The sequence below is a fragment of the Pseudophryne corroboree genome, unplaced genomic scaffold (assembly GCF_028390025.1).
Source record: "Pseudophryne corroboree isolate aPseCor3 unplaced genomic scaffold, aPseCor3.hap2 scaffold_503, whole genome shotgun sequence".
NCBI lineage: Eukaryota > Metazoa > Chordata > Amphibia > Anura > Myobatrachidae > Pseudophryne > Pseudophryne corroboree.
The window spans coordinates 405,192-473,843 of NW_026970108.1; the positions used below are offsets into that span (position 1 = coordinate 405,192).

Below are 68,652 nucleotides of genomic sequence, written 5' to 3' on the forward strand. Positions count from 1 at the left end.
AAGCATTCATCTAAAACGTTTCCTAGAAAAACTTTAAAAAGTCAATAATCTGGAGAGTTTTTGTAAGATGTTTCTTCCATCAACCAACGAAGAAACACATTGGTACTTTCCCATGATGAGTGAGTGCTTCAGGATCTCTTGCACTTACATGTGCAGCAGAGTACAGCAATGGAAGCATGCTGGGCCCAAAACCCAGAGGTAGGCAGATTGAAACTATCTTTTGCTATATGCTTTTTTTTTGTTAATTAAAGTAATCCAAAACTGGGATTGATATTTTGGCTCTTTTATTTTTACTTAAAGTACAATAACTTTTACCATTTTAATTTGTTTTAATAGTATATTGACAGTATTGTTTTCTTTCAAAAATCCACTTAATTTTCTTTACCCTATTATTAAAATGGTAATTGACAAAAACAAACTACATTGTCACCAGAAGAGCAATACAAAATGTACAAGTGATATATTAAAATCATCTTTCCAGCTTGAATTTCAATGATGCATTGGGGCAACGATTTTGTGAGAAACATCTTCACCCTTAAATAAAGATTTTCTTAATTCCTTACCTGTGTGCTAATTAGATATCACCTTGTTTTCACATTAAATAGACTTCCACATGAGAAAGCAGCAAGGATGCAGTGGCGTTAATGTTTCCTGGTGTCAACCTGTATTATTTCAGTAGACATTGAAATGAGGATGCATCTTGCTGCCTTTCCAATGAAGCAAGTTTAATTTAGTAATAGGTGAAAAACCATCCTTACAAAGGTGTTAATCAGAGACTTGGCTTTGTGGACACTTTTCAGAGAACAAATTTGTTAGCTTAAAAATAAAGCCAGAAAATGAAGAGCTGTTTAATCACTCAATTGGATTTTTCTGCCAGCATATTTTTTTTCTCTGTAACCCACTGCTAAATTGTGCTTCCTAGCTGTTTTTTATAAAATCACTGAATCAAATCTAACTCTGATTACATCAGAGAAGGCCAGGTAGCCTACACAATAAGAGGGGGTTTGAAATTTTGACTTGTCTACTTAAATATCACCAAAATCTGATCACAAGGTCAATTACGTCCCTGGGTGGGATTGAACCACCAACCTTTTGGTTAATAGCCTTACACACTAACCAATTGCACCACAGAGACACTTTGCAAAAAGTACATACTGACAAAGGCTAATAAGCATTCATCAAGAACGTTTCCTAGAAAAACTTTAAAAAGTCAATAATCTGGAGAGTTTTTGTAAGATGTTTCTTCCATCAACCAATGAAGAAACACATTGGTACTTTCCCATGATGAGTGAGTGCTTCAGGATCTCTTGCACTTACATGTGCAGCAGAGTACTGCAATGGAAGCATGCTGGGCCCATAACCCAGAGATAGGCAGATTGAAACTATTCTTTGCTATATGCATTTTTTTTGTTAATTAAAGTAATCCAAAACTGGGATTGATATTTTTGCTCTTTTATTTTTACTTAAAGTACAATAACTTTTACCATTTTAATTTGTTTTAATAGTATATTGACAGTATTGTTTTCTTTCAAAAATCCACTTAATTTTCTTTACCCTATTATTAAAATGGTAATTGACAAAAACAAACTACATTGTCACCAGAAGAGCAATACAAAATGTACAAGTGATATATTAAAATCATCTTTCCAGCTTGAATTTCAATGATGCATTGGGGCAACGATTTTGTGAGAAACATCTTCACCCTTAAATAAAGATTTTCTTAATTCCTTACCTGTGTGCTAATTAGATATCACCTTGTTTTCACATTAAACAGACTTCCACATGAGAAAGCAGCAAGGATGCAGTGGCGTTAATGTTTCCTGGTGTCAACCTGTATTATTTCAGTAGACATTGAAATGAGGATGCATCTTGCTGCCTTTCCAATGAAGCAAGTTTAATTTAGTAATAGGTGAAAAACCATCCCTACAAAGGTGTTAATCAGAGACTTGGCTTTGTGGACACTTTTCAGAGAACAAATTTGTTAGCATAAAAATAAACCAGAAAATGAAGAGCTGTTTAATCACTCAATTGGATTTTTTTGCCAGCATATTTTTTTTCTCTGCAACCCACTGCTAAATTGTGCTTCCTAGCTGTTTTTTTATAAAATCACTGAATCAAATCTAACTCTGATAACATCAGAGAAGGCCAGGTACCCTACACAATAAGAGGGGGTTTGAAATTTTGACTTGTCTACTTAAATATCACCAAAATCTGATCACAAGGTCAATTACGTCCCTGGGTGGGATTGAACCACCAACCTTTTGGTTAATAGCCTTACACACTAACCAATTGCGCCACAGAGACACTTTGCAAAAGTACATACTGACAAAGGCTAATAAGCATTCATCTAGAACGTTTCCTAAAAAAACTTTAAAAAGTCAATAATCTGGAGAGTTTTTGTAAGATGTTTCTTCCATCAACCAACAAAGAAGCACATTGGTACTTTCCCATGATGAGTGAGTGCTTCAGGATCTCTTGCACTTACATGTGCAGCAGAGTACTGCAATGGAAGCATGCTGGGCCCATAACCCAGAGGTAGGCAGATTGAAACTATCCTTTGCTATATGCATTTTTTTTTGTTAATTAAAGTAATCCAAAACTGGGATTGATATTTTGGCTCTTTTATTTTTACTTAAAGTACAATAACTTTTACCATTTTAATTTGTTTTGATAGTATATTGACAGTATTGTTTTCTTTTAAAAATCCACTTAATTTTCTTTACCCTATTATTAAAATGGTAATTGACAAAAACAAACTACATTGTCACCAGAAGAGCAATACAAAATGTACAAGTGATATATTAAAATCATCTTTCCAGCTTGAATTTCAATGATGCATTGGGGCAACGATTTTGTGAGAAACATCTTCACCCTTAAATAAAGATTTTCTTAATTCCTTACCAGTGTGATAATTAGATATCACCTTGTTTTCACATTAAACAGACTTCCACATGAGAAAGCAGCAAGGATGCAGTGGCGTTAATGTTTCCTGGTGTCAACCTGTATTATTTCAGTAGACATTGAAATGAGGATGCATCTTGTTGCCTTTCCAATGAAGCAAGTTTAATTTAGTAATAGGTGAAAAACCATCCCTACAAAGGTGTTAATCAGAGACTTGGCTTTGTGGACACATTTCAGAGAACAAATTTGTTAGCATAAAAATAAAGCCAGAAAATGAAGAGCTGTTTAATCACTCAATTGTATTTTTTTGCCAGCATATTTTTTTATCTGCAACCCACTGCTAAATTGTGCTTCCTAGCTGTTTTTTTTATAAAATCACTGAATCAAATCTAACTCTGATTACATCAGAGAAGGCCAGGTACCCTACACAATAAGAGGGGGTTTGAAATTTTGACTTGTCTACTTAAATATCACCAAAATCTGATCACAAGGTCAATTACCTTCCTGGGTGGGATTGAACCACCAACCTTTTGGTTAATAGTCTTACACACTAACCAATTGCACCACAGAGACACTTTGCAAAAGTACATACTGACAAAGGCTAATAAGCATTCATCTAGAACGTTTCCTAGAAAAACTTTAAAAAGTCAATAATCTGGAGAGTTTTTGTAAGATGTTTCTTCCATCAACCAACGAAGAAACACATTGGTACTTTCCCATTATGAGTGAGTGCTTCAGGATCTCTTGCACTTACATGTGCAGCAGAGTACTGCAATGGAAGCATGCTGGGCCCATAACCCAGAGGTAGGCAGATTGAAACTATCCTTTGCTATATGCATTTTTTTTTGTTAATTAAAGTAATCCAAAACTGGGATTGATATTTTTGCTCTTTTATTTTTACTTAAAGTACAATAACTTTTACCATTTTAATTTGTTTTAATAGTATATTGACAGTATTGTTTTCTTTCAAAAATCCACTTAATTTTCTTTACCCTATTATTAAAATGGTAATTGACAAAAACAAACTACATTGTCACCAGAAGAGCAATACAAAATGTACAAGTGATATATTAAAATCATCTTTCCAGCTTGAATTTCAATGATGCATTGGGGCAACGATTTTGTGAGAAACATCTTCACCCTTAAATAAAGATTTTCTTAATTCCTTACCTGTGTGATAATTAGATATCACCTTGTTTTCGCATTAAACAGACTTCCACATGAGAAAGCAGCAAGGATGCAGTGGCGTTAATGTTTCCTGGTGTCAACCTGTATTATTTCAGTAGACATTGAAATGAGGATGCATCTTGCTGCCTTTCCAATGAAGCAAGTTTAATTTAGTAATAGGTGAAAAACCATCCCTACAAAGGTGTTAATCAGAGACTTGGCTTTGTGGACACTTTTCAGAGAACAAATTTGTTAGCATAAAAATAAAGCCAGAAAATGAAGAGCTGTTTAATCACTCAATTGGATTTTTTTGCCAGCATATTTCTTTTTCTCTGCAACCCACTGCTAAATTGTGCTTCCTAGCTGTTTTAATAAAATCACTGAATCAAATCTAACTCTGATTACATCAGAGAAGGCCAGGTACCCTACACCATAACAGGGGGTTTGAAATTTTGACTTGTCTACTTAAAGATCACCAAAATCTGATCACAAGGTCAATTACGTCCCTGGGTGTGATTGAACCACCAACCTTTTGGTTAGTAGCCGTACACACTAACTGATTGCGCCACAGAGACACTTTGCAGAAGTAAATACTGACAAAGGCTAATAAGCATTCATCTAGAACGTTTCCTAGAAAAACTTTAAAAAGTCAATAATCTGGAGAGTTTTTGTAAGATGTTTCTTCCATCAACCAACGAAGAAACACATTGGTACTTTCCCATGATGAGTGAGTGCTTCAGGATCTCTTGCACTTACATGTGCAGCAGAGTACAGCAATGGAAGCATGCTGGGCCCATAACCCAGAGGTAGGCAGATTGAAACTATCCTTTGCTATATGCTTTTTTTTTGTTAATTAAAGTAATCCAAAACTGGGATTGATATTTTGGCTCTTTTATTTTTACTTAAAGTACAATAACTTTTACCATTTTAATTTGTTTTAATAGTATATTGACAGTATTGTTTTCTTTCAAAAATCCACTTAATTTTCTTTACCCTATTATTAAAATGGTAATTGACAAAAACAAACTACATTGTCACCAGAAGAGCAATACAAAATGTACAAGTGATATATTAAAATCATCTTTCCAGCTTGAATTTCAATGATGCATTGGGGCAACGATTTTGTGAGAAACATCTTCACCCTTAAATAAAGATTTTCTTAATTCCTTACCTGTGTGATAATTAGATATCACCTTGTTTTCGCATTAAACAGACTTCCACATGAGAAAGCAGCAAGGATGCAGTGGCGTTAATGTTTCCTGGTGTCAACTTGTATTATTTCAGTAGACATTGAAATGAGGATGCATCTTGCTGCCTTTCCAATGAAGCAAGTTTAATTTAGTAATAGGTGAAAAACCATCCTTACAAAGGTGTTAATCAGAGACTTTGCTTTGTGGACACTTTTCAGAGAACAAATTTGTTAGCATAAAAATAAAGCCAGAAAATGAAGAGCTGTTTAATCACTCAATTGGATTTTTCTGCCAGCATATTTTTTTTCTCTGCAAACCACTGCTAAATTGTGCTTCCTAGCTGTTTTTATAAAATCAATGAATCAAATCTAACTCTGATTACATCAGAGAAGGCCAGGTACCCTACACCATAAGAGGGGGTTTGAAATTTTGACTTGTCTACTTAAAGATCACCAAAATCTGATAACAAGATCAATTACATCCCTGGGTGGGATTGAACCACCAACCTTTTAGTTAATAGCCGTACACACTAACTGATTGCGCCACAGAGACACTTTGCGAAAGGGCATACTGACAAAGGCTAATAAGCATTCATCTAAAACGTTTCCTAGAAAAACTTTAAAAAGTCAATAATCTGGAGAGTTTTTGTAAGATGTTTCTACCATCAACCAACGAAGAAACACATTGGTACTTTCCCATGATGAGTGAGTGCTTCAGGATCTCTTGCACTTACATGTGCAGCAGAGTACAGCAATGGAAGCATGCTGGGCTCATAACCCAGAGGTAGGCAGATTGAAACTATCCTCTGCTGTATGCTTTTTTTTTTTTATTAAAGTAATCCAAAACTGGGATTGATATTTTGGCTCTTTTATTTTTACTTAAAGTACAATAACTTTTACCATTTTAATTTGTTTTAATAGTATATTGACAGTATTGTTTTCTTTCAAAAATCCACTTAATTTTCTTTACCCTATTATTAAAATGGTAATTGACAAAAACAAACTACATTGTCACCAGAAGAGCAATACAAAATGTACAAGTGATATATTAAAATCATCTTTCCAGCTTGAATTTCAATGATGCATTGGGGCAACGATTTTGTGAGAAACATCTTCACCCTTAAATAAAGATTTTCTTAATTCCTTACCTGTGTGCTAATTAGATATCACCTTGTTTTCGCATTAAACAGACTTCCACATGAGAAAGCAGCAAGGATGCAGTGGCGTTAATGTTTCCTGGTGTCAACTTGTATTATTTCAGTAGACATTGAAATGAGGATGCATCTTGCTGCCTTTCCAATGAAGCAAGTTTAATTTAGTAATAGGTGAAAAACCATCCCTACACAGGTGTTAATCAGAGACTTGGCTTTGTGGACACTTTTCAGAGAACAAATTTGTTAGCATAAAAATAAAGCCAGAAAATGAAGAGCTGTTTAATCACTCAATTGGATTTTTTTTTGCCAGCATATTTTTTTTCTCTGCAACCCACTGCTAAATTGTGCTTCCTAGCTGTTTTTTATAAAATCACTGAATCAAATCTAACTCTGATTACATCAGAGAAGGCCAGGTACCCTACACAATAAGAGGGGGTTTGAAATTTTGACTTGTCTACTTAAATATCACCAAAATCTGATCACAAGGTCAATTACGTTCCTGGGTGGGATTGAACCACCAACCTTTTGGTTAATAGCCTTTCACACTAACCAATTGCACCACAGAGAAAAAGTACATACTGACAAAGGCTAATAAGCATTCATCAAGAACGTTTCCTAGAAAAACTTTAAAAAGTCAATAATCTGGAGAGTTTTTGTAAGATGTTTCTTCCATCAACCAATGAAGAAACACATTGGTACTTTCCCATGATGAGTGAGTGCTTCAGGATCTCTTGCACTTACATGTGCAGCAGAGTACTGCAATGGAAGCATGCTGGGCCCATAACCCAGAGGTAGGCAGATTGAAACTATCCTTTGCTATATGCTTTTTTTTTGTTAATTAAAGTAATCCAAAACTGGGATTGATATTTTGGCTCTTTTATTTTTACTTAAAGTACAATAACTTTTACCATTTTAATTTGTTTTAATAGTATATTGACAGTATTGTTTTCTTTCAAAAATCCACTTAATTTTCTTTACCCTATTATTAAAATGGTAATTGACAAAAACAAACTACATTGTCACCAGAAGAGCAATACAAAATGTACAAGTGATATATTAAAATCATCTTTCCAGCTTGAATTTCAATGATGCATTGGGGCAACGATTTTGTGAGAAACATCTTCACCCTTAAATAAAGATTTTCTTAATTCCTTACCTGTGTGATAATTAGATATCACCTTGTTTTCGCATTAAACAGACTTCCACATGAGAAAGCAGCAAGGATGCAGTGGCGTTAATGTTTCCTGGTGTCAACTTGTATTATTTCAGTAGACATTGAAATGAGGATGCATCTTGCTGCCTTTCCAATGAAGCAAGTTTAATTTAGTAATAGGTGAAAAACCATCCTTACAAAGGTGTTAATCAGAGACTTTGCTTTGTGGACACTTTTCAGAGAACAAATTTGTTAGCATAAAAATAAAGCCAGAAAATGAAGAGCTGTTTAATCACTCAATTGGATTTTTCTGCCAGCATATTTTTTTTATCTGCAAACCACTGCTAAATTGTGCTTCCTAGCTGTTTTTATAAAATCAATGAATCAAATCTAACTCTGATTACATCAGAGAAGGCCAGGTACCCTACACCATAAGAGGGGGTTTGAAATTTTGACTTGTCTACTTAAAGATCACCAAAATCTGATAACAAGATCAATTACATCCCTGGGTGGGATTGAACCACCAACCTTTTAGTTAACAGCCGTACACACTAACTGATTGCGCCACAGAGACACTTTGCGAAAGGGCATACTGACAAAGGCTAATAAGCATTCATCTAAAACGTTTCCTAGAAAAACTTTAAAAAGTCAATAATCTGGAGAGTTTTTGTAAGATGTTTCTACCATCAACCAACGAAGAAACACATTGGTACTTTCCCATGATGAGTGAGTGCTTCAGGATCTCTTGCACTTACATGTGCAGCAGAGTACAGCAATGGAAGCATGCTGGGCTCATAACCCAGAGGTAGGCAGATTGAAACTATCCTCTGCTGTATGCTTTTTTTTTATTTATTAAAGTAATCCAAAACTGGGATTGATATTTTGGCTCTTTTATTTTTACTTAAAGTACAATAACTTTTACCATTTTAATTTGTTTTAATAGTATATTGACAGTATTGTTTTCTTTCAAAAATCCACTTAATTTTCTTTACCCTATTATTAAAATGGTAATTGACAAAAACAAACTACATTGTCACCAGAAGAGCAATACAAAATGTACAAGTGATATATTAAAATCATCTTTCCAGCTTGAATTTCAATGATGCATTGGGGCAACGATTTTGTGAGAAACATCTTCACCCTTAAATAAAGATTTTCTTAATTCCTTACCTGTGTGCTAATTAGATATCACCTTGTTTTCGCATTAAACAGACTTCCACATGAGAAAGCAGCAAGGATGCAGTGGCGTTAATGTTTCCTGGTGTCAACTTGTATTATTTCAGTAGACATTGAAATGAGGATGCATCTTGCTGCCTTTCCAATGAAGCAAGTTTAATTTAGTAATAGGTGAAAAACCATCCCTACAAAGGTGTTAATCAGAGACTTGGCTTTGTGGACACTTTTCAGAGAACAAATTTGTTAGCATAAAAATAAAGCCAGAAAATGAAGAGCTGTTTAATCACTCAATTGGATTTTTTTTTGCCAGCATATTTTTTTTCTCTGCAACCCACTGCTAAATTGTGCTTCCTAGCTGTTTTTTATAAAATCACTGAATCAAATCTAACTCTGATTACATCAGAGAAGGCCAGGTACCCTACACAATAAGAGGGGGTTTGAAATTTTGACTTGTCTACTTAAATATCACCAAAATCTGATCACAAGGTCAATTACGTTCCTGGGTGGGATTGAACCACCAACCTTTTGGTTAATAGCCTTACACACTAACCAATTGCACCACAGAGAAAAAGTACATACTGACAAAGGCTAATAAGCATTCATCAAGAACGTTTCCTAGAAAAACTTTAAAAAGTCAATAATCTGGAGAGTTTTTGTAAGATGTTTCTTCCATCAACCAATGAAGAAACACATTGGTACTTTCCCATGATGAGTGAGTGCTTCAGGATCTCTTGCACTTACATGTGCAGCAGAGTACTGCAATGGAAGCATGCTGGGCCCATAACCCAGAGGTAGGCAGATTGAAACTATCCTTTGCTATATGCATTTTTTTTTTGTTAATTAAAGTAATCCAAAACTGGGATTGATATTTTGGCTCTTTTATTTTTACTTAAAGTACAATAACTTTTACCATTTTAATTTGTTTTGATAGTATATTGACAGTATTGTTTTCTTTCAAAAATCCACTTAATTTTCTTTACCCTATTATTAAAATGGTAATTGACAAAAACAAACTACATTGTCACCAGAAGAGCAATACAAAATGTACAAGTGATATATTAAAATCATCTTTCCAGCTTGAATTTCAATGATGCATTGGGGCAACGATTTTGTGAGAAACATCTTCACCCTTAAATAAAGATTTTCTTAATTCCTTACCAGTGTGATAATTAGATATCACCTTGTTTTCACATTAAACAGACTTCCACATGAGAAAGCAGCAAGGATGCAGTGGCGTTAATGTTTCCTGGTGTCAACCTGTATTATTTCAGTAGACATTGAAATGAGGATGCATCTTGTTGCCTTTCCAATGAAGCAAGTTTAATTTAGTAATAGGTGAAAAACCATCCCTACAAAGGTGTTAATCAGAGACTTGGCTTTGTGGACACATTTCAGAGAACAAATTTGTTAGCATAAAAATAAAGCCAGAAAATGAAGAGCTGTTTAATCACTCAATTGTATTTTTTTGCCAGCATATTTTTTTTATCTGCAACCCACTGCTAAATTGTGCTTCCTAGCTGTTTTTTATAAAATCACTGAATCAAATCTAACTCTGATTACATCAGAGAAGGCCAGGTACCCTACACAATAAGAGGGGGTTTGAAATTTTGACTTGTCTACTTAAATATCACCAAAATCTGATCACAAGGTCAATTACATTCCTGGGTGGGATTGAACCACCAACCTTTTGGTTAACAGCCTTACACACTAACCAATTGCACCACAGAGACACTTTGCAAAAGTACATACTGACAAAGGCTAATAAGCATTCATCTAGAACGTTTCCTAGAAAAACTTTAAAAAGTCAATAATCTGGAGAGTTTTTGTAAGATGTTTCTTCCATCAACCAACGAAGAAACACATTGGTACTTTCCCATGATGAGTGAGTGCTTCAGGATCTCTTGCACTTACATGTGCAGCAGAGTACTGCAATGGAAGCATGCTGGGCCCATAACCCAGAGGTAGGCAGATTGAAACTATCCTTTGCTATATGCATTTTTTTTTGTTAATTAAAGTAATCCAAAACTGGGATTGATATTTTTGCTCTTTTATTTTTACTTAAAGTACAATAACTTTTACCATTTTAATTTGTTTTAATAGTATATTGACAGTATTGTTTTCTTTCAAAAATCCACTAAATTTTCTTTACCCTATTATTAAAATGGTAATTGACAAAAACAAACTACATTGTCACCAGAAGAGCAATACAAAATGTACAAGTGATATATTAAAATCATCTTTCCAGCTTGAATTTCAATGATGCATTGGGGCAACGATTTTGTGAGAAACATCTTCACCCTTAAATAAAGATTTTCTTAATTCCTTACCTGTGTGCTAATTAGATATCACCTTGTTTTCACATTAAACAGACTTCCACATGAGAAAGCAGCAAGGATGCAGTGGCGTTAATGTTTCCTGGTGTCAACCTGTATTATTTCAGTAGACATTGAAATGAGGATGCATCTTGCTGCCTTTCCAATGAAGCAAGTTTAATTTAGTAATAGGTGAAAAACCATCCCTACAAAGGTGTTAATCAGAGACTTGGCTTTGTGGACACTTTTCAGAGAACAAATTTGTTAGCATAAAAATAAAGCCAGAAAATGAAGAGCTGTTTAATCACTCAATTGGATTTTTTTGCCAGCATATTTCTTTTTCTCTGCAACCCACTGATAAATTGTGCTTCCTAGCTGTTTTTATAAAATCACTGAATCAAATCTAACTCTGATTACATCAGAGAAGGCTAGGTACCCTACACAATAAGAGGGGGTTTGAAATTTTGACTTGTCTACTTAAATATCACCAAAATCTGATCACAAGGTCAATTACGTCCCTGGGTAGGATTTAACCACCAACCTTTTGGTTAATAGCCGTACACACTAACCAATTGCGCCACAGAGACACTTTGCAAAAAGTTCATACTGACAAAGGCTAATAAGCATTCATCTAGAACGTTTCCTAGAAAAACTTTAAAAAGTCAATAATCTGGAGAGTTTTTGTAAGATGTTTCTTCCATCAACCAACGAAGAAACACATTGGTACTTTCCCATGATGAGTGAGTGCTTCAGGATCTCTTGCACTTACATGTGCAGCAGAGTACTGCAATGGAAGCATGCTGGGCCGATAACCCAGAGGTAGGCAGATTGAAACTACCCTCTGCTATATGCATTTTTTTTTAATTAAAGTAATCCAAAATTGGGATTGATATTTTAGCTCTTTTATTTTTACTTAAAGTACAATAACTTTTACCATTTTAATTTGTTTAATAGTATATTGACAGTATTGTTTTCTTTCAAAAATCCACTTAATTTTCTTTACCCTATTATTAAAATGGTAATTGACAAAAACAAACTACATTGTCACCAGAAGAGCAATACAAAATGTACAAGTGATATATTAAAATCATCTTTCCAGCTTGAATTTCAATGATGCATTGGGGCAACGATTTTGTGAGAAACATCTTCACCCTTAAATAAAGATTTTCTTAATTCCTTACCTGTATGCTAATTAGATATCACCTTGTTTTCACATTAAACAGACTTCCACATGAGAAAGCAGCAAGGATGCAGTGGCGTTAATGTTTCCTGGTGTCAACCTGTATTATTTCAGTAGATATTGAAATGACGATGCATCTTGCTGCCTTTCCAATGAAGCAAGTTTAATTTAGTAATAGGTGAAAAACCATCCCTACAAAGGTGTTAATCAGATACTTGGCTTTGTGGACACTTTTCAGAGAACAAATTTGTTAGCATAAAAATAAAGCCAGAAAATGAAGAGCTGTTTAATCACTCAATTGGATTTTTTTGCCAGCATATTTCTTTTTCTCTGCAACCCACTGCTAAATTGTGCTTCCTAGCTGTTTTTTTTTATAAAATCACTTAATCAAATCTAACTCTGATTACATCAGAGAAGGCCAGGTACCCTACACCACAAGAGGGGGTTTGAAATTTTGACTTGTCTACTTAAAGATCACCAAAATCTGATAACAAGGTAAATTACGTCCCTGGGTGGGATTGAACCACCAACCTTTTGGATAATAACCGAACACTCTAACTGATTGCGCCACAGTGACACTTTGCAAACGTATATTCTGACAAACGCTAATAAGCATTCATCTAGAACGTTTCCTAGAAAAACTTTAAAAAGTCAATAATCTGGAGAGTTTTTGTTAGATGTTTCTTCCATCAATCAACGAAGAACATTCAAGCTGATTTCTTGCAGCAGCTGGGCACTGTAACAGCTCCAGAGCTGCTCTGTAAGGCAACTAAAAGGGTGTGGGCCCTGCAGCACTACCTGTAGTTCGCATTGTGCGTTGGAAGGCACAAAGTAAGCAGACGGGAGAAGTCAGGATAGTGCGCAAGGGCATAGAAAGGAGCGGCTCAAGAAAAGAGAAGTGGAAACAGACAGCAAACTAGGCTGGAGAGAGACCTGAGACAAAGAGATCTGAATTATACGAGAGCCGACCAGGGGAAACACAAATTATGCAGTCGAGTTTCCCACATTTGGGGAAATCGCTGGAGCAGCACACACAGAGTGCAATGGGTGAGCCTTGCCCTGGGAGAAGCACCTTCATGATCATAGTATCTCACCTGGCAGGTAAGTAGGAGTTGGGCAAGAGCTGAGGAGGGTCGCTGCTCGGGCACCCCCCTGTCAAGTGAAGGAGATCCAACTGAGGCAGCACAAGAGAACTCTCGAAAGAAGAACAAGGCTAGAGGAAGATCTGAGACACAGAAATCTGGCTTTTACCAGAGCTGACCAGAGGAAAGCACAAACACAGTCCCCCACTACCACAAATAATGCAGTCGAGTTTCCCACATTTGGGGAAATCACAGGGGTCAGCATACCCAGAATGCAATGAATGAACCTCACCCTGGGAGACCAATCTTCATGACCATGGTATCTCCTATGCAAAATAAGTATGATTTGGGATAGGGCTGGGGAGGGCCGCTGCTCAGGCACATCTCTGTCAAGTAAAGGAGATTCAACTGAGGCAGCACAAGGGAACTCTCATCTGGGGACAACAACTGCAGGGAGAACACATATTTTCAGATGAACATGGGAGGGCAGAAGGCTGCCTAATACTGAAGCACCCCCAAACAACAAACCAAATGCAACAACTAGTACAAGCATTCCTGGGGGAAGGCCTGCAGCAGATGGATTTGCATATGGTGATGTCATCCAAGCAGTGGGTCAAAGTTGGCTTCAACCCTCGTCTGCATATGAAAAGAGAAAAGGGGCGTGCAGGGCATCTCGGCCTTTTGCGGCGCTTGGATGACCCCTAGTTCGCATTAAACACCTCCACCCTACTTCGGTGTGGGGCTCATGTTGGCTATGCCCCAGCCCATGAAGCATTCAAGCTGATTACTTGCAGCAGCTGGGCACTGTAATAGCTACAGAGCTGCTCTGTAAGGCAAGTAAAAGGGTGTGGGCCCTGCAGCACTACCTGTAGTTCGCATTGTGCATTGGAAGGCACAAAGTAAGCAGATGGGAGAAGTCAAGATAATGCGCAAGGGCATAGAAGGGAGCGGCTCAAGAAAAGAGAAGTTGAAACAGACAGCAAACTAGGCTGGAGAGAGACCTGAGACAAACAGATCTGAATTATACGAGAGCTGACCAGGGGAAACACAAATTATGCAGTCAAGTTTCCCACATTTGGGGAAATCGCAGGAGCAGCACACCCAGAGTGCAATGGGTGAGCCTTGCCCTGGGAGAAGCACCTTCATGATCATAGTATCTCACTTGGCAGGTAAGTAGGAGTTGGGCTTGAGCTGGGGAGGGTTGATGCTAGGGCACCCCCCTGTCAAGTGAAGGAGATCCAACTGAGGCAGCACAAGGGAACTCTCGAAAGAAGAACAAGGCTAGAGGAAGATCTGAGACAAATAAATCTGACTTTTACCAGAGCTGACCAGAGGAAAGCACAAACACAGTCCCCCACTACCACAAATAATGCAGTCGAGTTTCCCACATTTGGGGAAATCATAGGAGTCAGCATACCCAGAATGCAATGAATGAACCTCACCCTGGGAGAACAATCTTCATGACCATGGTATCTCCTATGCAAAATAAGTATGATTTGGGATAGAGCTGGGGAGGGCCGCTGCTCAGGCACATCTCTGTCAAGTAAAGGAGATTCAACTGAGGCAGCACAAGGGAACTCTCATCTGGGGACAACAACTGCTGGGAGAACACATATTTTCAGATGAACATGGGAGGGCAGAAGGCTGCCTAATACTGAAGCACCCCCAAACAACAAACCAAATGCAACAACTAGTACAAGCATTCCTGGGGGAAGGCCTACAGCAGATGGATTTGCATATGGTGATGTCATCCAAGCAGTGGGTCAAAGTTGGCTTCAACCCTCGTCTGCATATGAAAAGAAAAAAGGGATGTGCAGGGCATGGCGTCCTTTTGTGGCGCTTGGATGACCCCTAATTCACATTAAACATCTCCACCCTCCTTCGGTGTGGGGCTCATGTTGGCTATGCCCCAGCCCCTGAAGCATTCAAGATGATTTCTTGCAGCAGCTGGGCACTGTAACAGCTCCAGAGCTGTTCTGTAAAGCATGTAAAAGGGTGTGGGCCCTGCAGCACTACCTGTAGTATGCATTGTGCGTTGGAAGGCACAAAGTAAGCAGACGGGAGAGGTCAGGATAGTGCGCAAGGGCATAGAAGGGAGCGGCTCAAGAAAAGAGAAGTGGAAACAGACAGCAAACTAGGCTGGAGAAAGACCTGAGACAAAGAGATCTGAATTATACGAGAGCCGACCAGGGGAAACACAAATTATGCAGTCAAGTTTCCCACATTTGGGGAAATCGCAGGAGCGGCACACCCAGAGTGCAATGGGTGAGCCTTGCCCTGGGAGAAGCACCTTCCTGATCATAGTATCTCACCTGGCAGGTAAGTAGGAGTTGGGCTAGAGCTGGGGAGGGTCGCTGCTCGGGCACCCCCCTGTCAAGTGAAGGAGATCCAACTGAGGCAGCACAAGGGAACTCTCGAAAGAAGAACAAGGCTAGAGGAAGATCTGAGACAAAGAAATCTGACTTTTACCAGAGCTGAGCAGAGGAAAGCACAAACACAGTCCCCCACTACCACAAATAATGCAGTCGAGTTTCCCACATTTGGGGAAATCACAGGGGTCAGCATACCCAGAATGCAATGAATGAACCTCACCCTGGGAGAACAATCTTCATGACCATGGTATCTACTATGCAAAATAAGTATGATTTGGGATAGGGCTGGGGAGGGCCGCTGCTCAGGCACATCTCTGTCAAGTAAAGGAGATTCAACTGAGGCAGCACAAGGGAACTCTCATCTGGGGACAACAACTGCAGGGAGAACACATATTTTCAGATGAACATGGGAGGGCAGAAGGCTGCCTAATACTGAAGCACCCCCAAACAACAAACCAAATGCAACAACTAGTGCAAGCATTCCTGGGGGAAGGCCTGCAGCAGATTGATTTGCATATGGTAATGCCATCCAAGCAGTGGGTCAAAGTTGGCTTCAACCCTCGTCTGCATATGAAAAGAGAAAAGGGGCGTGCAGGGCATGGCGGCCTTTTGCGGCGCTTGGGTGACCCTTAGTTCGCATTAAACACCCCCACCCTCCTTCGGTGTGGGGCTCATGTTGGCAATGCCCCAGCCCCTGAAGCATTCAAGCTGATTTCTTGCAGCAGCTGGGCACTGTAACAGCTCCAGAGCTGCTCTGTGAGGCAAGTAAAAGGGTGTGGGCCCTGCAGCACTACCTGTAGTTTGCATTGTGTGTTGGAAGGCACAAAGTAAGCAGACGGGAGAAGTCAGGATAGTGCGCAAGGGCATAGAAGGGAGCGGCTCAAGAAAAGAGAAGTGGAAACAGACAGCAAACTAGGCTGGAGAGAGACCTGAGACAAAGAGATCTGAATTATACGAGAGCCGACCAGGGGAAACACAAATTATGCAGTCAAGTTTCCCACATTTGGGGAAATCACAGGGGCAGCACACCCAGAGTGCAATGGGTGAGCCTTGCCCAGGGAGAAGCACCTACATGATCATAGTATCTCACCTGGCAGGTAAGTAGGAGTTGGGCTAGAGCTGCGAAGGGTCGCTGCTCGGGTACCCCCCTGTCAAGTGAAGGAGATCCAACTGAGGCAGCACAAGGGAACTCTCGAAAGAGGAACAAGGCTAGAGGAAGATCTGAGACAAAGAAATCTGATTTTTACCAGAGTTGACCAGAAGAAAGCACAAACACAGTCCCCCACTACCACAAATAATGCAGTTGAGTTTCCCACATTTGGGGAAATCACAGGGGTCAGCATACCCAGAATGCAATGAATGAACCTCACCCTGGGAGAACAATCTTCATGACCATGGTATCTCCTATGCAAAATAAGTATGATTTGGGATAGGGCTGGGGAGGGCCGCTGCTCAGGCACATCTCTGTCAAGTAAAGGAGATTCAACTGAGGCAGCACAAGGGAACTCTCATCTGGGGACAACAACTGCAGGGAGAACACATATTTTCAGATGAACATGGGAGGGCAGAAGGCTGCCTAATACTGAAGCACCCCCAAACAACAAACCAAATGCAACAACTAGTGCAAGCATTCCTGGGGGAAGGCCTGCAGCAGATGGTTTTGCATATGGTGATGTCATCCAAGCAGTGGGTCAAAGTTGGCTTCAACCCTCGTCTGCATATGAAAAGAAAAAAGGGATGTGCAGGGCATGGCGTCCTTTTGTGGCGCTTGGATGACCCCTAATTCGCATTAAACATCTCCACCCTCCTTCGGTGTGGGGCTCATGTTGGCTATGCCCCAGCCCCTGAAGCATTCAAGATGATTTCTTGCAGCAGCTGGGCACTGTAACAGCTCCAGAGCTGCTCTGTAAAGCATGTAAAAGGGTGTGGGCCCTGCAGCACTACCTGTAGTATGCATTGTGCGTTGGAAGGCACAAAGTAAGCAGACGGGAGAGGTCAGGATAGTGCGCAAGGGCATAGAAGGGAGCGGCTCAAGAAAAGAGAAGTGGAAACAGACAGCAAACTAGGCTGGAGAAAGACCTGAGACAAAGAGATCTGAATTATATGAGAGCCGACCAGAGGAAACACAAATTATGCCGTCAAGTGTCCCACATTTGGGGAAATCGCAGGAGCAGCACACCCAGAGTGCAATGGGTGAGCCTTGCCCTGGGAGAAGCACCTTCCTGATCATAGTATCTCACCTGGCAGGTAAATAGGAGTTGGGCTAGAGCTGGGGAGGGTCGCTGCTCGTGCACCCCCCTGTCAAGTGAAGGAGATCCAACTGAGGCAGCACAAGGGAACTCTCGAAAGAAGAACAAGGCTAGAGGAAGATCTGAGACAAAGAAATCTGACTTTTACCAGAGCTGACCAGAGGAAAGCACAAACACAGTCCCCCACTACCACAAATAATGCAGTTGAGTTTCCCACATTTGGGGAAATCACAGGGGTCAGCATACCCAGAATGCAATGAATGAACCTCACCCTGGGAGAACAATCTTCATGACCATGGTATCTCCTATGCAAAATAAGTATGATTTGGGATAGGGCTGGGGAGGGCCGCTGCTCAGGCACATCTCTGTCAAGTAAAGGAGATTCAACTGAGGCAGCACAAGGGAACTCTCATCTGGGGACAACAACTGCAGGGAGAACACATATTTTCAGATGAACATGGGAGGGCAGAAGGCTGCCTAATACTGAAGCACCCCCAAACAACAAACCAAATGCAACAACTAGTGCAAGCATTCCTGGGGGAAGGCCTGCAGCAGATTGATTTGCATATGGTAATGCCATCCAAGCAGTGGGTCAAAGTTGGCTTCAACCCTCGTCTGCATATCAAAAAAGAGAAAAGGGGCGTGCAGGGCATGGCGGCCTTTTGCGGCGCTTGGATGACCTCTAGTTCGCATTAAACACCTCCACCCTCCTTCGGTGTGGGGCTCATGTTGGCTATGCCCCAGCCCCTGAAGCATTCAAGTTGATTTCTTGCAGCAGCTGGGCACTGTAACAGCTCCAGAGCTGCTCTGTAAGGCAAGTAAAAGGGTGTGGGCCCTGCAGCACTACCTGTAGTTTGCATTGTGCATTGGAAGGCACAAAGTAAGCAGACGGGAGAAGTCAGGATAGTGCGCAAGGGCATAGAAGGGAGCGGCTCAAGAAAAGAGAATTGGAAACAGACAGCAAACTATACTGGAGAGAGACCTGAGACAAAGAGATCTGAATTATACGAGAGCCGACCAGGGGAAACACAAATTATGCAGTCAAGTGTCCCACATTTGGGGAAATTGCAGGAGCAGCACACCCAGAGTGCAATGGGTGAGCCTTGCCCTGGGAGTAGCACCTTCATGATCATAGTATCTCACCTGGCAGGTAAGTAGGAGTTGGGCTAGAGCTGGGGAGGGTCGCTGCTCGGGCACCCCCCTGTCAAGTGAAGGAGATCCAACTGAGGCAGCACAAGGGAACTCTTGAAAGAGGAACAAGGCTAGAGGAAGATCTGAGACAAAGAAATCTGACTTTTACCAGAGCTGACCAGAGGAAAGCACAAACACAGTCCCCCACTACCACAAATAATGCAGTCGAGTTTCCCACATTTGGGGAAATCACAGGGGTCAGCATACCCAGAATGCAATGAATGAACCTCACCCTGGGAGAACAATCTTCATGACCATGGTATCTCCTATGCAAAATAAGTATGATTTGGGATAGGGCTGGTGAGGGCCGCTGCTCAGGCACATCTCTGTCAAGTAAAGGAGATTCAACTGAGGCAGCACAAGGGAACTCTCATCTGGGGACAACAACTGCAGGGAGAACACATATTTTCAGATGAACATGGGAGGGCAGAAGGCTGCCGAATACTGAAGCACCCCCAAACAACAAACCAAATGCAACAACTAGTACAAGCATTCCTGGGGGAAGGCCTGCAGCAGATGGTTTTGCATATGGTGATGTCATCCAAGCAGTGGGTCAAAGTTGGCTTCAACCCTCGTCTGCATATGAAAAGAGAAAAGGGGCGTGCAGGGCATGGCGGCCTTTTGCGGCGCTTGGATGACCCCTAGTTCGCATTAAACACCTCCACCCTACTTCGGTGTGGGGCTCATGTTGGCTATGCCCCAGCCCATGAAGCATTCAAGCTGATTACTTGCAGCAGCTGGGCACTGTAATAGCTCCAGAGCTGCTCTGTAAGGCAAGTAAAAGGGTGTGGGCCCTGCAGCACTACCTGTAGTTCGCATTGTGCATTGGAAGGCACAAAGTAAGCAGATGGGAGAAGTCAAGATAATGCGCAAGGGCATAGAAGGGAGCGGCTCAAGAAAAGAGAAGTTGAAACAGACAGCAAACTAGGCTGGAGAGAGACCTGAGACAAACAGATCTGAATTATACGAGAGCTGACCAGGGGAAACACAAATTATGCAGTCAAGTTTCCCACATTTGGGGAAATCGCAGGAGCAGCACACCCAGAGTGCAATGGGTGAGCCTTGCCCTGGGAGAAGCACCTTCATGATCATTGTATCTCACTTGGCAGGTAAGTAGGAGTTGGGCTTGAGCTGGGGAGGGTTGATGCTAGGGCACCCCCCTGTCAAGTGAAGGAGATCCAACTGAGGCAGCACAAGGGAACTCTCGAAAGAAGAACAAGGCTAGAGGAAGATCTGAGACAAATAAATCTGACTTTTACCAGAGCTGACCAGAGGAAAGCACAAACACAGTCCCCCACTACCACAAATAATGCAGTTGAGTTTCCCACATTTGGGGAAATCATAGGAGTCAGCATACCCAGAATGCAATGAATGAACCTCACCCTGGGAGAACAATCTTCATGACCATGGTATCTCCTATGCAAAATAAGTATGATTTGGGATAGAGCTGGGGAGGGCCGCTGCTCAGGCACATCTCTGTCAAGTAAAGGAGATTCAACTGAGGCAGCACAAGGGAACTCTCATCTGGGGACAACAACTGCTGGGAGAACACATATTTTCAGATGAACATGGGAGGGCAGAAGGCTGCCTAATACTGAAGCACCCCCAAACAACAAACCAAATGCAACAACTAGTACAAGCATTCCTGGGGGAAGGCCTACAGCAGATGGATTTGCATATGGTGATGTCATCCAAGCAGTGGGTCAAAGTTGGCTTCAACCCTCGTCTGCATATGAAAAGAAAAAAGGGATGTGCAGGGCATGGCGTCCTTTTGTGGCGCTTGGATGACCCCTAATTCACATTAAACATCTCCACCCTCCTTCGGTGTGGGGCTCATGTTGGCTATGCCCCAGCCCCTGAAGCATTCAAGATGATTTCTTGCAGCAGCTGTGCACTGTAACAGCTCCAGAGCTGTTCTGTAAAGCATGTAAAAGGGTGTGGGCCCTGCAGCACTACCTGTAGTATGCATTGTGCGTTGGAAGGCACAAAGTAAGCAGACGGGAGAGGTCAGGATAGTGCGCAAGGGCATAGAAGGGAGCGGCTCAAGAAAAGAGAAGTGGAAACAGACAGCAAACTAGGCTGGAGAAAGACCTGAGACAAAGAGATCTGAATTATACGAGAGCCGACCAGAGGAAACACAAATTATGCAGTCAAGTTTCCCACATTTGGGGAAATCGCAGGAGCGGCACACCCAGAGTGCAATGGGTGAGCCTTGCCCTGGGAGAAGCACCTTCCTGATCATAGTATCTCACCTGGCAGGTAAGAAGGAGTTGGGCTAGAGCTGGGGAGGGTCGCTGCTCGGGCACCTCCCTGTCAAGTGAAGGAGATCCAACTGAGGCAGCACAAGGGAACTCTCGAAAGAAGAACAAGGCTAGAGGAAGATCTGAGACAAAGAAATCTGACTTTTACCAGAGCTGAGCAGAGGAAAGCACAAACACAGTCCCCCACTACCACAAATAATGCAGTCGAGTTTCCCACATTTGGGGAAATCACAGGGGTCAGCATACCCAGAATGCAATGAATGAACCTCACCCTGGGAGAACAATCTTCATGACCATGGTATCTCCTATGCAAAATAAGTATGATTTGGGATAGGGCTGGGGAGGGCCGCTGCTCAGGCACATCTCTGTCAAGTAAAGGAGATTCAACTGAGGCAGCACAAGGGAACTCTCATCTGGGGACAACAACTGCAGGGAGAACACATATTTTCAGATGAACATGGGAGGGCAGAAGGCTGCCTAATACTGAAGCACCCCCAAACAACAAACCAAATGCAACAACTAGTGCAAGCATTCCTGGGGGAAGGCCTGCAGCAGATTGATTTGCATATGGTAATGCCATCCAAGCAGTGGGTCAAAGTTGGCTTCAACCCTCGTCTGCATATGAAAAGAGAAAAGGGGCGTGCAGGGCATGGCGGCCTTTTGCGGCGCTTGGGTGACCCTTAGTTCGCATTAAACACCCCCACCCTCCTTCGGTGTGGGGCTCATGTTGGCAATGCCCCAGCCCCTGAAGCATTCAAGCTGATTTCTTGCAGCAGCTGGGCACTGTAACAGCTCCAGAGCTGCTCTGTGAGGCAAGTAAAAGGGTGTGGGCCCTGCAGCACTACCTGTAGTTTGCATTGTGTGTTGGAAGGCACAAAGTAAGCAGACGGGAGAAGTCAGGATAGTGCGCAAGGGCATAGAAGGGAGCGGCTCAAGAAAAGAGAAGTGGAAACAGACAGCAAACTAGGCTGGAGAGAGACCTGAGACAAAGAGATCTGAATTATACGAGAGCCGACCAGGGGAAACACAAATTATGCAGTCAAGTTTCCCACATTTGGGGAAATCACAGGGGCAGCACACCCAGAGTGCAATGGGTGAGCCTTGCCCTGGGAGAAGCACCTACATGATCATAGTATCTCACCTGGCAGGTAAGTAGGAGTTGGGCTAGAGCTGCGAAGGGTCGCTGCTCGGGTACCCCCCTGTCAAGTGAAGGAGATCCAACTGAGGCAGCACAAGGGAACTCTCGAAAGAGGAACAAGGCTAGAGGAAGATCTGAGACAAAGAAATCTGATTTTTACCAGAGTTGACCAGAAGAAAGCACAAACACAGTCCCCCACTACCACAAATAATGCAGTTGAGTTTCCCACATTTGGGGAAATCACAGGGGTCAGCATACCCAGAATGCAATGAATGAACCTCACCCTGGGAGAACAATCTTCATGACCATGGTATCTCCTATGCAAAATAAGTATGATTTGGGATAGGGCTGGGGAGGGCCGCTGCTCAGGCACATCTCTGTCAAGTAAAGGAGATTCAACTGAGGCAGCACAAGGGAACTCTCATCTGGGGACAACAACTGCAGGGAGAACACATATTTTCAGATGAACATGGGAGGGCAGAAGGCTGCCTAATACTGAAGCACCCCCAAACAACAAACCAAATGCAACAACTAGTGCAAGCATTCCTGGGGGAAGGCCTGCAGCAGATGGTTTTGCATATGGTGATGTCATCCAAGCAGTGGGTCAAAGTTGGCTTCAACCCTCGTCTGCATATGAAAAGAAAAAAGGGATGTGCAGGGTATGGCGTCCTTTTGTGGCGCTTGGATGACCCCTAATTCGCATTAAACATCTCCACCCTCCTTCGGTGTGGGGCTCATGTTGGCTATGCCCCAGCCCCTGAAGCATTCAAGATGATTTCTTGCAGCAGCTGGGCACTGTAACAGCTCCAGAGCTGCTCTGTAAAGCATGTAAAAGGGTGTGGGCCCTGCAGCACTACCTGTAGTATGCATTGTGCGTTGGAAGGCACAGAGTAAGCAGACGGGAGAGGTCAGGATAGTGCGCAAGGGCATAGAAGGGAGCGGCTCAAGAAAAGAGAAGTGGAAACAGACAGCAAACTAGGCTGGAGAAAGACCTGAGACAAAGAGATCTGAATTATATGAGAGCCGACCAGAGGAAACACAAATTATGCCGTCAAGTGTCCCACATTTGGGGAAATCGCAGGAGCAGCACACCCAGAGTGCAATGGGTGAGCCTTGCCCTGGGAGAAGCACCTTCCTGATCATAGTATCTCACCTGGCAGGTAAATAGGAGTTGGGCTAGAGCTGGGGAGGGTCGCTGCTCGTGCACCCCCCTGTCAAGTGAAGGAGATCCAACTGAGGCAGCACAAGGGAACTCTCGAAAGAAGAACAAGGCTAGAGGAAGATCTGAGACAAAGAAATCTGACTTTTACCAGAGCTGACCAGAGGAAAGCACAAACACAGTCCCCCACTACCACAAATAATGCAGTTGAGTTTCCCACATTTGGGGAAATCACAGGGGTCAGCATACCCAGAATGCAATGAATGAACCTCACCCTGGGAGAACAATCTTCATGACCATGGTATCTCCTATGCAAAATAAGTATGATTTGGGATAGGGCTGGGGAGGGCCGCTGCTCAGGCACATCTCTGTCAAGTAAAGGAGATTCAACTGAGGCAGCACAAGGGAACTCTCATCTGGGGACAACAACTGCAGGGAGAACACATATTTTCAGATGAACATGGGAGGGCAGAAGGCTGCCTAATACTGAAGCACCCCCAAACAACAAACCAAATGCAACAACTAGTGCAAGCATTCCTGGGGGAAGGCCTGCAGCAGATTGATTTGCATATGGTAATGCCATCCAAGCAGTGGGTCAAAGTTGGCTTCAACCCTCGTCTGCATATCAAAAAAGAGAAAAGGGGCGTGCAGGGCATGGCGGCCTTTTGCGGCGCTTGGATGACCTCTAGTTCGCATTAAACACCTCCACCCTCCTTCGGTGTGGGGCTCATGTTGGCTATGCCCCAGCCCCTGAAGCATTCAAGCTGATTTCTTGCAGCAGCTGGGCACTGTAACAGCTCCAGAGCTGCTCTGTAAGGCAAGTAAAAGGGTGTGGGCCCTGCAGCACTACCTGTAGTTTGCATTGTGCATTGGAAGGCACAAAGTAAGCAGACGGGAGAAGTCAGGATAGTGCGCAAGGGCATAGAAGGGAGCGGCTCAAGAAAAGAGAAGTGGAAACAGACAGCAAACTATACTGGAGAGAGACCTGAGACAAAGAGATCTGAATTATACGAGAGCCGACCAGGGGAAACACAAATTATGCAGTCAAGTGTCCCACATTTGGGGAAATTGCAGGAGCAGCACACCCAGAGTGCAATGGGTGAGCCTTGCCCTGGGAGTAGCACCTTCATGATCATAGTATCTCACCTGGCAGGTAAGTAGGAGTTGGGCTAGAGCTGGGGAGGGTCGCTGCTCGGGCACCCCCCTGTCAAGTGAAGGAGATCCAACTGAGGCAGCACAAGGGAACTCTTGAAAGAGGAACAAGGCTAGAGGAAGATCTGAGACAAAGAAATCTGACTTTTACCAGAGCTGACCAGAGGAAAGCACAAACACAGTCCCCCACTACCACAAATAATGCAGTCGAGTTTCCCACATTTGGGGAAATCACAGGGGTCATCATACCCAGAATGCAATGAATGAACCTCACCCTGGGAGAACAATCTTCATGACCATGGTATCTCCTATGCAAAATAAGTATGATTTGGGATAGGGCTGGTGAGGGCCGCTGCTCAGGCACATCTCTGTCAAGTAAAGGAGATTCAACTGAGGCAGCACAAGGGAACTCTCATCTGGGGACAACAACTGCAGGGAGAACACATATTTTCAGATGAACATGGGAGGGCAGAAGGCTGCCTAATACTGAAGCACCCCCAAACAACAAACCAAATGCAACAACTAGTACAAGCATTCCTGGGGGAAGGCCTGCAGCAGATGGATTTGCATATGGTGATGTCATCCAAGCAGTGGGTCAAAGTTGGCTTCAACCCTCATCTGTATATGAAAAGAGAAAAGGGGCGTGCAGGGCATGGCGGCCTTTTGCGGCGCTTGGATGACCCCTAGTTCGCATTAAACACCTCCACCCTCATTCGGTGTGGGGCTCATGTTGGCTATGCCCCAGCCCCTGAAGCATTCAAGCTGATTTCTTGCAGCAGCTGGGCACTGTAACAGCTCCAGAGTTGCTCTGTAAGTCAAGTAAAAGGGTGTGGGCCCTGCAGCACTACCTGTAGTTCGCATTGTGCGTTGGAAGGCACAAAGTAAGCAGACGGGAGAAGTCAGGATAGTGCGCAAGGGCATAGAAGGGAGCGGCTCAAGAAAAGAGAAGTGGAAACAGACAGCAAACTAGGCTGGAGAGAGACCTGAGACAAAGAGATCTGAATTATATGAGAGCCGACCAGGGGAAACACAAATTATGCAGTCAAGTTTCCCACATTTGGGGAAATCAAAGGGGCAGCACACCAAGAGTGCAATGGGTGAGCCTTGCCCTGGGAGAAGCACCTACATGATCATAGTATCTCACCTGGCAGGTAAGTAGGAGTTGGGCTAGAGCTGGGGAGGGTCGCTGCTCGGGCACCCCCCTGTCAAGTGAAGGAGATCCAACTGAGGCAGCACAAGGGAACTCTCGAAAGAAGAACAAGGCTAGAGGAAGATCTGAGACAAAGAAATCTGACTTTTACCAGAGCTGACCAGAGGAAAGCACAAACACAGTCCCCCACTACCACAAATAATGCAGTCGAGTTTCCCACATTTGGGGAAATCACAGGGGTCATCATACCCAGAATGCAATGAATGAACCTCACCCTGGGAGAACAATCTTCATGACCATGATATCTCCTATGCAAAATAAGTATGATTTGGGATAGGGCTGGGGAGGGCCGCTGCTCAGGCACATCTCTGTCAAGTAAAGGCGATTCAACTGAGGCAGCACAAGGGAACTCTCATCTGGGGACAACAACTGCAGGGAGAACACATATTTTCAGATGAACATGGGAGGGCAGAAGGCTGCCTAATACTGAAGCACCCCCAAACAACAAACCAAATGCAACAACTAGTGCAAGCATTCCTGGGGGAAGGCCTGCAGCAGATGGATTTGCATATGGTGATGTCATCCAAGCAGTGGGTCAAAGTTGGCTTCAACCCTCGTCTGCATATGAAAAGAAAAAAGGGATGTGCAGGGCATGGCGGCCTTTTGCGGCGCTTGCATGACCCCTAATTCGCATTAAACACCTCCACCCTCCTTCGGTGTGGGGCTCATGTTGGCTATGCCCCAGCACCTGAAGCATTCAAGCTGATTTCTTGCAGCAGCTGGGCACTGTAACAGCTCCAGAGCTGCTCTGTAAGGCAACTAAAAGGGTGTGGGCCCTGCAGCACTACCTGTAGTTCGCATTGTGCGTTGGAAGGCACAAAGTAAGCAGACGGGAGAAGTCAGGATAGTGCGCAAGGGCATAGAAGGGAGCGGTTCAAGAAAAGAGAAGTGGAAACAGACAGCAAACTAGGCTGGAGAGAGACCTGAGACAAAGAGATCTGAATTATACGAGAGCCGACCAGAGGAAACACAAATTATGCCGTCAAGTATCCCACATTTGGGGAAATTGCAGGAGCAGCACACCCAGAGTGCAATGGGTGAGCCTTGCCCTGGGAGAAGCACCTTCCTGATCATAGTATCTCACCTGGCAGGTAAGTAGGAGTTGGGCTAGAGCTGGGGAGGGTCGCTGCTCGGGCACCCCCCTGTCAAGTGAAGGAGATCCAACTGAGGCAGCACAAGGGAACTCTCGAAAGAAGAACAAGGCTAGAGGAAGATCTGAGACAAAGAAATCTGACTTTTACCAGAGCTGACCAGAGGAAAGCACAAACACAGTCCCCCTCTACCACAAATAATGCAGTCGAGTTTTCCACATTTGGGGAAATCACAGGGGTCATCATACCCAGAATGCAATGAATGAACCTCACCCTGGGAGAACAATCTTCATGACCATGATATCTCCTATGCAAAATAAGTATGATTTGGGATAGGGCTGGGGAGGGCCGCTGCTCAGGCACATCTCTGTCAAGTAAAGGCGATTCAACTGAGGCAGCACAAGGGAACTCTCATCTGGGGACAACAACTGCAGGGAGAACACATATTTTCAGATGAACATGGGAGGGCAGAAGGCTGCCTAATACTGAAGCACCCCCAAACAACAAACCAAATGCAACAACTAGTACAAGCATTCCTGGGGGAAGGCCTGCAGCAGATGGATTTGCATATGGTGATGTCATCCAAGCAGTGGGTCAAAGTTGGCTTCAACCCTCATCTGCATATGAAAAGAAAAAAGGGATGTGCAGGGCATGGCGTCCTTTTGTGGCGCTTGGATGACCCTTAATTCGCATTAAACATCTCCACCCTCCTTCGGTGTGGGGCTCATGTTGGCTATGCCCCAGCCCGTGAAGCATTCAAGATGATTTCTTGCAGCAGCTGGGCACTGTAACAGCTCCAGAGCTGTTCTGTAAAGCATGTAAAAGGGTGTGGGCCCTGCAGCACTACCTGTAGTATGCATTGTGCGTTGGAAGGCACAAAGTAAGCAGACGGGAGAGGTCAGGATAGTGCGCAAGGGCATAGAAGGGAGCGGCTCAAGAAAAGAGAAGTGGAAACAGACAGCAAACTAGGCTGGAGAAAGACCTGAGACAAAGAGATCTGAATTATACGAGAGCCGACCAGAGGAAACACAAATTATGCAGTCAAGTTTCCCACATTTGGGGAAATCGCAGGAGCAGCACACCCAGAGTGCAATGGGTGAGCCTTGCCCTGGGAGAAGCACCTTCCTGATCATAGTATCTCACCTGGCAGGTAAGTAGGAGTTGGGCTAGAGCTGGGGAGGGTCGCTGCTCGGGCACCCCCCTGTCAAGTGAAGGAGATCCAACTGAGGCAGCACAAGGGAACTCTCGAAAGAAGAACAAGGCTAGAGGAAGATCTGAGACAAAGAAATCTGACTTTTACCAGAGCTGACCAGAGGAAAGCACAAACACAGTCCCCCACTACCACAAATAATGCAGTCGAGTTTCCCACATTTGGGGAAATCACAGGGGTCATCATACCCAGAATGCAATGAATGAACCTCACCCTGGGAGAACAATCTTCATGACCATGATATCTCCTATGCAAAATAAGTATGATTTGGGATAGGGCTGGGGAGGGCCGCTGCTCAGGCACATCTCTGTCAAGTAAAGGCGATTCAACTGAGGCAGCACAAGGGAACTCTCATCTGGGGACAACAACTGCAGGGAGAACACATATTTTCAGATGAACATGGGAGGGCAGAAGGCTGCCTAATACTGAAGCACCCCCAAACAACAAACCAAATGCAACAACTAGTGCAAGCATTCCTGGGGGAAGGCCTGCAGCAGATGGATTTGCATATGGTGATGTCATCCAAGCAGTGGGTCAAAGTTGGCTTCAACCCTCGTCTGCATATAAAAAGAAAAAAGGGATGTGCAGGGCATGGCGGCCTTTTGCGGCGCTTGCATGACCCCTAATTCGCATTAAACACCTCCACCCTCCTTCGGTGTGGGGCTCATGTTGGCTATGCCCCAGCACCTGAAGCATTCAAGCTGATTTCTTGCAGCAGCTGGGCACTGTAACAGCTCCAGAGCTGCTCTGTAAGGCAACTAAAAGGGTGTGGGCCCTGCAGCACTACCTGTAGTTCGCATTGTGCGTTGGAAGGCACAAAGTAAGCAGACGGGAGAAGTCAGGATAGTGCGCAAGGGCATAGAAGGGAGCGGTTCAAGAAAAGAGAAGTGGAAACAGACAGCAAACTAGGCTGGAGAGAGACCTGAGACAAAGAGATCTGAATTATACGAGAGCCGACCAGAGGAAACACAAATTATGCCGTCAAGTATCCCACATTTGGGGAAATCGCAGGAGCAGCACACCCAGAGTGCAATGGGTGAGCCTTGCCCTGGGAGAAGCACCTTCCTGATCATAGTATCTCACCTGGCAGGTAAGTAGGAGTTGGGCTAGAGCTGGGGAGGGTCGCTGCTCGGGCACCCCCCTGTCAAGTGAAGGAGATCCAACTGAGGCAGCACAAGGGAACTCTCGAAAGAAGAACAAGGCTAGAGGAAGATCTGAGACAAAGAAATCTGACTTTTACCAGAGCTGACCAGAGGAAAGCACAAACACAGTCCCCCTCTACCACAAATAATGCAGTCGAGTTTTCCACATTTGGGGAAATCACAGGGGTCATCATACCCAGAATGCAATGAATGAACCTCACCCTGGGAGAACAATCTTCATGACCATGATATCTCCTATGCAAAATAAGTATGATTTGGGATAGGGCTGGGGAGGGCCGCTGCTCAGGCACATCTCTGTCAAGTAAAGGCGATTCAACTGAGGCAGCACAAGGGAACTCTCATCTGGGGACAACAACTGCAGGGAGAACACATATTTTCAGATGAACATGGGAGGGCAGAAGGCTGCCTAATACTGAAGCACCCCCAAACAACAAACCAAATGCAACAACTAGTACAAGCATTCCTGGGGGAAGGCCTGCAGCAGATGGATTTGCATATGGTGATGTCATCCAAGCAGTGGGTCAAAGTTGGCTTCAACCCTCATCTGCATATGAAAAGAAAAAAGGGATGTGCAGGGCATGGCGTCCTTTTGTGGCGCTTGGATGACCCTTAATTCGCATTAAACATCTCCACCCTCCTTCGGTGTGGGGCTCATGTTGGCTATGCCCCAGCCCGTGAAGCATTCAAGATGATTTCTTGCAGCAGCTGGGCACTGTAACAGCTCCAGAGCTGTTCTGTAAAGCATGTAAAAGGGTGTGGGCCCTGCAGCACTACCTGTAGTATGCATTGTGCGTTGGAAGGCACAAAGTAAGCAGACGGGAGAGGTCAGGATAGTGCGCAAGGGCATAGAAGGGAGCGGCTCAAGAAAAGAGAAGTGGAAACAGACAGCAAACTAGGCTGGAGAAAGACCTGAGACAAAGAGATCTGAATTATACGAGAGCCGACCAGAGGAAACACAAATTATGCAGTCAAGTTTCCCACATTTGGGGAAATCGCAGGAGCAGCACACCCAGAGTGCAATGGGTGAGCCTTGCCCTGGGAGAAGCACCTTCCTGATCATAGTATCTCACCTGGCAGGTAAGTAGGAGTTGGGCTAGAGCTGGGGAGGGTCGCTGCTCGGGCACCCCCCTGTCAAGTGAAGGAGATCCAACTGAGGCAGCACAAGGGAACTCTCGAAAGAAGAACAAGGCTAGAGGAAGATCTGAGACAAAGAAATCTGACTTTTACCAGAGCTGACCAGAGGAAAGCACAAACACAGTCCCCCACTACCACAAATAATGCAGTCGAGTTTCCCACATTTGGGGAAATCACAGGGGTCAGCATACCCAGAATGCAATGAATGAACCTCACCCTGGGAGAACAATCTTCATGACCATGGTATCTCCTATGCAAAATAAGTATGATTTGGGATAGGGCTGGGGAGGGCCGCTGCTCAGGCACATCTCTGTCAAGTAAAGGAGATTCAACTGAGGCAGCACAAGGGAACTCTCATCTGGGGACAACAACTGCAGGGAGAACACATATTTTCAGATGAACATGGGAGGGCAGAAGGCTGCCTAATACTGAAGCACCCCCAAACAACAAACCAAATGCAACAACTAGTGCAAGCATTCCTGGGGGAAGGCCTGCAGCAGATTGATTTGCATATGGTAATGCCATCCAAGCAGTGGGTCAAAGTTGGCTTCAACCCTCGTCTGCATATGAAAAGAGAAAAGGGGCGTGCAGGGCATGGCGGCCTTTTGCGGCGCTTGGGTGACCCTTAGTTCGCATTAAACACCCCCACCCTCCTTCGGTGTGGGGCTCATGTTGGCAATGACCCAGCCCCTGAAGCATTCAAGCTGATTTCTTGCAGCAGCTGGGTACTGTAACAGCTCCAGAGCTGCTCTGTGAGGCAAGTAAAAGGGTGTGGGCCCTGCAGCACTACCTGTAGTTTGCATTGTGTGTTGGAAGGCACAAAGTAAACAGACGGGAGAAGTCAGGATAGTGCGCAAGGGCATAGAAGGGAGCGGCTCAAGAAAAGAGAAGTGGAAACAGACAGCAAACTAGGCTGGAGAGAGACCTGAGACAAAGAGATCTGAATTATACGAGAGACGACCAGGGGAAACACAAATTATGCAGTCAAGTTTCCCACATTTGGGGAAATCACAGGGGCAGCACACCCAGAGTGCAATGGGTGAGCCTTGCCCTGGGAGAAGCACCTACATGATCATAGTATCTCACCTGGCAGGTAAGTAGGAGTTGGGCTAGAGCTGGGGAGGGTCGCTGCTCGGGTACCCCCCTGTCAAGTGAAGGAGATCCAACTGAGGCAGCACAAGGGAACTCTCGAAAGAGGAACAAGGCTAGAGGAAGATCTGAGACAAAGAAATCTGATTTTTACCAGAGTTGACCAGAAGAAAGCACAAACACAGTCCCCCACTACCACAAATAATGCAGTCGAGTTTCCCACATTTGGGGAAATCACAGGGGTCAGCATACCCAGAATGCAATGAATGAACCTCACCCTGGGAGAACAATCTTCATGACCATGGTATCTCCTATGCAAAATAAGTATGATTTGGGATAGGGCTGGGGAGGGCCGCTGCTCAGGCACATCTCTGTCAAGTAAAGGAGATTCAACTGAGGCAGCACAAGGGAACTCTCATCTGGGGACAACAACTGCAGGGAGAACACATATTTTCAGATGAACATGGGAGGGCAGAAGGCTGCCTAATACTGAAGCACCCCCAAACAACAAATCAAATGCAACAACTAGTGCAAGCATTCCTGGGGGAAGGCCTGCAGCAGATGGATTTGCATATGGTGATGTCATCCAAGCAGTGGGTCAAAGTTGGCTTCAACCCTCGTCTGCATATGAAAAGAAAAAAGGGATGTGCAGGGCATGGTGTCCTTTTGTGGCGCTTGGATGACCCCTCCTTCGGTGTGGGGCTCATGTTGGCTATGCCCCAGCCCCTGAAGCATTCAAGATGATTTCTTGCAGCAGCTGGGCACTGTAACAGCTCCAGAGTTGCTCTGTAAAGCATGTAAAAGGGTGTGGGCCCTGCAGCACTACCTGTAGTATGCATTGTGCGTTGGAAGGCACAAAGTAAGCAGACGGGAGAGGTCAGGATAGTGCGCAACTGCATAGAAGGGAGCGGCTCAAGAAAAGAGAAGTGGAAACAGACAGCAAACTAGGCTGGAGAAAGACCTGAGACAAAGAGATCTGAATTATATGAGAGCCGACCAGAGGAAACACAAATTATGCAGTCAAGTGTCCCACATTTGGGGAAATCGCAGGAGCAGCACACCCAGAGTGCAATGGGTGAGCCTTGCCCTGGGAGAAGCACCTTCATGATCATAGTATCTCACCTGGCAGGTAAATAGGAGTTGGGCTAGAGCTGGGGAGGGTCGCTGCTCGGGCACCCCCCTGTCAAGTGAAGGAGATCCAACTGAGGCAGCACAAGGGAACTCTCGAAAGAAGAACAAGGCTAGAGGAAGATCTGAGACAAAGAAATCTGACTTTTACCAGAGCTGACCAGAGGAAAGCACAAACACAGTCCCCCACTACCACAAATAATGCAGTTGAGTTTCCCACATTTGGGGAAATCACAGGGGTCAGCATACCCAGAATGCAATGAATGAACCTCACCCTGGGAAAACAATCTTCATGACCATGGTATCTCCTATGCAAAATAAGTATGATTTGAGATAGGGCTGGGGAGGGCCGCTGCTCAGGCACATCTCTGTCAAGTAAAGGAGATTCAACTGAGGCAGCACAAGGGAACTCTCATCTGGGGACAACAACTGCAGGGAGAACACATATTTTCAGATGAACATGGGAGGGCAGAAGGCTGCCTAATACTGAAGCACCCCCAAACAACAAACCAAATGCAACAACTAGTGCAAGCATTCCTGGGGGAAGGCCTGCAGCAGATTGATTTGCATATGGTAATGCCATCCAAGCAGTGGGTCAAAGTTGGCTTCAACTCTCGTCTGCATATGAAAAGAGAAAAGGGGCGTGCAGGGCATGGCGGCCTTTTGCGGCGCTTGGATGACCCCTAGTTCGCATTAAACACCTCCACCCTCCTTCGGTGTGGGGCTCATGTTGGCTATGCCCCAGCCCCTGAAGCATTCAAGCTGATTTCTTGCAGCAGCTGGGCACTGTAACAGCCCCAGAGCTGCTCTGTAAGGCAAGTAAAAGGGTGTGGGCCCTGCAGTACTACCTGTAGTTTGCATTGTGCATTGGAAAGCACAAAGTAAGCAGACGGGAGAAGTCAGGATAGTGCGGAGGGCTGGGTCAGTTGATTGTGGGCGAGTTTGTAAGCCATTGGCGGTGGCAGCGGGTATCGGCTCAGAGGCAGTAGCGGGCATTGGCTAAGGGTCATGGGCAGGATTCGGCGGACATTATGGCTGTAGTGCCTCACTAGCCACTGACCTCACCGCACGCCACTGTGGGACAGATGTAACATGCAGAGAGAGGTAGATTTGGGAGGGGGAATGTCCTAGCATAACTGTTAATTGCAGTGTAATACTGTAATTCAGCTGTGCAGCATTTGTGGCTAAATGTCAAAGAAGCCAGTATTTACCCTGCATGCAAAACAATAAATGTATTTGAACATACCTCCCAACTATCCCAATTTTTGCAGGACAGTCACTTTTTTGGGGAATGTCCAGCTAACCCAAACACCCCCCCCCCCTTCCCATGGGGAAGGGGGGGGGATGGGGGGTGGAAGGCTCCCTGTAGCTTGTTGCTCTGCAAATATGCACATTGTGGGTAATTCAGACCTGATCGCTAGGGTGTGTTTTTTGCATCCCTGTAATCAGGTAGTTGTCGCCTACAGCGGAAGGGAAAATTTGCTGTGCAGGTGTGTGATCACATGTGCACAAGAGCTGCACAGCTCAGCACTTACTCAGCCATTGAGGTGACGTCACAAATCCTCCCACAAAACGCCGGGTCCCTCCAGTGTTTTTCCGGACACTCCCTAGACACATTCAGTTGCCACCCACACAAACACCCTCTTCTTGTCAATCTTCTTGTGATCTCCGGGCCGTCGCACTTACGCATTGTGGCGCATACGCATGTGCAATGCAAACCAGATTGCCCGCTGGGTGAAAATAAATTGAAGCGATCTGGTCTGAATAAGCCTCAATCTCTATTCACGGGAGACAGAGGGGCTGGGGCATGGCCAGCAGCTCACAGAGCACCTATAATGACAAAAATGGGAGACATGGCTCATGATCGCGATATACCTGCGAAGGTACGCCCTCTACTGATTGACAGGCAGAGGCATTCGTATTTTCTGCGGGGCACCCGGAGAAAATGTAGGCACATGCACAGGATGGACCCTGCGTATATGCCCCCATCCTCTTCATAGTTTTTGCGGTTGGAACGCGTATTACGATCCAAACTGAATTAGGCCCTATGTCTTATATACACGAGCAGTGTGAAAACATCAATCGATGGGGGTAATTCCAAGTTGATCGCAGCAGGAATTTTGTTAGCAGTTGGGCAAAACCATGTGTACTGCAGGGGAGGCAGATATAACATGTGCAGAAAGAGTTAGATTTGGGTGAGTTATTTTGTTTCTGTGCAGGGTAAGCCCCACACATTAATGCCCTTTGGAACATATTATGTCACTCACCACAATATCTGTGATACACTATGCCCTACAGTAAAGCTTCTAATTACTTTTACAAAAACTGCTCAATGCCAAGAGTTTCACGTGCTGGGTGTCATGCTCATTGCCAGGGGTTTCACTCTCTGGGTGTCATGCTCATTGCCAGGGGGAACGCAGTAGGGGGTGTTATATAGTAAGCACCACTATGGCATAGTATATAGCATTATATATATTGTGAGCACTGGTGATGTTGAGTGCAGTAGAGCTGCTGCTGGGTAATTACAATTTACTACAACCACCAATATATTCTGCTGCACTATATATATGCAAAGCTAATTCTGCTGGGTAATTACAATTGACTACAACCACCAATATATTCTGCTGCACTATATCTATATTTGCAAAGCTAATTCTGCTGGGTAATTACAATTGACTACAACCACCAATATATTCTGCTGCACTATATCTATATATGAAAAGCTAATTCTGCTGAGTAATTACAATTGACTACAACCACCAATATATTCTGCTGCACTATATCTATATATGCAAAGCTAATTCTGCTGGGTAATGCAAATTGAAACATTATTGCATAGTATGTGATTTTTAAGTACTTTTTTAAAGTTTTGAATGATATAGACCCAGTTTAATCTTTGTGGAATGCCTGGTTGTTGTTTTTAAGGTAATTTATTGCCTGGCATTTGAGGGGGTGGGGTGTGGTTACAGATTTCAATTATTGGTTTCACTTGTAATAGTCTTCTACTTAAGTCCAATGGTGTAGGCTGTGCAAAGCCGTTTGGCTGTGCATTTATTGATCCAAGCGTGCATTTTTATCAAAGCGTGATAAAATTGACACATAACAGCAGCGTTCAATCAGCGTTAATTTATCTTCAGCTGATATCGATTGTGAATTGACGTTTCTTCTCTTCTTGTCACCTACAGGTAATTACAATTGACTACAACCACCAATATATTCTGCTGCACTATATCTATATATGCAAAGCTAATTCTGCTGGGTAATGCAAATTGAAACATTATCGCATAGTATGTGATTTTTAAGTACTTTTTTAAAGTTTTGAATGATAGAGACCCAGTTTAATCTTTGTGGAATGCCTGGTTGTTGTTTTTAAGGTAATTTATTGCCTGGCATTTGAGGGGGTGGGGTGTGGTTACAGATTTCAATTATTGGTTTCACTTGTAATAGTCTTCTACTTAAGTCCAATGGTTTAGGCTGTGCAAAGCCATTTGGCTGTGCATTTATTGATCTAAGCGTGCATTTTTATCAAAGCGTGATAAAATTGACACATAACAGCAATGTTCAATCAGCGTTCAATCAGCGTTCAATCGAAGTGAAAAAGAAGGAAAACAGAAGCACACCAATCTAACAAAACAAAGAAAACTGAAGAACTAATAACAAATGTGAGTCACTTACTCCTCAGATCACTCACCTCCTGATTGTTGCATCTGATTACATAGCACAGAACTACCTTACTTGGACATTTCATAAACCATCCATTTCACCTACAAATGCCTGTATCTGTATTATTGTAATTTTGTTTTTTAAGCACAGCTGCACCAATGCAATTTTACCTGCAAACACTTAAAACATCTAACATAATTACCATTGCTTCTTAAACCTCTCACAATCCCTTCATTTCTTACACTCCAAATACATTTCTGCACCCACTTTATCTACGCTTTTGACTCATTTCATACTAAATCTACACCCCTTGAGCCTACACTGCTTTTCTCACCTGCATTTCTGCAATTCTTCTGCTCGGATTGCCTTACAGTCTCCTCTCCTACTTCCACTACTTCAACCTATTTACCTACTTAACACTATGTCAAGGTTTTCTTATACTCCCCACATCACTCAGTGTCTACCTAATAATGTATCTTTATCCTTCCCCACTAGTCTCCTCCACCTCCTCCTCTCTCCCCTCCTCTGTCTCCCCTCCATCCCTCTGTTTCCTTCCCCCACCTTTCCTGTTACCCCACTTTCATTCACCTCTGCCCCATGGTCCTGCTACCCCACAACTCAGCCCTGCTCCCTCTCTCCCTTCCCTGTCACCTCCCCACACCCCCATCCACATCACACTGACCTCCCTCCCTGCCCACCTCCTGCAGTTTCCCCTCCTAGCTCAGGCACCCGTACCATCACTACTCTCTCATCATCCCTGCCCTCAAAGTTAATCCCACCTCATCGCTACAGCAACCCTGAAAATCTAATTCACATCTCTCCCACAAACTCATACCCCCTATCCTGTGCCCTCTGGAATGCCAGATCTGTTTGTAACAAACTGGTCCCCACTCATGACCTTTTCATTTCCAACTCCCTACACCTACTAGCCATTACTGAAACTTGGATTATGCCCTCTGACACTACTTCTGCTGCTGCTCTCTCTGCTGGGGGCCTTACATTCACACACACACCCCGACCTGGGGGTCGCCATGGGGGTGGTGTTGGGGTCCTTTTACCTTCTAGTTACTCCTACCAACTCATACCACCAGAACCTTCCCTTATATTCTCTACATTTGAGGTCCACACCATATGCCTCTTCCAACCAGTCCATCTTAGAGTAGCTGTCATTTACCGGCCCCCTGGCACTGCTTCCAAATTCATCGACAACTTTGCTTCCTGGCTTCCTCACTTCCTCTCTTCTGACATTCCCACCATTATCCTAGGCGATTTCAACATCCCTATTGACATCCCCACACAATCCCCTGCCTCTAAACTCCTTAACCTCACCTCTTCACTTGGTCTCTCCCAGTGGACCTCCTCACCCTCCCATGTGAATGGGAGCTCACTGGATCTGGTCTTCACTCACCGCTGTGATATTTCTGATTTTTCCAACTCCCCATTTCCCCTCTCTGACCACCACCTGCTCTCCTTCAACCTATCTCTCTCGACTTCCCCATCTCTACCTCCTAAGGCTACCATCACTAAGCGTAACATTGAAGCTATTGACACCACATTCCTTTCCTCCCTGTTTGACTCACTTCTCTCTCCTATTCTCTCTCTCTCATGCCCTGAACAAGCCACTTCCACATACAATGCTTCCCTTACTTCTGCTCTTGACTCTGTTGCTCCACCAACCACTATTCACCCTTGCAAATTAACACCTCAACCCTGGCACACCAAATGCACCAGATATCTGCAAAAATGCTCATGTACTGCTGAGCGACACTGGAGGAAATCACGCTCTAAGGCAGACTTCCTCCATTTCAAACTTATGCTCTCATCCTTCAGTGCTGCCCTTTCTCTTGCTAAACAGTCATACTTCAAGAACCTCATCTCCTCCCAGTCTTCCAACCCCCGGCGCCTCTTTGCCACTCTCAACTCACTCCTCTGCCCACCTCCACCTCGTCTCCCTTCCTCACTCTCTGCTCTTGACTTTGCCACTTACTTCACATCCAAAATTGACTCCATACGTCAGGACATCACATCACACCAGACTATCAGTAACCAGCCTTCTCCCATCCCTTACCAACCCTCCCCATCCCTCGCACCAACTCTGTCATCTTTCTCCCATGCATCTGGAGAGGAAGTCATGGCCCTCATTCGTTCCTGTCCCCTCACCACCTCCCCACTTGACCCTATCCCCTCCCGCCTCCTTTGCCACCTCTCTTCTTCTGCTTGTTCCCATCTTTCCCACCTTCTCAATCTCTCCCTCTCATCAGGCACTGTCCCCTCTGCCTTCAAGCACGCTCTCATCTCTCCTATTCTTAAAAAACCTACCCTTGATCCAAACACTATCTCCAACTACCGACCCATCTCTCTCCTCCCTTTTGCCTCCAAACTCCTTGAGCGTATTGTCTACAACCGCCTTACTTCCTTTCTTTCCTCACACTCACTGCTTGACCCATTCCAGTCTGGCTTCCGTCCTCTCCACTCCACTGAAACTGCCCTTACAAAAGTATGCAATGACCTCCATGCTGCTAAATCTAAGGGACACTACTCTCTACTTATTCTACTTGATCTCTCTGCTGCTTTTGACACTGTGGACCATCCTCTCCTACTGCAAATCCTTCACTCCATTGTTTTGCGTAACACTGCCCTCTCTTGGTTGTCGTCCTACCTTTCTGACCGTTCATTCTCTGTCTCCTCTCATGACTCCACCTCCCCCTCACTTCCACTAACTGTAGGGGTACCCCAAGGTTCTGTCCTTGGTCCTCTTCTCTTCTCTCTCTATACGTCCTCACTAGGTAAGCTCATAAGTTCTTTTGGTTTCCAATATCATCTCTATGCTGATGACACTCAAATTTATCTTTCCTCTCCAGACCTCTCCCCTACTCTCCTCACTCGTATCTCCAACTGTCTCTCTGCTATCTCTTCCTGGATGTCCCAGCGCTTTCTTAAACTTAACATGTCTAAGACCGAGCTGATCATCTTCCCTCCCTCCCGCATAATCTCACCTCCTACAATCTCATTATCTATTGATGGCACTACTATCTCCTCTACCCCCCAAGCGCGCTGTCTTGGAGTAATCCTTGACTCCTCCCTCTCCTTCAAACCACACATTCAGCACCTCTCACAAACCTGCCGTTTTCATCTAAAAAATATTTCCAGGATCAGACCCTTTCTGACCCAGGATGCTACTAAGACTCTTATCCACTCACTGGTCATCTCCAGACTGGACTGCTGTAATCTCTTCCTGACTGGCATTCCTGACAAATACCTCTCTCCACTCCAATCTATCCTCAATGCTGCTGCCCGGCTCATTTTCCTCACCAAACGCACTACGTCCACCTCTCCTCTCTTACTAGTCCTTCACTGGCTCCCCTTCCCTTTCAGAATCCATTTCAAGCTTCTCACACTTGCTTACAAAGCCCTCACCCACTCCTCTCCCATCTACATCTCTGATCTTATCTCGCTTTACACTCCCACCCGTCCTCTTCGCTCTGCTAATGCACACCGACTCTCCTGCCTACGGATTACTTCCTCCCACTCCTACCTCCAAGATTTTTCACGTGCTGCACCACTTTTCTGGAATTCCCTACCTCTCCCCCTCAGACTCTCCACCTCTCTACAAAACTTCAAACGGGCTCTCAAGACCCACTTCTTCACCAAACCCAGCCAAATCTCATCCTAAACCTCTGTTCCATGCTCTCTATGTACCCCATCTGTCTCACCCCTGTCTGTCTACCCCTCCCTTTTAGAATGTAAGCTCTCACGAGCAGGGCCCTCTTCCCTCATGTGCTTACTCTTTTCTTACTTTAATAATCTTCAGCTGCACCAAATCCAGCAGTCTTCTGCCACCTGATACTTATTCCAGTGTCATCTGCTGATGTAGCTATGTTTATTTACCCTGTACTTGTCCTATATTGTCGTCAACTGTAAGTTGCTGTTTTCCTGTTTGATTATTTGTTTATGTACTCTGTAATTGGGCACTGCGGAACCCTTGTGGCGCCATATAAATAAAGGATAATAATAATAATAAATAATATAATATATAGCAGTACGGTACAGTAGGCCACTGCTCTACCTACCTCTGTGTCGTCAAGTATACTATCCATCCATACCTGTGGTGCATTTTAGAAAAAAACATGTCTCGGCAGAGCAATCTATAAATCCATCATTTTTCAGACAGCAACAGTGGGTATTGTAATAGTCACCCAATCCATCACTTTTATAGGGTTACATGCACCCACATGCTACAGCCTGTCTCAATAATTTTACTGTCACGCTGTGTGTGTTTGTGTTTTTATTTGGGTATTTTTTGTTGTTGTAGAACTACAGGTACCAGCAAGCCCGTTATTTCCCCGCCTGCTGGTACTTGAGGTTCTCCAAGTACCAGCAAGCGGGGGAGGCTTGCTGGGCCTTGTAGTTCCACAACGAAAAAACAATATTCTTTTTTTACACACATGGCTATCAGCCCGGCACCCACCACCCAGGGGTGCTGGGGACAGCCTCGGGCTTCACCCCTGGCCCTTGGGTGCCTCGAGGGGAGGAACCTCTTGATTTAAGGGGTCCCCACTCCTCCAGGGAACCCCGGCCAGGGGTGACTAGTTGGAGGGGTAATGCCAGGGCTGCAGGGACCTACATAAAAGTGTCCCCCGGCTGTGGCATTATCTCTCTGGCTAGTGGAGCCCGGTGCTGGTTTTAAAAATATGGGGGACCCCTACATCTATTGTCCCACGTATTTTTGGAACCTGGACCGGTCTAAGAGCCCGGTGCTGGTTGTCTAAATACGGGGAACCCCTGTCCAATTTTTCCCCCAGTATTTAAATAACCAGGACCGGCTCAAAGAGCCCGAGGCTGGTTATACTAAGGAGGGGGGACCTCACGCATTTTTTTAACCCATTCAGACCCTTCTCCTTTAAGTTAATGGAAGCCCTGGACAACAAAATTGCATTCATGTCCTCCTCCCTCACCCTTCCCAGTCCCAAACACTCATTTTTTTTTTCTTTAAAAATTTATAATATATAACGAGAACAATGAGCAGGCAGGCAGCGGGCATTGGCGGCATCGGACTGAGATAGAAATTAGTGGTGGAGGGCTGGGTCAGTTGATTGTGGGCGAGTTTGTAAGCCATTGGCGGTGGCAGCGGGTATCGGCTCAGAGGCAGTAGCGGGCATTGGCTAAGGGTCATGGGCAGGATTCGGCGGACATTATGGCTGTAGTGCCTCACTAGCCACTGACCTCACCGCACGCCACTGTGGGACAGATGTAACATGCAGAGAGAGGTAGATTTGGGAGGGGGAATGTCCTAGCATAACTGTTAATTGCAGTGTAATACTGTAATTCAGCTGTGCAGCATTTGTGGCTAAATGTCAAAGAAGCCAGTATTTACCCTGCATGCAAAACAATAAATGTATTTGAACATACCTCCCAACTATCCCAATTTTTGCAGGACAGACACTTTTTTGGGGAATGTCCAGCTAACCCAAACAACCCCCCCCCCCTTCCCATGGGAAAGGGGGGGGGGTGGAAGGCTCCCTGTAGCTTGTTGCTCTGCAAATATGCACATTGTGGGTAATTCAGACCTGATCGCTAGGGTGTGTTTTTTGCCTCCCTGTAATCAGGTAGTTGTCGCCTACAGCGGAAGGGAAAATTTGCTGTGCAGGTGTGTGATCACATGTGCACAAGAGCTGCACAGCTCAGCACTTACTCAGCCATTGAGGTGACGTCACAAATCCTCCCACAAAACGCCGGGTCCCTCCAGTGTTTTTCCGGACACTCCCTAGAAACATTCAGTTGCCACCCACACAAACACCCTCTTCTTGTCAATCTTCTTGTGATCTCCGGACCGTCGCACTTACGCATTGTGGCGCATACGCATGTGCAGTGCAAACCAGATTGCCCGCTGGGTGAAAATAAATTGAAGCGATCTGGTCTGAATAAGCCTCAATCTCTATTCACGGGAGACAGAGGGGCTGGGGCATGGCCAGCAGCTCACAGAGCACCTATAATTACAAAAATGGGAGACATGGCTCATGATCGCGATATACCTGCGAAGGTACGCCCTCTACTGATTGACAGGCAGAGGCATTCGCATTTTCTGCGGGGCACCCGGAGAAAATGTAGGCACACGCACAGGATGGACCCTGCGTATATGCCCCCATCCTCTTCATAGTTTTTGCGGTTGGAACGCGTATTACGATCCAAACTGAATTAGGCCCTATGTCTTATATACACGAGCAGTGTGAAAACATCAATCGATGGGGGTAATTCCAAGTTGATCGCAGCAGGAATTTTGTTAGCAGTTGGGCAAAACCATGTGTACTGCAGGGGAGGCAGATATAACATGTGCAGAAAGAGTTAGATTTGGGTGAGTTATTTTGTTTCTGTGCAGGGTAAATACTAACTGCTTTATTTTTACACTGCAAATTAGATTGCAGATTGAACACACCACACCCAAATCTAACTCTCTCTGCACATGTTAAATCTGCCTTCCCTGCAGTGCACATAGGTGGTCATTCCGAGTTGTTCGCTCGGTAATTTTCTTCGCATCGCAGCGATTTTCCGCTTAATGCGCATGCGCAATGTTCACACTGCGACTGCGCCAAGTAAATTTGCTATGCAGTTAGGAATATTACTCACGGTTTTTTCATCGTTCTGGTGATCGTAATGTGATTGACAGGAAGTGGGTGTTTCTGGGCGGAAACAGGCCGTTTTAGGGGCATGTGGGAAAAAATGCTACCGTTTCTGGGAAAAACGCGGGAGTGGCTCGAGAAACGGAGGAGTGTCTGGGCGAACGCTGGGTGTGTTTGTGACGTCAAACCAGGAACGACAAGCACTGAACTGATCGCACTGGCAGAGTAAGTCTCGAGCTACTCAGAAACTGCACAGAGATGTCTTATCGCAATATTGCAAATCTTTCGTTCGCAATTTTAAGATGCTAAGATTCACTCCCAGTAGGCGGCAGCTTAGCGTGTGCAATGCTGCTAAAAGCAGCTTGCGAGCGAACAACTCGGAATGAGGGCCATGGGGGGTAATTCTGAGTTGATCGCAGCAGGATTTTTGTTAGCAGTTGGGCAAAACCATGTGCACTGCATTTACGAACAGATGATTTTTTATATAAATTTTAAAATGTTAGTAAATGTGTGTTTTTTTTTCAACCTGGAAGCCCAACATCGATTAAGATCGATCTTAAATAGACCCCTGGGTTTTAAGGATAACCATGGTTGAGTCCAATGGTTAATTCACATTGACCGAAGTTCTAATTAAGTCACCTGTGCTCAAGCATGATATCCTTAAAATCTGGATTGCAATGACAGCATTTTGGAACTATGCCTAAGGGTTTAATTTTTACATTTATCCACTGACAATAAATCTACCTACAATATCCCTGTAACTGTTATGATTACAGTATTTCACTAAATAATTTAATTTGCTGAACCTTCTGTAAAAAGAAATATTAAGCTGCTGTAATTCCCAGATGCAGCAAATTTGTTAGCTAGTGGGCAAAACCATGTGCATTGCAGGGTTGGGGGGGGGGCAGATATAACATTTGCAGAGAGATTTAGGTGGGTTATATTGTTTGTGTGCAGGGTAAATACTAGAGATGAGCGCCGGAAATTTTTCGGGTTTTGTGTTTTGGTTTTGGGTTCGGTTCCGCGGCCGTGTTTTGGGTTCGACCGCGTTTTGGCAAAACCTCACCGAATTTTTTTTGTCGGATTCGGGTGTGTTTTGGATTCGGGTGTTTTTTTCAAAAAACCCTAAAAAACAGCTTAAATCATAGAATTTGGGGGTAATTTTGATCCCAAAGTATTATTAACCTCAAAAAACATAATTTACACTCATTTTCAGCCTATTCTGAACACATCACACCTCACAATATTATTTTTAGTCCTAAAATTTGCACCGAGGTCGCTGTGTGAGTAAGATAAGCGACCCTAGTGGCCGACACAAACACCGGGCCCATCTAGGAGTGGCACTGCAGTGTCACGCAGGATGTCCCTTCCAAAAAACCCTCCCCAAACAGCACATGACGCAAAGAAAAAAAGAGGCGCAATGAGGTAGCTGTGTGAGTAAGATTAGCGACCCTAGTGGCCGACACAAACACCGGGCCCATCTAGGAGTGGCACTGCAGTGTCACGCAGGATGTCCCTTCCAAAAAACCCTCCCCAAACAGCACATGACGCAAAGAAAAAAAGAGGCGCAATGAGGTAGCTGACTGTGTGAGAAAGATAAGCGACCCTAGTGGCCGACACAAACACCGGGCCCATCTAGGAGTGGCACTGCAGTGTCACGCAGGATGTCCCTTCCAAAAAACCCTCCCCAAACAGCACATGACGCAAAGAAAAAAAGAGGCGCAATGAGGTAGCTGACTGTGTGAGAAAGATAAGCGACCCTAGTGGCCGACACAAACACCGGGCCCATCTAGGAGTGGCACTGCAGTGTCACGCAGGATGTCCCTTCCAAAAAACCCTCCCCAAACAGCACATGACGCAAAGAAAAAAAGAGGCGCAATGAGGTAGCTGTGTGAGTAAGATTAGCGACCCTAGTGGCCGACACAAACACCGGGCCCATCTAGGAGTGGCACTGCAGTGTCACGCAGGATGTCCCTTCCAAAAAACCCTCCCCAATCAGCACATGATGCAAAGAAAAAGAAAAGAAAAAAGAGGTGCAAGATGGAATTATCCTTGGGCCCTCCCACCCACCCTTATGTTGTATAAACAAAACAGGACATGCACACTTTAACCAACCCATCATTTCAGTGACAGGGTCTGCCACACGACTGTGACTGATATGACGGGTTGGTTTGGACCCCCCCCAAAAAAGAAGCAATTAATCTCTCCTTGCACAAACTGGCTCTACAGAGGCAAGATGTCCACCTCATCTTCACCCTCCGATATATCACCGTGTACATCCCCCTCCTCACAGATTATCAATTCGTCCCCACTGGAATCCACCATCTCAGCTCCCTGTGTACTTTGTGGAGGCAATTGCTGCTGGTCAATGTCTCCGCGGAGGAATTGATTATAATTCATTTTAATGAACATCATCTTCTCCACATTTTCTGGATGTAACCTCGTACGCCGATTGCTGACAAGGTGAGCGGCGGCACTAAACACTCTTTCGGAGTACACACTTGTGGGAGGGCAACTTAGGTAGAATAAAGCCAGTTTGTGCAAGGGCCTCCAAATTGCCTCTTTTTCCTGCCAGTATAAGTACGGACTGTGTGACGTGCCTACTTGGATGCGGTCACTCATATAATCCTCCACCATTCTATCAATGTTGAGAGAATCATATGCAGTGACAGTAGACGACATGTCCGTAATCGTTGTCAGGTCCTTCAGTCCGGACCAGATGTCAGCATCAGCAGTCGCTCCAGACTGCCCTGCATCACCGCCAGCGGGTGGGCTCGGAATTCTGAGCCTTTTCCTCGCACCCCCAGTTGCGGGAGAATGTGAAGGAGGAGATGTTGACAGGTCGCGTTCCGCTTGACTTGACAATTTTGTCACCAGCAGGTCTTTCAACCCCAGCAGACCTGTGTCTGCCGGAAAGAGAGATCCAAGGTAGGCTTTAAATCTAGGATCGAGCACGGTGGCCAAAATGTAGTGCTCTGATTTCAACAGATTGACCACCCGTGAATCCTTGTTAAGCGAATTAAGGGCTGCATCCACAAGTCCCACATGCCTAGCGGAATCGCTCCGTGTTAGCTCCTTCTTCAATGCCTCCAGCTTCTTCTGCAAAAGCCTGATGAGGGGAATGACCTGACTCAGGCTGGCAGTGTCTGAACTGACTTCACGTGTGGCAAGTTCAAAGGGCATCAGAACCTTGCACAACGTTGAAATCATTCTCCACTGCACTTGAGACAGGTGCATTCCACCTACTATATCGTGCTCAATTGTATAGGCTTGAATGGCCTTTTGCTGCTCCTCCAACCTCTGAAGCATATAGAGGGTTGAATTCCACCTCGTTACCACTTCTTGCTTCAGATGATGGCAGGGCAGGTTCAGTAGTTTTTGGTGGTGCTCCAGTTTTCTGTACGTGGTGCCTGTACGCCGAAAGTGTCCCGCAATTCTTCTGGCCACCGACAGCATCTCTTGCACGCCCCTGTCGTTTTTTAAAAAATTCTGCACCACCAAATTCAAGGTATGTGCAAAACATGGGACGTGCTGGAATTGGCCCAGATTTAATGCACACACAATATTGCTGGCGTTGTCCGATGCCACAAATCCACAGGAGAGTCCAATTGGGGTAAGCCATTCCGCGATGATCTTCCTCAGTTGCCGTAAGAGGTTTTCAGCTGTGTGCGTATTCTGGAAAGCGGTGATACAAAGCGTAGCCTGCCTAGGAAAGAGTTGGCGTTTGCGAGATGCTGCTACTGGTGCCGCCGCTGCTGTTCTTGCGGCGGGAGTCCATACATCTACCCAGTGGGCTGTCACAGTCATATAGTCCTGACCCTGCCCTGCTCCACTTGTCCACATGTCCGTGGTTAAGTGGACATTGGGTACAGCTGCATTTTTTAGGACACTGGTGACTCTTTTTCTGAGGTCTGTGTACATTTTCGGTATCGCCTGCCTAGAGAAATGGAACCTAGATGGTATTTGGTACCGGGGACACAGTACCTCCAACAAGTCTCTAGTTGGCTCTGCAGTAATGATGGATACCGGAACCACGTTTCTCACCACCCAGGATGCCAAGGCCTCAGTTATCCGCTTTGCAGTAGGATGACTGCTGTGATATTTCATCTTCCTCGCAAAGGACTGTTGAACAGTCAATTGCTTACTGGAAGTAGTACAAGTGGGCTTACGACTTCCCCTCTGGGATGACCATCGACTCCCAGCGGCAACAACAGCAGCGCCAGCAGCAGTAGGCGTTACACGCAAGGATGCATCGGAGGAATCCCAGGCAGGAGAGGACTCGTCAGACTTGCCAGTGACATGGCCTGCAGGACTATTGGCATTCCTGGGGAAGGAGGAAATTGACACTGAGGGAGTTGGTGGGGTGGTTTGCGTGAGCTTGGTTACAAGAGGAAGGGATTTACTGGTCAGTGGACTGCTTCCGCTGTCACCCAAAGTTTTTGAACTTGTCACTGACTTATTATGAATGCGCTGCAGGTGACGTATAAGGGAGGATGTTCCGAGGTGGTTAACGTCCTTACCCCTACTTATTACAGCTTGACAAAGGGAACACACGGCTTGACACCTGTTGTCCGCATTTCTGGTGAAATACCTCCACACCGAAGAGCTGATTTTTTTGGTATTTTCACCTGGCATGTCAACGGCCATATTCCTCCCACGGACAACAGGTGTCTCCCCGGGTGCCTGACTTAAACAAACCACCTCACCATCAGAATCCTCCTGGTCAATTTCCTCCCCAGCGCCAGCAACACCCATATCCTCCTCATCCTGGTGTACTTCAACACTGACATCTTCAATCTGACTATCAGGAACTGGACTGCGGGTGCTCCTTCCAGCACTTGCAGGGGGCATGCAAATAGTGGAAGGCGCATGCTCTTCACGTCCAGTGTTGGGAAGGTCAGGCATCGCAAACGACACAATTGGACTCTCCTTGTGGATTTGGGATTTCAAAGAACGCACAGTTCTTTGCGGTGCTTTTGCCAGCTTGAGTCTTTTCAGTTTTCTAGCGAGAGGCTGAGTGCTTCCATCCTCATGTGAAGCTGAACCACTAGCCATGAACATAGGCCAGGGCCTCAGCCGTTCCTTGCCACTCCGTGTGGTAAATGGCATATTGGCAAGTTTACGCTTCTCCTCCGACAATTTTATTTTAGGTTTTGGAGTCCTTTTTTTTCTGATATTTGGTGTTTTGGATTTGACATGCTCTGTACTATGACATTGGGCATCGGCCTTGGCAGACGACGTTGCTGGCATTTCATCGTCTCGGCCATGACTAGTGGCAGCAGCTTCAGCACGAGGTGGAAGTGGATCTTGATCTTTCCCTAATTTTGGAACCTCAACTTTTTTGTTCTCCATATTTTATAGGCAGAACTAAAAGGCACCTCAGGTAAACAATGGAGATGGATGGATTGGATACTAGTATACAATTATGGACGGACTGCCACGGTTAGGTGGTATAAAAAAACCACGGTTAGGTGGTATATATTATAATAATAATACAATTATGGATGGACGGACTGCCTGCCGACTGCCGACACAGAGGTAGCCACAGCCGTGAACTACCGCACTGTACACTGGTTGATAAAGAGATAGTAGTATACTCGTAACAACTAGTATGACACTATGACGACGGTATAAAGAATGAAAAAAAAACCACGGTTAGGTGGTATATATTATAATAATAATACAATTATGGATGGACGGACTGCCTGCCGACTGCCGACACAGAGGTAGCCACAGCCGTGAACTACCGCACTGTACACTGGTTGATAAAGAGATAGTAGTATACTCGTAACAACTAGTATGACACTATGACGACGGTATAAAGAATGAAAAAAAAAACACGGTTAGGTGGTATATATTATAATAATAATACAATTATGGATGGACGGACTGCCTGCCGACTGCCGACACAGAGGTAGCCACAGCCGTGAACTACCGCACTGTACACTGGTTGATAAAGAGATAGTAGTATACTCGTAACAACTAGTATGACACTATGACGACGGTATAAAGAATGAAAAAAAAACCACGGTTAGGTGGTATATATTATAATAATAATACAATTATGGATGGACGGACTGCCTGCCGACTGCCGACACAGAGGTAGCCACAGCCGTGAACTACCGCACTGTACACTGGTTGATAAAGAGATAGTAGTATACTCGTAACAACTAGTATGACACTATGACGACGGTATAAAGAATGGAAAAAAAACCACGGTTAGGTGGTATATATTATAATAATAATACAATTATGGATGGACGGACTGCCTGCCGACTGCCGACACAGAGGTAGCCACAGCCGTGAACTACCGCACTGTACACTGGTTGATAAAGAGATAGTAGTATACTCGTAACAACTAGTATGACACTATGACGACGGTATAAAGAATGAAAAAAAAACCACGGTTAGGTGGTATATATTATAATAATAATACAATTATGGATGGACGGACTGCCTGCCGACTGCCGACACAGAGGTAGCCACAGCCGTGAACTACCGCACTGTACACTGGTTGATAAAGAGATAGTAGTATACTCGTAACAACTAGTATGACACTATGACGACGGTATAAAGAATGAAAAAAAAACCACGGTTAGGTGGTATATATTATAATAATAATACAATTATGGATGGACGGACTGCCTGCCGACTGCCGACACAGAGGTAGCCACAGCCGTGAACTACCGCACTGTACACTGGTTGATAAAGAGATAGTAGTATACTCGTAACAACTAGTATGACACTATGACGGTATAAAGAATGAAAAAAAAACCACGGTTAGGTGGTATATATTATAATAATAATACAATTATGGATGGACGGACTGCCTGCCGACTGCCGACACAGAGGTAGCCACAGCCGTGAACTACCGCACTGTACACTGGTTGATAAAGAGATAGTAGTATACTCGTAACAACTAGTATGACACTATGACGACGGTATAAAGAAAGAAAAAAAAATACCACGGTTAGGTGGTATATATTGTAATACAATTATGGATGGACGGACTGCCTGCCGAGTTCCGACTGCCGACACAGAGGTAGCCACAGCCGTGAACTACCGCACTGTACTGTGTCTGCTGCTAATATAGACTGGTTGATAAAGAGATAGTATACAATACATACAACAATATACTACTATACTGGTGGTCAGGCACTGGTCACCACTAGTCACACTGGCAGTGGCACTCCTGCAGCAAAAGTGTGCACTGTTTAATTTTAAATTAATATAATATTATGTACTCCTGGGGGCTCCTGCTATAACAACCTGCAGTGCTCCCCAGTCTCCCCCACAATTATTATAAGCTTTGCCTTTTATACATTGATGTGCAGCACACTGGGCTGAGCTGAGTGCACACAGACTGAGTCACACTGTGTGACTGGCTGCTGCTGTGTATCGTTTTTTTTCAGGCAGAGAACGGATATAGCAGAGAACGGATATATTATATTAAAATAAATAAAAGTTAACTAACAACAACTGCACTGGTCACTGTGGTAAACTCTGTCTGACTCTGCACAATCTCTCTCTCTCTTCTAATCTAATTTCTAATGGAGAGGACGCCAGCCACGTCCTCTCCCTATCAATCTCAATGCACGTGTGAAAATGGCGGCGACGCGCGGCTCCTTATATAGAATCCGAGTCTCGCGAGAATCCGACAGCGTCATGATGACGTTCGGGCGCGCTCGGGTTAACCGAGCAAGGCGGGAGGATCCGAGTCTGCTCGGACCCGTGAAAAAAACATGAAGTTCGTGCGGGTTCGGTTTCAGAGAAACCGAACCCGCTCATCTCTAGTAAATACTGGCTGTTTTGTTTTTACACTGCAATTTAGATTTCAGTTTGAACACACCGCACCAAAATCTAACTCTCTCTGCACATATTATACACCCCCCCCCCCCTGCAGTGTACATGGTTTTAGCTAATAAATTTGCTGCTGTGATCAGATCTGAGTTAAGCCCTATGTATTTGGCACTGGCAAAGGGTTAGAGGCCTTGCTGTAGAGCTCACACCTTTCTTATCATGCATTGTAATATTTCCTATGTCCTGATGTTGTGCTCTCTGCTCCATCCAAGTAAACAGCAATGTAGCATGGCTATTAAAGAGCGTGAAGATTGCAGATTTCCTGGGATTAATGCTAAGGAATGCTATTCCAGAGGCTGCTGCTTTAATTCAAGTGTCACTGGGGTTAAATGGTGTTTTTACCTTAAAAACACAGGTAGAGTATATAGTACAGTGGTAAAGTGGGAGCATGTAGTGCTATTGATTACAGATTTGATGGAGCTTAAACATGGATAAGGTCCATGGCTCTAAGAGTTTATCTTGTGTATCCTTTATTCTTAGTCATGGTCAGATAAGATTAGAAAATACCATTTAAGTGGAAATTTCCTGTTAGCTGTTTTTCAGTTTGCTCAACTGTCTGATTAACTTGTCCTAAAAAAGGACCAAAGGAGCTAAATTGCCCTGTGATCTAGCTAAATTGCCCCAGTTAAAAAAAAAAAAAACTAAGCTGCTGTAATTCCTGGATGTTTCCTTACTGCATCAACAGGAAGTGACAAGAAACAATGTAATGTGGAACCGTACAGCAGAAGGGATTGCGGCTACCCCACAATAAGTGCAGCGGAATGTAAGAAGAGGAATTGTTGCTTTGACTGCAGCATTCCCGGGGTTAACTGGTGTTTCTTCAAGTCACAAGGTATGGAGCTGCTGTATAGTTACTCGCAAGTCAGTAGTTGTATGATGCTCACACCTGGAAAACTGGATACACACAGAATGCCCTACACAGGGGGTGAAATGAGCGCCCCCCCCCCCCACCTCCCGTACGCTCAGCACACATCACGCTGTGCTGAGCGGGGGCAGAGATGTGTGCTGAGCAGTTCGCTCAGCACACATCTCTCCCCAAAATCGGGCCGTGAATACGGACCTTTAAACTGGATCCACACTTAGATTATCTGTCCAATTAAATTTTTTCTAGTTGAAACAAAATTATGCTAATATGTGGCAGCAAATGACAATTGACCATTTGCTCACAAACACTGGAAAACATCCAAAAATGGTCATTTAGATAAATTGGTTAAATCCATTTCATTTAGCTAATTTATCCAAACTACCTTTATTGTATCTTTGTGGGTGAATGATGTGTGGGTCAGTGTTGAGGGTGGTGGAGGAGATGGGTATTAGGCACAGCAGGGTGTGGACAGTCAAATAGTGTGCTTAGAGGTTCAGAGTCATTGTATGAGACTCTGGCAACAGTGACTTGATGAGTCTGGTGTCCATAGGGTGGGACGCATTAACCTTTTTATGCTATTGAAATAGTTCTCCTCCTGACCGACGCAGTTCCTTGCTCCGAGGTTGGTGTATTGTCCTGTTGCAGCGCCTCTCCACTGTGGTCACAGTGAGCTGTGTGGTGTTGCTGGCGCATGCCAATCTCCCCCCAACCTCCCTCTTGCATTTCAGACCTACGTACGCATGATGGGATCTTGTATGATATGCGCGTGTGCTGTAGAGATGAAAGTGGGGGTGAGGAGGCAGATCGTGAGATGGGGAAACTTTGTGGACTGTTAGCGAAGGGGAGCACTGGGCAATCTGAGTTGCAAAGAGGGCAGCAGAAGAGGTTATTGCATGTGCACTGGTGACAGGTCCATCCTTGGTGGCCAGCCTCAGTGGTAAAGGGGTACATGAGCTAGTGTCCCTTGGCCAGCCATGTACCATGGCCACCTCCCTACCTCCTATATATTCTCCCTGATCTGTCACTTTGTTACGGTCTGCTGCTGGCACTGGTGTATCGTCCTGCAGATGCCGTCTCCGCCCATTGCTGTGACTTCCCCCAGAGTTAGCCACACAGAGTGACAGATCTGGGAAAATATATAGGAGATCATTACTTTCACTTGCAGCCTACCTTATTTTTTGCAGCCTAGCATGCTCCTGACCCATTCTCTCACTAATACTTATACAACATTCATGAACTCATCTTAAGGTTTCTTTATTATTCAGTCACACTGTCTTGGATCCAAACCATTTCCTGTGGCATTGCAGTCAAACAATTGAGCTATTTACCCTTGCATAGAAAGGTATAATCTAAGCTAGAGAATTCTATTTGGAGCTCACCTTGTACTTTGTGAAGAAATAATCAGCTTTGTGGCTGAGCAGATATATGGAGTGTGTGGCTGCACACTGCATTGATCTGCTGAGTTGCAATGCTAATAATTTTTTTTTTGCAAAGTACCAATAGCTTCATTGTGAAGGTGGAAAGAAGGGTGTTACGGCATGGAATGTACAAACTGCGAGACCCTGCTGGTAGCGCCTTTGTCTATTTAGTAGGAAGGGCACGTAACAGCCGGGGGGCAATGGAGGAAGCCCCTTTAGGGCTGGAGCCCGGCGGCAACTGACTCCGTTGTCTCTGGCAGTTCCGCCCCTGGACTAGAGGAATGGTCAAGAACATGGCAACATTTAATGCCAAAAAATGCAAAATCATACACGTCTCAAAAATGCAAAGGCTAACTATAATATTAAGGGCATTATAATGGCAAGAGGAAAGCTATCTAAGTATTACTATTTCAGGTGAGCAATGTAACAAAGCAATAGGAAAGGCAAGTCAGATGCTTGTTTGCATAGGTTAAAGAACCAGTAGCAGAAAAAAGTAATACAGGTTGAGTATCCCATATCCAAATATTCAGAAATACGGAATATTCCGAAATACGGACTTTTTTGAGTGAGACTGAGATAGTGAAACCTTTGTGTTTTGATGGCTCAGTGTACACAAACTTTGTTTAATACTCAAAGTTATTAAAAATATTGTATTAAATGAACTTCAGACTGTGTGTATAAGGTGTATATGAAACATAAATGAATTCTGTGAATGTACACACACTTTGTTTAATGCACAAAGTTATAAAAAATATTGGCTAAAATGACCTTCAGGCTGTGTGTATAAGGTGTATATGAAACATAAATGCCTTCTGTGCTTAGATTTAGGTCCCATCACCATAATATCTCGTTATGGTATGCAATTATTCCAAAATACAGAAAAATTTGATATCCAAAATTCCTCTGGTCCCAAGCATTTTGGATAAGGGATACTCAACCTGTAATGCCACTGTATAGGTCCTTGGTACAGCCACATTTAGAATCCTGTGTTCAGTTCCAGAAGCCATATCTCCAGAAGGCTGTAAATACATTAGGGCAACTAAAATTGTGCATGGCCTACATCACAAAACTTACCTGGAAATACTAAAAAATGTTGATGTGTATAGTTTGGAGAAGGGAAGAGGGAACATACAGTAATAGAAACATTTAAATATATAGGGAGGAATGTAATAGGGTGTGAGAATCAGAAAGTGAGAGATTTTGTGTTTTTTCCTGTTGTTTTTTTTTTTTTTTTTTTTTTGATTGTTTGTTTTTAAAGTGGCAATCCTTTACATGGCAAAACCGGGTTGATATTTGCCATGTAAAGGATTGCCACCGTGGGCATGTGTAGAAGGGGCACTGCTACTGTTGGCATTATGTGTGTAAGCTGCACTGATATGGTGGTTATGTGTATAAAGGGCACTGCGACTGTGGGTATTATTATTATTATTATTACATGCGGTGTAATGACAATAAGATAGTGCTACTGTGTGGCGTATTTTGATTTGGGGTGCTATTGTGTGGCCATGCCCCTTCCTTGTGATACCACACCTTCTTTTTTTAAGGAGCGCACTGTCCCTTTATTAAGTATTGGAGAGAGGGCCCAAATTAATAGTTTGCAGGGAGGCGCCAAACACCCTAGCACTGGCCCTTTGGTAGGGGACAGGATTTGCTTCTGCTTGTGCACATATGTTATGATTGCCAGCCAACAGCACTGGTTTTGCCTATAACACTAACTATAAATATTTTGAATTGGTCCTGGACCACCAATCCAAGGCACCCCTGCAAGTGTCCTGAGGCACCCCAGGGTGCAGTTTGAGAACCACTGGTCTAGTGAGTACCCAGGATAATTATTGTAGCTGGTCTACGGGTAACAGCTCTCAGATCCACTTCTAGAAAAAATGCAGCAATGTAATTTGAGTGACAAACTGCAGAGATGAACCCTTTCTGTGACTGCTGCACAGGGATCACACAAACTCTATTCATAGGGCTGACTTCACTTAGGGGAGATGTTCTCACCCCGCAAAGAAGTGCGAGTATATACCGCACTTACGGTACCATTGGATTTACAGATATTTTCTTGCAATACACTATGGGGGTCATTCTGAGTTGATTGCTCGCTAGCAGTTTTTAGCAGCCATGCAAACGCATTGTCGCTGCCCACTGGAGAGTGTATATTCACTTTGGAGAAGTGCGAATACTTGAGTAGCAGAGCGCCTGCAAAATCGTTTCAAAATAAGACCAGCACTGTAGTTACACTTCTTGTGCGTTGATTCTAACAACCGAGGGACGGCTTTTGATGTCACACACCCATCCAGCGAATGCCCAGCCACGTCTGCATTTCTTCTGCCACGCCTGCATTTTTCCAAGCACTCCCTGAAAACGGTCAGTTGACACCCAGAAACGCCCTCTTTCTGTCAATCTCCTTGTGGCCTGTTCTGTGATTGGAATAATCGCTAGAACTAGTGCAAAACCACAATGGACTTTGTACCCGTACGATGCGCATGCACATTACGGAGCATGCGCATGCACAGATTAGCCATTTTTTTTCAACTGATTGCTACGCAGCGAACAACGGCAGCAAGCGATCAACTCGGAATGACCCCCTATATACATAGAAACATGGATTTTTACTGCAGGAATTATGGTTAGTTTAGGGGTATCGGTTAGGGTCAACAGAGGTGTAGCTAGGGGTCCAAGCGCCCCTGGCAAAGTAAGGGACTGGCGCCCCCCCTTTCGATAAAGCATTGCAGTCCATTGGCGGTTACCATGTTGGAGCCACAGCAACTGACCCCCTCCCCCACACGCTGCCCTACATCATCGGCTGGGATTCACTGTTGGTGTGAAGCCACTGGGAACATTCTGGTAGCATTAGCAGCAGTCTGTGTCATAGATAGGGAAGGCAGAAGGTTAACTAGCTAATAGCAGTCTGTTGGCAGCAGAGGCTGGGCGGGGGGCTGAGAATGAGCCAACGCTGATCAGTGTCCAGTCTGCTCAGACAAAAATATTTTGTGATCAGGGCTGGTTCTAGACCAAAGGAGCCAATGGCAAAAATTTCCTTTGGCACCCCCCCCCCCCCCCACACACACACACACACACACACACACACACACACACACACACACACACCAAAAAAGAACATATCCCAGTTTAACATAACGCTATGTGGTGCAAGGTGTGGAGCTGGTCACTTGTATCAGACCTCTGACATTTGCCTTTTCACCCATATTGCATACTTTTGTCTTGCAGGTTGTGTCTTAATTCAAGAAGTGTTCTAAGTACTTCAGCTTAGTATCTTTACTGACCCCTCTTTACCCCACACTACATAACTGACCCCTCTATACCCTACACTACATCACTGACCTTTCTATAACCATCACTGCATTACTGACCCCTCTTTAGAGATGTGCACTTGAAATTTTTCGGGTTTTGTGTTTTGGGTTCGGTTCCGCGGCCGTGTTTTGGGTTCGACCGCGTTTTGGCAAAACCTCACTGAATTTTTTTTGTCGGATTCGGGTGTGTTTTGGATTCGGGTGTTTTTTTCAAAAAACACTAAAAAACAGCTTAAATCATAGAATTTGGGGGTCATTTTGATCCCAAAGTATTATTAACCTCAAAAACCATAATTTCCACTCATTTTCAGTCTATTCTGAACGCCTCACACCTCACAATATTATTTTTAGTCCTAAAATTTGCACCGAGGTCGCTGGATGACTAAGCTAAGCGACCCTAGTGGCCGACACAAACACCTGGCCCATCTAGGAGTGGCACTGCAGTGTCACACAGGATGGCCCTTCCAAAAAACACTCCCCAAACAGCACATGACGCAAAGAAAAAAAGAGGCGCAATGAGGTAGCTGTGTGAGTAAGCTAAGCGACCCTAGCGGCCGACACAAACACCTGGCCCATCTAGGAGTGTCACTGCAGTGTCACGCAGGATGGCCCTTCCAAAAAACACTCCCCAAACAGCACATGACGCAAAGAAAAAAAGAGGCGCAATGAGGTAGCTGTGTGAGTAAGATAAGCGACCCTAGTGGCCGACACAAACACCTGGCCCATCTAGGAGTGGCACTGCAGTGTCACGCAGGATGGCCCTTCCAAAAAACATTACCCAAACAGCACATGACGCAAAGAAAAAAAGAGGCGCAATGAGGTAGCTGTGTGAGTAAGATAAGCGACCCTAGTGGCCGACACAAACACCTGGCCCATCTAGGAGTGTCACTGCAGTGTCACGCAGGATGGCCCTTCAAAAAAATACTCCCCAAACAGCACATGACGCAAAGAAAAATGAAAGAAAAAAGAGGTGCAAGATGGAATTGTCCTTGGGCCCTCCCACCCACCCTTATGTTGTATAAACAGGACATGCACACTTTAACCAACCAATCATTTCAGTGACAGGGTCTGCCACACGACTGTGACTGAAATGACGGGTTGGTTTGGACCCCCACCAAAAAAGAAGCAATTAATCTCTCCTTGCACAAACTGGCTCTACAGAGGCAAGATGTCCACCTCATCATCATCCTCCGATATATCACCGTGTACATCCCCCTCCTCACAGATTATCAATTCGTCCCCACTGGAATCCACCATCTCAGCTCCCTGTGTACTTTGTGGAGGCAATTGCTGCTGGTCAATGTCTCCACGGAGGAATTGATTATAATTCATTTTAATGAACATCATCTTCTCCACATTTTCTGGAAGTAACCTCGTACGCCGATTGCTGACAAGGTGAGCGGCGGCACTAAACACTCTTTCGGAGTACACACTTGTGGGAGGGCAACTTAGGTAGAATAAAGCCAGTTTGTGCAAGGGCCTCCAAATTGCCTCTTTTTCCTGCCAGTATAAGTACGGACTGTCTGACGTGCCTACTTGGATGCGGTCACTCATATAATCCTCCACCATTCTTTCAATGGGGAGAGAATCATATGCAGTGCCAGTAGACGACATGTCCGACTCCGTAATCGTTGTCAGGTCCTTCAGTACGGACCAGATGTCAGCATCAGCAGTCGCTCCAGACTGCCCTGCATCACCGCCAGCGGGTGGGCTCGGAATTCTGAGCCTTTTCCTCGCACCCCCAGTTGCGGGAGAATGTGAAGGAGGAGATGTTGACAGGTCGCGTTCCGCTTGACTTGACAATTTTCTCACCAGCAGGTCTTTGAACCCCAGCAGACTTGTGTGTGCCGGAAAGAGAGATCCAAGGTAGGTTTTAAATCTAGGATCGAGCACGGTGGCCAAAATGTAGTGCTCTGATTTCAACGGATTGACCACCCGTGAATCCTTGTTAAGCGAATTAAGGGCTCCATCCACAAGTCCCACATGCCTAGCGGAATCGCTCTGTGTTAGCTCCTCCTTCAATGTCTCCAGCTTCTTCTGCAAAAGCCTGATGAGGGGAATGACCTGACTCAGGCTGGCAGTGTCTGAACTGACTTCACGTGTGGCAAGTTCAAAGGGCATCAGAACCTTGCACAACGTTGAAATCATTCTCCACTGCGCTTGAGACAGGTGCATTCCACCTCCTATATCGTGCTCAATTGTATAGGCTTGAATGGCCTTTTGCTGCTCCTCCAACCTCTGAAGCATATATAGGGTTGAATTCCACCTCGTTACCACTTCTTGCTTCAGATGATGGCAGGGCAGGTTCAGGCGTTTTTGGTGTTGCTCCAGTCTTCTGTACGTGGTGCCTGTACGCCGAAAGTGTCCCGCAATTCTTCTGGCCACCGACAGCATCTCTTGCACGCGCCTCTCGTTTTTTAAATAATTCTGCACCACCAAATTCAAGGTATGTGCAAAACATGGGACGTGCTGGAATTTGCCCATATTTAATGCACACACAATATTGCTGGCATTGTCCGATGCCACAAATCCACAGGAGAGTCCAATTGGGGTAAGCCATTCCGCGATGATCTTCCTCAGTTGCCGTAAGAGGTTTTCAGCTGTGTGCGTATTCTGGAAACCGGTGATACAAAGCGTAGCCTGCCTAGGAGTTGGCGTTTGCGAGATGCTGCTACTGGTGCCGCCGCTGCTGTTCTTGCGGCGGGAGTCCATACATCTACCCAGTGGGCTGTCACAGTCATATAGTCCTGACCCTGCCCTGCTCCACTTGTCCACATGTCCGTGGTTAAGTGGACATTGGGTACAACTGCATTTTTTAGGACACTGGTGAGTCTTTTTCTGACGTCCGTGTACATTCTCGGTATCGCCTGCCTAGAGAAGTGGAACCTAGATGGTATTTGGTAACGGGGGCACACTACCTCAAGAAATTGTCTAGTTCCCTGTGAACTAACGGCGGATACCGGACGCACGTCTAACACCAACATAGTTGTCAAGGCCTCAGTTATCCGCTTTGCAACAGGATGACTGCTGTGATATTTCATCTTCCTCGCAAAGGACTGTTGGACAGTCAATTGCTTGGTGGAAGTAGTAAAAGTGGGCTTACGACTTCCCCTCTGGGATGACCATCGACTCCCAGCAGCAACAACAGCAGCGCCAGCAGCAGTAGGCGTTACACGCAAGGATGCATCGGAGGAATCCCAGGCAGGAGAGGACTCGTCAGAATTGCCAGTGACATGGCCTGCAGGACTATTGGCATTCCTGGGGAAGGAGGAAATTGACACTGAGGGAGTTGGTGGTGTGGTTTGCGTGAGCTTGGTTACAAGAGGAAGGGATTTACTGGTCAGTGGACTGCTTCCGCTGTCGCCCAAAGTTTTTGAACTTGTCACTGACTTATTATGAATGTGCTGCAGGTGACGTATAAGGGAGGATGTTCCGAGGTGGTTAACGTCCTTACCCCTACTTATTACAGCTTGACAAAGGCAACACACGGCTTGACACCTGTTGTCCGCATTTCTGTTGAAATACTTCCACACCGAAGAGCTGATTTTTTTGGTATTTTCACCAGGCATGTCAATGGCCATATTCCTCCCACGGACAACAGGTGTCTCCCCGGGTGCCTGACTTAAACAAACCACCTCACCATCAGAATCCTCCTGGTCAATTTCCTCCCCAGCGCCAGCAACACCCATATCCTCCTCATCCTGGTGTACTTCAACACTGACATCTTCAATCTGACTATCAGGAAATGGACTGCGGGTGCTCCTTCCAGCACTTGCAGGGGGCGTGCAAATGGTGGAAGGCGCATGCTCTTCACGTCCAGTGTTGGGAAGGTCAGGCATCGCAACCGACACAATTGGACTCTCCTTGTGGATTTGGGATTTCGAAGAACGCACAGTTCTTTGCTGTGCTTTTGCCAGCTTGAGTCTTTTCATTTTCTAGCGAGAGGCTGAGTGCTTCCATCCTCATGTGAAGCTGAACCACTAGCCATGAACATAGGCCAGGGCCTCAGCCGTTCCTTGCCACTCCGTGTGGTAAATGGCATATTGGCAAGTTTACGCTTCTCCTCCGACAATTTTATTTTAGATTTTTGAGTCCTTTTTTTACTGATATTTGGTGTTTTGGATTTTACATGCTCTGTACTATGACATTGGGCATCGGCCTTGGCAGACAACGTTGCTGGCATTTCATCGTCTCAGCCATGACTAGTGGCAGCAGCTTCAGCACGAGGTGGAAGTCGATCTTGATCTTTCCCTATTTTTGGAACCTCAACATTTTTGTTCTCCATATTTTAATAGGCACAACTAAAAGGCACCTCAGGTAAACAATGGAGATGGATGGATACTAGTATACTTATGGATGACGAGCGACTGCCGACACAGAGGTAGCTACAGCCGTGGACTACCGTACTGTGTCTGCTTCTAATATAGACTGGATGATAATGAGATAAAATTAAAATATATATATATATATATCACACTAGTACTGCAGCCGGACAGTTATATATTATGTAATGACGGACCTGCTGGACACTGTCTGTCAGCACTGCAGACTCCTAAAGTAAGCTACTAGTATCAAGAAGATAGAAAAAAAAAAAAAACACGGGTAGGTGGTATACAATTATGGATGGACGAGCGACTGCCGACACAGAGGTAACTACAGCCGTGGACTACCGTACTTGTCTGCTGCTAATATAGACTGGATGATAATGAGATACAATTAAAATATATATATATATCACACTAGTACTGCAGCCGGACAGGTATATATTATGTAATGACGGACCTGCTGGACACTGTCTGTCAGCACTGCAGACTCCTAAAGTAAGCTACTAGTATCAAGAAGATAGAAAAAAAAAAACCACGGGTAGGTGGTATACAATTATGGATGGACGAGCGACTGCCGACACAGAGGTAGCTACAGCCGTGGACTACCGTACTGTGTCTGCTGCTAATATAGACTGGATGATAATGAGATAAAATTAAAATATATATATATATATATATATCACACTAGTACTGCAGCCGGACAGGTATATATTATGTAATGACGGACCTGCTGGACACTGTCTGTCAGCACTGCAGACTCCTAAAGTAAGCTACTAGTATCAAGAAGATAGAAAAAAAAAAAACCACGGGTAGGTGATATACAATTATGGATGGACGAGCGACTGCCGACACAGAGGTAGCTACAGCCGTGGACTACCGTACTGTGTCTGCTGCTAATATAGACTGGATGATAATGAGATAAAATTAAAATATATATATATATCACACTAGTACTGCAGCCGGACAGGTATATATTATGTAATGACGGACCTGCTGGACACTGTCTGTCAGCACTGCAGACTCCTAAAGTAAGCTACTAGTATCAAGAAGATAGAAAAAAAAAAACCACGGGTAGGTGGTATACAATTATGGATGGACGAGCGACTGCCGACACAGAGGTAGCTACACCCGTGGACTACCGTACTGTGTCTGCTGCTAATATAGACTGGATGATAATGAGATAAAATTAAAATATATATATATTATATATCACACTAGTACTGCAGCCGGACAGGTATATATTATGTAATGACGGACCTGCTGGACACTGTCTGTCAGACTCAGCACTGCAGACTCCTAAAGTAAGCTACTAGTATCAAGAAGATAGAAAAAAAAAAAACCACTGGTAGGTGGTATACAATTATGGATGGACGAGCGACTGCCGACACAGAGGTAACTACAGCCGTGGACTACCGTACTGTGTCTGCTGCTAATATAGACTGGATGATAATGAGATAAAATTAAAATATATATATATATCACACTAGTACTGCAGCCGGACAGGTATATATTATGTAATGACGGACCTGCTGGACACTGTCTGTCAGCACTGCAGACTCCTAAAGTAAGCTACTAGTATCAAGAAGATAGAAAAAAAAAACCACGGGTAGGTGGTATACAATTATGGATGGACGAGCGACTGCCGACACAGAGGTAGCTACAGCCGTGGACTACCGTACTGTGTCTGCTGCTAATATAGACTGGATGATAATGAGATAAAATTAAAATATATATATATTATATATCACACTAGTAGCTACAGCCGTGGACTACCGTACTGTGTCTGCTGCTAATAAAGACTGGATGATAATGAGATAAAATTAAAATATATATATATATATATATATATCACACTAGTACTGCAGCCGGACAGGTATATATTATGTAATGACGGACCTGCTGGACACTGTCTGCAGAATGCGTTTATAAAAACACCACACGACGAGTGTTTAACTTTTTCAGGCAGACAATCACAATATACTGGTGGTCAGCAGACAATCACAATACTGGTGGTCAGTGGTCACTGGTCAGTCACACTGGCAGTGGCACTCTGGCAGCAAAAGTGTGCACTGTACTTAAAATATGTACTCCTGCTATAACTGCTCCCCAGTCTCCCCCACAATTAAGCTGTGTGAGCAGTGAGCACTCAGCACAGTCAGATAATGATATACAGTATTACATATAATGCAGCACACTGGGCTGAGCACAGATATGGTATGTGACTGTGTCACACTGTGTATCGTTTTTCTTCAGGCAGAGAACGGATTAATTAAACTGGTGGTCACTGGTCACACTATCAGCAGCAAGTAGTACTCCTCCTAATAATATGCTCCCCAAAATTTGTGTCTCTCTCTAGTACTCTAGTCTAAAAGGAGAGGACGCCAGCCACGTCCTCTCCCTATCAATCTCAATGCACGTGTGAAAATGGCGGCAAAACCACAATGGACTTTGTACCCGTACGATGCGCATGCACATTACGGAGCATGCGCATGCACAGATTAGCCATTTTTTTTCAACTGATTGCTACGCAGCGAACAACGGCAGCAAGCGATCAACTCGGAATGACCCCCTATATACATAGAAACATGGATTTTTACTGCAGGAATTATGGTTAGTTTAGGGGTATCGGTTAGGGTCAACAGAGGTGTAGCTAGGGGTCCAAGCGCCCCTGGCAAAGTAAGGGACTGGCGCCCCCCCTTTCGATAAAGCATTGCAGTCCATTGGCGGTTACCATGTTGGAGCCACAGCAACTGACCCCCTCCCCCACACGCTGCCCTACATCATCGGCTGGGATTCACTGTTGGTGTGAAGCCACTGGGAACATTCTGGTAGCATTAGCAGCAGTCTGTGTCATAGATAGGGAAGGCAGAAGGTTAACTAGCTAATAGCAGTCTGTTGGCAACAGAGGCTGGGCGGGGGGCTGAGAATGAGCCAACGCTGATCAGTGTCCAGTCTGCTCAGACAAAAATATTTTGTGATCAGGGCTGGTTCTAGACCAAAGGAGCCAATGGCAAAAATTTCCTTTGGCACCCCCCCCCCCCCCCCCCCACACACACACACATACACACACACACACACCAAAAAAGAACATATCCCAGTTTAACATAACGCTATGTGGTGTGCAAGGTGTGGAGCTGGTCACTTGTATCAGACCTCTGACATTTGCCTTTTCACCCATATTGCATACTTTTTCTTGCAGGTTGTGTCTTAATTCAAGAAGTGTTCTAAGTACTTCAGCTTAGTATCTTTACTGACCCCTCTTTACCCCACACTACATAACTGACCCCTCTATACCCTACACTACATCACTGACCTTTCTATAACCATCACTGCATTACTGACCCCTCTATACAGTACACTGACCTCTATATACCTGCTAGTACATCCCTGATGCCTATATTCCCTAAGCTAAATCCCTGACGCCTCTATTCCCTACGCTACATCCCTGACGCCTCTATTCCCTACGCTACATCCCTGACGCCTCTATTCCCTACGCTACATCCCTGACGCCTCTATTCCCTATGCTACATCCCTGACGCCTCTATTCCCTACGCTACATTCCTGATGCCTCTATAACCTACGCTACATCCCTGACGCCTCTATACCCTACGCTACATCCCTGACGCCTCTATACAGTACAATGCATTACTGATCCCTCTAGACCATACATCCTCATTACATCAGAGAGATAGTGAAACACTGGAAAAAATAAGGATAAAGTGGACTACAGAAACTGATGCTCTAAACAAAGGAGAGAGAGAGAGAGAGAGAAAAGCACAAGGGAAAGTGGGCAATCGGAACACCATAGAGAGAGGAGAGATAGAAATGCCTGAAAAAGTAAAGGGGGTTGGGTATGGCATCCGGCGCTCGGGATTCCAGCAGTCACATGATACCTAATCCTAACCCTCTGGGGGGGTGGTGGATAGGGCTAACCCTCAGGGGGTGGCAGCTAGGACTAACCCCCCCCCCTCCTAGTGCCTTCCCTAACACCCCCTCCCCCGGTCCTAACCCTCCCTCCAATACTCGCCTTCGGGATGTTGGCTGTCTGTGTGCCGGCACCAGTCTCCCAAGTGGTGTCAGAATTCCAACATCGGTCAAATGACCGCCGGTATACCGTCTGCCGGGATGGTAAATGTATCCTGAGGACAGGTAGTGAGTGTGGAGGGATAGGTGGTTCAGTAAAATGTAACAGCTCAAACTGCGATCATTCACTGATAAATTGATTTATAGCTCTCCCTTTTTAACCATTGCAGTCATAAAAGCAATGTTTTTAGACTTTTAAATAAAGCTTGTTAGCATCCCCAGCACACTGTATATGCTGGGAGATGTAGTTCTCAATATGAAAACATTTAATTACTGTATGAACTCTAATTCCCCAACTGAAACCTCTCACAAACACACACTCCAAAATCTAGTACACACACACACACATTTCCCCAATACTGACAACTCTCATCACTTCCACACACTGACAACTCCCTCCTGCTCCTCTCCCCACTGACACTGACAGCTCCCTCACAGTCACACACATCCTCCACCCCCCCACACACACACTGATAGCACACATGCACAAATCCCTCCCTCCTCGACACTAACTGTCACGGACTGCTTGGGCAGCAGGGGGCAGGCTCTGACTTGAAGTGCTGAAATTCAACAGCTCTCTCGAACTTGCAAGGCATGGCTGTGCAGCTGTCTCCAGCCATCTCCTTGCCCACTGTGTAATTTGTGGCGTTCTCTGATGTTCCCCGCTCTGCCTCTACAACCGGCACATAATGTACAGCAGTGGTGACTCCTGAGTATGGGCCTGGAGAACTCCGCCTACCGGGGGGTAGGGATTAATAATTTCAAAGGGGCAGAGCTAGGAGTGAAGCAGTGGACAGCAGTTGAGGGGCGTTTCAAACTGTAACAGGGTTGGGACAATTTCAGTATCCTTCCCTCACCGTCTAATTGGTCAGTCCCACGCCGAGACTGCAGAACTCTATCCCTTAGCCACGGTTGGCACAGCTGGATGGTGCCCCTGGCAAGTGCCATCCTGGCCAAGGGGTAGATACGCCCCTGAGGGTCAGGGCCAGCAACAGAAATCTCGGGGCCCAGTACACTGATATCTCTGGGGCCCCCTCAACCCCCCCTTAACTTGGCAGAGGGATCTTTAAAAAAAAATGGAGCCTTTGACTCGGACCGTCAGTGAGGCCGGCAGGTGGTTTTCATACTGGGCTATCCAGCTCTTCGGTGGCGGTGGCAGGGACATTCAGAAAAGGGCCAGCACAGCAACATGCATAATAATGGCAATACAGTATGGACCACAGGGACTGGACAAAGTGATGGGGTAAAAGGAGGGGGGAGGGTTTAGTTGGCCTGTTAATTGTTTTCCTGCTTAAATTGAGCAGTTGGTGGATACACTTTAAAAAGCAATATTGGCACTGTGGCCCCATTATTTCTGTTCTTAATACTTGGAGCCCTGAACAAGTGTCCCCTTTGTCCCCCCTGTCACCGGGCCTGTTCAGGCGTTACCTATGGAGAAGCTGCGACATGACATCCTAGGACACGATACTGCACCATGCATCACCATTATATTTCAGTGTGCCTTGTCAATATTTAAATCTTGTTCTGTGTGACGTGAGTTGTAAATGGTTGAAAATCTCTGTGCTACAGTATCGTCACCATGTAGTTATAACAACACAGCAAAACCACCAAAAGACGTGTTTTGGTAGAGGGACTGCTGGAGGGGCCCATTGGGGCCCCCGTTTGCTACCCCACCCCAGTATACCTGTGCTGTAGCCAGTGGAAGGGGCACTATCTTCCCGGTGATCTCTTCGGGAAGATGGTGCCGCACATAGAAAGCAAAGACTCTGGCTGCACTCTCCTGCCCTCGCTCTAAGCAAGGTGATCGGGCCACAAAAGGACCCCTGTCGGACCCCGGCCTGTGGGCCACAAAAGGATGCATTGGGGGCGGCATGCGGCCCATGGGTTTGACACCCCTGCTCTAGAGTATCAAAATTTGTTTCACGGCACCCCTAGGCCAAAGTTTTTTTTATTGAGAAATTCAGAAAAAAATATAAAATTAAGTAAATTGTGTTTATAGCATGTCATCCTCAGGTTCAGTTATGTTGTGAGGGAATGGTTTTGCCAATTTAATAAAGTATAAATAATTTTAATTGGTCCTGGACCACCAAACTATGCTACCAGTGCAAGAACCCCAGTTTGGAAACTACTGCCATAAAATAAACCTTTTTTGTTTTTTTTAAACTACATGTAATACACCTTAGATCTCAGTTCCTAAAAGGTTTTAAACCTTTGCATACAGTAAACTACACATATTTAAAAATCCTACACCGGGCACAAGTGCTCACGGGCCAATTTCATGGCAGTCTCGGATAGGAGGGCATTGTGGATTCACCAAGGGAATGCTGATGCTGACTCCAAGAAGAAAGGGAGTCTCTTCCCTATGAAGGTGAAGCCTTGTTTGGCGACGGCCTAGTTAATTTGATCTCGGCAGCTCCCGCAGGTAAGTCATCCTTCTTGCCCTATGTTCCCTCTCAACGGATGAAGACGCATCATTATCTGACGCAGTCATTTCGGCCCAATAGATATGCAAGAAGTTAAGATTCCTCTTTCTTTGCAGGTAGAGGAAGGAAAAGAGGGAAGAGGTCTGTAGCCTCTTCAAGATCGCAGGAGCAGAGATCGTCCTCTGCTTTTGCCAAATCCACTGCATGACGCTGGGGCTCTCTTGCAGGAGCCCGCACCAGTGGGGGGCACGTCTAAAACTCTTCAGTCAGTTCTGGATTCATTCGGACCTGGACTCGTGGGTTTTACAAATAGTGTCCCAAGGGTACAAACTGGGGTTTCAAGACGTTCCCCCTCACCGATTGTTCAAATCAGCCTTAGTCAGCAGGGAGAAGGTTTTTATTCAAGCCTCTTCGTGGTCCCGAAGCCGGACGGCTCAGTCAGACCAATCTTAAATCTGAAATCCCTTAATTTCTACATAAAGAAATTCAATTTCAAGATGGAATCTCTCAGGGTAGTGATCTCCAGTCCGGGGGATAAAGGAGATTTCATGGTTTTGGTAGACATAAAGGATGCCTACTTATATGTTCCCATTTAGCCACTGCATCAAGCTACCTGAGGTTTGCAATTCAGGATTGTCATTACCAATTTCAGACGTTGCCGTTTGGTCTGTCCACGGCTCCGAGGATTTTCACCAGGGTGATGGCGGAAATGATGGTTCTCCTTCGCAAGCAAGGAGTCACAATTATCCCGTACTTGGATGATCTCCTGATAAAGGCGAGATCCAGGGACCAGTTGGTGCAAAACATCTACTCTCCCTGACAGTTCTTCAACAACATGGTTGGCTCCTAAACTTGCCAAAATCGCAGTTGGTCCCAATGACGCGGTTGTTGTTTTTGGGAGTGATACTGGACACAGAAGAGGTTTTCTTCTAGTGGAAAGGCTCTGGAGATCCAGAGTCTGGTCAAACAAATTCTGAAACCAGCAAGAGTGTTAATCCATCATTGCATTCAGTTGCTGGGGAAGATGGTTGCGGCCTACGAGGCCATTCAGTTTGGCAGGTTCCATGCCAGAGTGTTCCAGTGGGACCTGTTGGACAAGTGGTCCGGATCCCACCTACACATGCACCGGAGGATAATCCTGTCTTCCAAGACCAGAATCTCACTCCATTGGTGGCTGCACAGTTCTCACCACCTAGAGGGGCGATGGTTCGGGATCCAGGACGGGA

The 68,652-nt window shown here is 45.2% G+C and overlaps 35 non-coding genes and 1 pseudogene across 35 annotated transcripts; all 36 read right to left on the reverse strand.

Annotated features, from left to right (window-relative positions):
- Window positions 1–13,178: 13,178 nt before the first annotated feature.
- Window positions 13,179–13,341, reverse strand: LOC135030602 (U1 spliceosomal RNA). Its single transcript, XR_010226570.1, has one exon. It is a non-coding gene; the product is annotated as a U1 spliceosomal RNA (small nuclear RNA).
- Window positions 13,342–13,493: 152 nt separating this feature from the next.
- Window positions 13,494–13,657, reverse strand: LOC135030654 (U1 spliceosomal RNA). Its single transcript, XR_010226613.1, has one exon. It is a non-coding gene; the product is annotated as a U1 spliceosomal RNA (small nuclear RNA).
- Window positions 13,658–14,328: 671 nt separating this feature from the next.
- LOC135030605 (U1 spliceosomal RNA) lies at window positions 14,329–14,491 on the reverse strand. The gene has a single exon (XR_010226573.1). It is a non-coding gene; the product is annotated as a U1 spliceosomal RNA (small nuclear RNA).
- A 152-nt stretch (window positions 14,492–14,643) lies between these two features.
- Window positions 14,644–14,807, reverse strand: LOC135030655 (U1 spliceosomal RNA). The gene has a single exon (XR_010226614.1). It is a non-coding gene; the product is annotated as a U1 spliceosomal RNA (small nuclear RNA).
- Window positions 14,808–15,478: 671 nt separating this feature from the next.
- Window positions 15,479–15,641, reverse strand: LOC135030593 (U1 spliceosomal RNA). The gene has a single exon (XR_010226561.1). It is a non-coding gene; the product is annotated as a U1 spliceosomal RNA (small nuclear RNA).
- A 152-nt stretch (window positions 15,642–15,793) lies between these two features.
- Window positions 15,794–15,957, reverse strand: LOC135030658 (U1 spliceosomal RNA). Its single transcript, XR_010226616.1, has one exon. It is a non-coding gene; the product is annotated as a U1 spliceosomal RNA (small nuclear RNA).
- Window positions 15,958–16,628: 671 nt separating this feature from the next.
- Window positions 16,629–16,791, reverse strand: LOC135030618 (U1 spliceosomal RNA). Its single transcript, XR_010226583.1, has one exon. It is a non-coding gene; the product is annotated as a U1 spliceosomal RNA (small nuclear RNA).
- Window positions 16,792–16,943: 152 nt separating this feature from the next.
- Window positions 16,944–17,107, reverse strand: LOC135030643 (U1 spliceosomal RNA). The gene has a single exon (XR_010226602.1). It is a non-coding gene; the product is annotated as a U1 spliceosomal RNA (small nuclear RNA).
- A 671-nt stretch (window positions 17,108–17,778) lies between these two features.
- On the reverse strand, window positions 17,779–17,941 carry LOC135030623 (U1 spliceosomal RNA). The gene has a single exon (XR_010226585.1). It is a non-coding gene; the product is annotated as a U1 spliceosomal RNA (small nuclear RNA).
- A 152-nt stretch (window positions 17,942–18,093) lies between these two features.
- On the reverse strand, window positions 18,094–18,257 carry LOC135030627 (U1 spliceosomal RNA). Its single transcript, XR_010226587.1, has one exon. It is a non-coding gene; the product is annotated as a U1 spliceosomal RNA (small nuclear RNA).
- Window positions 18,258–18,930: 673 nt separating this feature from the next.
- Window positions 18,931–19,093, reverse strand: LOC135030600 (U1 spliceosomal RNA). The gene has a single exon (XR_010226568.1). It is a non-coding gene; the product is annotated as a U1 spliceosomal RNA (small nuclear RNA).
- Window positions 19,094–19,245: 152 nt separating this feature from the next.
- On the reverse strand, window positions 19,246–19,409 carry LOC135030636 (U1 spliceosomal RNA). Its single transcript, XR_010226596.1, has one exon. It is a non-coding gene; the product is annotated as a U1 spliceosomal RNA (small nuclear RNA).
- Window positions 19,410–20,080: 671 nt separating this feature from the next.
- Window positions 20,081–20,243, reverse strand: LOC135030619 (U1 spliceosomal RNA). Its single transcript, XR_010226584.1, has one exon. It is a non-coding gene; the product is annotated as a U1 spliceosomal RNA (small nuclear RNA).
- Window positions 20,244–20,395: 152 nt separating this feature from the next.
- On the reverse strand, window positions 20,396–20,559 carry LOC135030646 (U1 spliceosomal RNA). Its single transcript, XR_010226605.1, has one exon. It is a non-coding gene; the product is annotated as a U1 spliceosomal RNA (small nuclear RNA).
- Window positions 20,560–21,230: 671 nt separating this feature from the next.
- Window positions 21,231–21,393, reverse strand: LOC135030595 (U1 spliceosomal RNA). The gene has a single exon (XR_010226563.1). It is a non-coding gene; the product is annotated as a U1 spliceosomal RNA (small nuclear RNA).
- A 152-nt stretch (window positions 21,394–21,545) lies between these two features.
- Window positions 21,546–21,709, reverse strand: LOC135030637 (U1 spliceosomal RNA). The gene has a single exon (XR_010226597.1). It is a non-coding gene; the product is annotated as a U1 spliceosomal RNA (small nuclear RNA).
- A 671-nt stretch (window positions 21,710–22,380) lies between these two features.
- Window positions 22,381–22,543, reverse strand: LOC135030607 (U1 spliceosomal RNA). Its single transcript, XR_010226575.1, has one exon. It is a non-coding gene; the product is annotated as a U1 spliceosomal RNA (small nuclear RNA).
- A 152-nt stretch (window positions 22,544–22,695) lies between these two features.
- LOC135030644 (U1 spliceosomal RNA) lies at window positions 22,696–22,859 on the reverse strand. Its single transcript, XR_010226603.1, has one exon. It is a non-coding gene; the product is annotated as a U1 spliceosomal RNA (small nuclear RNA).
- A 671-nt stretch (window positions 22,860–23,530) lies between these two features.
- On the reverse strand, window positions 23,531–23,693 carry LOC135030625 (U1 spliceosomal RNA). Its single transcript, XR_010226586.1, has one exon. It is a non-coding gene; the product is annotated as a U1 spliceosomal RNA (small nuclear RNA).
- A 152-nt stretch (window positions 23,694–23,845) lies between these two features.
- On the reverse strand, window positions 23,846–24,009 carry LOC135030628 (U1 spliceosomal RNA). Its single transcript, XR_010226588.1, has one exon. It is a non-coding gene; the product is annotated as a U1 spliceosomal RNA (small nuclear RNA).
- Window positions 24,010–24,682: 673 nt separating this feature from the next.
- LOC135030601 (U1 spliceosomal RNA) lies at window positions 24,683–24,845 on the reverse strand. The gene has a single exon (XR_010226569.1). It is a non-coding gene; the product is annotated as a U1 spliceosomal RNA (small nuclear RNA).
- Window positions 24,846–24,997: 152 nt separating this feature from the next.
- Window positions 24,998–25,161, reverse strand: LOC135030657 (U1 spliceosomal RNA). The gene has a single exon (XR_010226615.1). It is a non-coding gene; the product is annotated as a U1 spliceosomal RNA (small nuclear RNA).
- Window positions 25,162–25,853: 692 nt separating this feature from the next.
- LOC135030626 (U1 spliceosomal RNA) lies at window positions 25,854–25,995 on the reverse strand (annotated as a pseudogene).
- Window positions 25,996–26,147: 152 nt separating this feature from the next.
- Window positions 26,148–26,311, reverse strand: LOC135030568 (U1 spliceosomal RNA). The gene has a single exon (XR_010226537.1). It is a non-coding gene; the product is annotated as a U1 spliceosomal RNA (small nuclear RNA).
- Window positions 26,312–26,982: 671 nt separating this feature from the next.
- LOC135030599 (U1 spliceosomal RNA) lies at window positions 26,983–27,145 on the reverse strand. The gene has a single exon (XR_010226567.1). It is a non-coding gene; the product is annotated as a U1 spliceosomal RNA (small nuclear RNA).
- A 152-nt stretch (window positions 27,146–27,297) lies between these two features.
- Window positions 27,298–27,461, reverse strand: LOC135030573 (U1 spliceosomal RNA). The gene has a single exon (XR_010226542.1). It is a non-coding gene; the product is annotated as a U1 spliceosomal RNA (small nuclear RNA).
- A 671-nt stretch (window positions 27,462–28,132) lies between these two features.
- LOC135030588 (U1 spliceosomal RNA) lies at window positions 28,133–28,295 on the reverse strand. Its single transcript, XR_010226556.1, has one exon. It is a non-coding gene; the product is annotated as a U1 spliceosomal RNA (small nuclear RNA).
- A 152-nt stretch (window positions 28,296–28,447) lies between these two features.
- LOC135030569 (U1 spliceosomal RNA) lies at window positions 28,448–28,611 on the reverse strand. Its single transcript, XR_010226538.1, has one exon. It is a non-coding gene; the product is annotated as a U1 spliceosomal RNA (small nuclear RNA).
- A 671-nt stretch (window positions 28,612–29,282) lies between these two features.
- LOC135030604 (U1 spliceosomal RNA) lies at window positions 29,283–29,445 on the reverse strand. Its single transcript, XR_010226572.1, has one exon. It is a non-coding gene; the product is annotated as a U1 spliceosomal RNA (small nuclear RNA).
- A 152-nt stretch (window positions 29,446–29,597) lies between these two features.
- On the reverse strand, window positions 29,598–29,761 carry LOC135030574 (U1 spliceosomal RNA). Its single transcript, XR_010226543.1, has one exon. It is a non-coding gene; the product is annotated as a U1 spliceosomal RNA (small nuclear RNA).
- A 671-nt stretch (window positions 29,762–30,432) lies between these two features.
- Window positions 30,433–30,595, reverse strand: LOC135030589 (U1 spliceosomal RNA). The gene has a single exon (XR_010226557.1). It is a non-coding gene; the product is annotated as a U1 spliceosomal RNA (small nuclear RNA).
- Window positions 30,596–30,747: 152 nt separating this feature from the next.
- LOC135030638 (U1 spliceosomal RNA) lies at window positions 30,748–30,911 on the reverse strand. The gene has a single exon (XR_010226598.1). It is a non-coding gene; the product is annotated as a U1 spliceosomal RNA (small nuclear RNA).
- Window positions 30,912–31,582: 671 nt separating this feature from the next.
- LOC135030616 (U1 spliceosomal RNA) lies at window positions 31,583–31,745 on the reverse strand. Its single transcript, XR_010226581.1, has one exon. It is a non-coding gene; the product is annotated as a U1 spliceosomal RNA (small nuclear RNA).
- A 152-nt stretch (window positions 31,746–31,897) lies between these two features.
- Window positions 31,898–32,061, reverse strand: LOC135030653 (U1 spliceosomal RNA). The gene has a single exon (XR_010226612.1). It is a non-coding gene; the product is annotated as a U1 spliceosomal RNA (small nuclear RNA).
- Window positions 32,062–32,707: 646 nt separating this feature from the next.
- Window positions 32,708–32,870, reverse strand: LOC135030603 (U1 spliceosomal RNA). Its single transcript, XR_010226571.1, has one exon. It is a non-coding gene; the product is annotated as a U1 spliceosomal RNA (small nuclear RNA).
- Window positions 32,871–33,022: 152 nt separating this feature from the next.
- On the reverse strand, window positions 33,023–33,186 carry LOC135030629 (U1 spliceosomal RNA). Its single transcript, XR_010226589.1, has one exon. It is a non-coding gene; the product is annotated as a U1 spliceosomal RNA (small nuclear RNA).
- Between the last annotated feature and the right edge of the window lie 35,466 nt (window positions 33,187–68,652).